Below are 72,089 nucleotides of genomic sequence, written 5' to 3'. Positions count from 1 at the left end.
GATGCCTCTTTTTCTTCTTTTCCTAATACACTTGTCCTCTTAAAATGTAAATAAATAAATAAATAAATAAATAAATAAATAAATAAGTAGGGAATGGAAAAAAATTGTCGAGTAAGTCAAAAGGTGAACGTGTAGTTCAAACACTGGCCACTGAGAAGCTGATCCCTAGAGGACATAATAGAGCAGACAGGAGAGGAGGTCCATGTGGGAGAACCAGGACATCTCACCAGACTTCATCCTGATCTTGATCAGTAAACCACAGTCAGCCTACTTTCCTTTATTATAATTCTGTGCTTTTTATGACTCAGCCAACTTTTGATCAGGAAAGCACATTCTCAGGCCTCTTGAAAAATAAAAGGTGGCAAAGTGATCGAGAGAAGGATTATGAGCTGAGCAGGGGCAGGAAAGCTGTGGATTCGTTATAAATTGATGAAGACATCAGTAGATTCTATACTAGTATCAAGTGAATAAAATTTTTGTGGACTTGTCTCCCAAATAACCAAATTATTTCTGGCCATATTAATAAAATTTCTGCTTCCTACCAACAAGGATGGGACTCTTAAGCATTGGTAAATTTAGCACAATAAACACAATTTAGCACAGTGAGGCCTGCTGAAGGATATCAATTGTTAACATAACTACATGATTCTCTGTCAAATATTAGTGACAAAAATATTATTTAATAGTAAATTATGTAAATTACCTCAATTTTGCAATGATTTTACAGTTATTTTCCTGTGTTAAGAGGAGAAAACTACTCTTTAGTTTTGACTCCACTACTTTCCCAATATTAGATCATTTTTACCTATGAGTATGACAGTTTCACATGGTTTGACTTAAAACTTAGCCTTATTTTGTTTCTCTGTTAAGCTCATTCATTTTACAATGATTGTGCAATACCTTTTCCTGGCTCCTTAAACTCTCACCTCCCCTCATTATTTCCTCCTCAATTTATACCAGTGAGATCAATTTATACTTGTAAGCACTTTTTATATCTTCTCCTGATTTTCATTCTGGTCTCTTTGACAAAGAACTAACACCCGAGTTCTGAGCATCTTACCTGGTTGTCTGCTGGCTTTGCTGTGAAGGCACTGATGAGATTGGGTAAGAGAAGGAAGGAAAGAGGGAGCTAGGGCTTTCCTGCTCCTTGGTCTCAATGTTGGTGTCTCTGATAACTATATCTCCCCTTAATAGCGCTGGGCAGAGTTGTGCTGTTTCCAGCTTGTGTGGGCCAACCTCAGCTCTGGGGTCAGTTACACCTCCAGTTTTCCATCATCTTTTTAAAAAAATTAATTCATGCACACAAGAGCTGGGGTATAGGCCAGAGGTGCTGGGAGTAAGAGGATTTACCAGAGGCAAAGTGGGGAGCAGAACAAGCGGATCTACTGAAATACACTGCTGAGGGGAGCAGCAGGTAATATAGGAGAGGTCTGCTGTGCCATGTGAGTTAGCTTCCTGGTTAGCTTCCTGCTTGGGCCGCAGTGGTGATACTGGATAGGACTGATACTTAACTCCTCTGCCACCAGGGAGGCCCTCTCCTGTCATCTTCTAATCTAGCAGTGATCTCGAGACTTTGCTGTCCATAATTTCTGTGTCATCTCAATATATCTGTGCCCGTTTATCCACAGGGATACATTTAAAGACACCTAGTAGATGCCTGAAAGCACAGATAGTACTGAACCTTATATATAAGGTCCCCTATACATAATTATGATAAAGTTAGAAAATAGGCACTGTAAGATGTTTATAACAACAACTAATAACAAAACAATAAGTATGACAATATACTGCAATAAAAGTTAGGTAAATGTGGCCTCTGTCATTCTTTCTCTCTCTCAAAATCTTTTGCTATATGTAATTTTTCAGCTGACACCACAGTTGACCTGTTAACCATAGGTAATTGAAACCTTGGAAAATCTTTTTTGGGTGCTCAACCCCTTCACCCCTTAGGTAACCAATTCCCTGCATTGTGTCTGCTCTATTGCAAACTGTTGTATAACGATATCTCTTTTTGAGGAAATGCAAATAGCCAACAGGCATATGAAAAAATGTTCAACATCCCTTTTAATCAGGGAAATGCAAATTAAAACAACATTGAGATACCACCTTACACCAGTAAGAATGGCACATATCAAAAAAAACAAGCAACAACAAATGCTGGCGAGGATGCAGTGAAAAAGGAACTCTCCTACATTGCTGGTGGGAGTGCAAACTGGCCTAACCACTGTGGAAAACTGTCTGGAAGTTCCTCAGTCTACTAAAAATGGAGCTACCATATAACCTGGCAATTCCACTACTAGGGATCTACCCAAAGGACACAAAAACATTGATTCAAAAGAACACCTGTACACCTATGTTTATTGCAGCACTATTTACAATAGGTAAAACCTGGAAACAACCCCAATGCCCAAAAATAGATGACTTGATCAAGAAGATGTGGTACATGTACACAATGGAATATTACTCAGAAATCAAAAAAGAAAAACTCATGCCATTCACAGCAACATGGATGGAGCTAGAAGGAATTATGCTCAGTGAAATAAGCCAGAAGGAAAAAGAAAAATATCACTTATAGCAGGAATATAGGGGAACCAAATAAGATATCCGTGTAAAAATAATAATAACAGTACAAACCACAACAAAGCAAAAATGGACAAATATAAATCAGACATACTGCAGGGGAGGAGGAGGGAAAGGTATCAGAGGGAGGAGGGAGGAGCACAGGGGACTGAGGTGATGGTGCACGGGTGCATTGGTGGAGGAAACTCTATGGGGACTATACCTGAGAGGGTGGGGGAAAGCAAATATTGTTTAAAAATGAACAATGATGTAAAAAAAATTAATATAAAAAAGAAAATAAATAAAATAAAACTAAGTTTTACAATAAAAAAATAAAAATATTTCTCTTTTCTTCATTATACCCTGACTGATATAATACCTAAAATAGTGCAAACTTGTAGATTTGAATTTCATTTTATTCTCATCACCAAATCTATAAACTAATTGAGTTTGAATTTATCTTCATCTCCCCTTCTGTTTTATAAAGAAATTGTCTCTCCCCAGTCAATAGAAAACTCTTCCACTTGCCCTTTGTATCATATCTCTTCTGCTCTTTGTACTCATTTCTTTAGTCTGAACTTTTAAAGTGTATATATGGCCCATAAATATAATAAACACGCCAGTGGAATTGTCCCTCAAAAAGCTCGTCCCTGGCTCTAAATTCCTATCCTGAAACTGCCTCATTTCTCTGCTTGATTTCTTCATAAATCTAACCAAGAAGTTGTCTAAATTGACTTTTTTTACTTTTTCACCTTTCAGTCTATTTCAGACTAACTTCCACTCTCATCACTTTACCTGGCATCTATTGTCAAGTTGGATCAACCTCTAAATGATGAAACCCAGAGAACACTTTCTGTCCAAATTGCAATTGCTTACACAGTGGTTTTGACAAATAGCCAGTCTCTTCATCAGGAAAGTTCTGATCTCTCGTAGACTCAAAAATTCCACACTGTTCTGGGTTTCTTCCTTATTTGTTTCTATGTTTGTTGTTTTCAATACATCTGTCTCATGTACTGGCTCTATCATTTCAACTTTACCTCAAAGTTCAGGATTATTTAAGGGTTTAGAACAGGTTCTCTAGTCCTGCCTGACCTCATTCTCACTGGTTGGCTTTTTATTTTTTAATGGCATGAAGAATGATCTCTACAGTGTTCATCCCTAAAATTTTAACTTAAACTTTTTAAAAACTTTTCTAATATTCATATCAGTTCCTATTTGAAATCTCTACTTGGATGTCTTACAGAAATCTTATATTTAACCTGTAACAATTTAAATCTCCGTTTCTCCAGTGTTGTCCTTTCTTATTTATCTCATGAAGTAGGATGGACACAAATCTAGTAGCTCAAGCAAGACTTCTAAGGAACATATTTTAAACCTTTCTAGTTCCAACCCACAAGCCCTATATGTAGCATTTACTAAATGTTTGTTAGCAGCTATGCACCATGTTATGTTCATTATAAGTATTAATTATTTAATCCTCATAACACACATATGAGGTTTACCATTATTTACTACCTTTTTATGGATGAGTAAATTCCAGCAGAGAAAGCTTGAAAGCTGTCTTGAAGGACGTAGAGCTAGTAAGTGATGTAGCAGTATTTCTGAATGCATGCTTCTATTTCAGAGTGCATGTTCGTAATTGTTGTACTATGTCTCAAATTATAATAAAATCATAGTTAACACATTCATAGCACTTATTATGGGCCAGGAATGGTTATAAGTGCTTTAAATATGTTAAATCTTTTATGAGGAGTACATTGCTATTATGCCTATTTTATAAATCAGGAAATGCACACAGAGGTTAAATAATTTGCCCAAAGCCCAAGTATAGAAACAGTTTAAATCTAGCTGCTCAGGATCCTGATCTATTCCCCCCCCCCTCGCCCCTTCCCTGAACTCTGTGTGATCTCTAAAAAACAATTGTTTATTATGGTAGCATTTATTTACTAGAGTCTGTGCTTTTATTCACCATGATTATTTCCTCAAATTATCCCATGGCTTCTACACCAAAATATATTTTTGATGTTTTTTCACTGCTAGGTAATAAAACTATGCTAAGCTTTTTAGAAGGAAGCCAGAATGCATAGATTGTTAGGGAGCTGGGACAACAATCAATATCTTACTAGTTGAATGATTTCAGGATACAGAAAGCAAGAGATGTTTAGGATTATTATTAAGGTGTTTAGTTCTAACCCTTGAAAAATATAGACCTTCATAGAAGGAAATCTGTTGCAAATTCTTCCAGGAAGCTAGCTACACAGTTAAGCAGGAAGCCAGAGACATCTTCTCTTGCCATTATGAAAGTGCAATGTGGATATGGCAGACAGAAATATCCGTAATCTATAGCCTCATCTTATAAGAACCAGAGAGGTAAGGAAGCAACCATATTTTCATTTAATTTGCAAGTGATCTGGAATTAAGACCAAGGTCTTCTAATCCATACTCAAATGTTCTTCTCATTACATCATGCAATGGTGGGTTTGTGGGCTTCATAATATACAAGAAAAAGCAATGTCAGGTGACAAGAAGCAAAAGAGTTAATATCTGTGATCATCTTACCAGGGAAGAATTTTAAAAGGTTAATTTCAGTGCAGATAGATTTTGAGAGACATTGTTTCAAAACAAATTCATATAATTTGGGGGAAAGAGGAAGTAGTGACAGCATTACCTTTGGCTTTTCAAAACATCTGTCTTAATGTCATATTTGGTTGAAATATTTTAAACTAAGTCACTGACAAGAGCTACCAAAGATAGTTATACAACTATAAAAACATGTGGAGAAAAAAAAGTAGTATGTGGGACCAGCTCATCTACGTATGATTTAAATATAGCCTGACAGAGATGAACAATAGAAAACTTTAAATAAAAGTATCAGTAATACTAGAGGCTAATTACAAAGCCAAAATTCAAACAAGAAAAGTTGAGTATTCGTGTACATAGACCACCGTTTGTAACCAGTTAAATTTTAGTTAACAAGTATATATTTCTCCAAGTTTAATTTCATGTTAATGTATTTTGTAAATGTTGAAAGAATGGGTTTATGGTGCCAGAATTAAATGCAGAGACCCTGGGCAAAATGGATGGGATTGGAATTATGTAGAGATGCATAGAGTTCAATTGGTACTTTTATATATTGAACTTTTTTTTAAATTAATTAATTTATTTATACAAGCACTGGGTACAGACAGAAGCACGGGAAGGTGAGAGAATTCACCAGAGCCAGAGCGGGGAACAGAACAGGCAGGCCGAGGAAATACACTGCTGAGGGGAGAAGTGGGCAGGTCAGGAGAAGTCTGTCGCACCATGTGGGACCCTCGCTGGCGGCTGGGGATAGAATCGGCGCTGCAGAGGCTGCGGGCAGCTCGCTGCTCAGCGCTCAACCGCTGCACCAACAGGGGAGGCCCTCGATTGAACATTTTTATTATCATTATTTCTGGGGAAAAAAAATGGGTGTGTTGGTGCATGATAAAAGTAACATATCAAAATCTCTTGGTCCAAGACAAGAGAAAAAAAAAAAAAACTGATTTCATAGCAACAGTGAGTATAATGGTGGTTGACCTGAACTGACGAGAAAATGGGGAGCTGTAGATCAAAGGGCAAAAACTTTCAATTATTAGATGAATAAATTCTGAGGCTCTAATGTAAAGTATAATGATTATGTTAATAATATGCTGTTTTATACTTGAAATTTGCGTAGATTATATCTAATTGTTTTTAACACTCACGCAAGAGTTAACTATGTGAGAAATGGAATGTGCTAATTATCTTAATTTTGGTAGTCATTTCACAGTGTATGTGTGTATCAAATTATGTTGTATACTTTAAATATATACAATAATATTTGTTGATTATTTCTCAAAAAAAGCAGGAGACAAAAATAAGATGATATTAAAAATTCTTAGGTCAAATATTTTTCAGGAATCATAACCTATTATATTTGAGAAATGTAATGTTGAGCATATTTACAATATTAAATACCAGTGAGTTTGATAGTGCCCTGTGATTGAGCTATTAATATCCACAGTAAGTGGAGAAAGAAAAGTATAGTCTATCATCAGATTATTAGATTTTGCCACAAAATAAGGTCAGATTAAGTCAAATTTGCCTTTCCAGAAAATGTCAAAGTAACTCTTGATTTTCTGAGCTTTTTGAATTTCAAAATTGCGTATTAAGGTTTTTTGAACATATCCAAGAGCATCATAGTGATTAAGAGTGACATCTAGTGGCCAACTCTTATAGCTGCTGTGCAGACATAAATAATTGCTAATGGTTTATTGTTGGTAAAACTTAATTTAGCCAAGCCATTAATATTTTGTGACTTGTTATAAAATAAGAACTTTTCCCCTATGTTGAGATATTCTTAGCCTATGAGTAGATGAAATTAAGCACATATTTTATCAATTTAATGTCAATGTAATGGCGAAGGATCAGAGAGGAAGGGCCCTTTTCAAAGGCAGTGGTCAAAGGACACTTTCTAAAAGAGAGCTAGAGCAAGATTTTGAAAGTGATATTAGTGAATAAAGGAGGTAATATTTTCCTACAAAGAAGATGCACAGAGGAAAATAACAAGCAAAAAATCGAAACTGATGAAGGTATTGTGAGAAGACAAAGTTAAACAGGCCAATGGGAATGATTCATGATTCCTATAACTTAAATGTGGATGCCAGATAATAACATGCTTAATCCTGTTTTTGAATATTGTATTTAGTTTTTATATTGCTCTTTAATATAAGTCCTTAATAGAAAATAAAATTAAGATACATATTATGTCCTATATAAAACAATTTTGGAGTTTTTGGAAATAGACAACTACTATTTAAAAAAAAATAATAGAAAGTACATTTTAAATAATTGGTCACTAGCAGCCAATATTAACAAGGAGATTAATAATCCAGGCACAAAAGTAAAATGAATATCACATAACCAGATTATTGTGTCAGAACAATTTTATTATTAAATAATTTGTATTTTTTCATTTTATTTACTTATTTTTTCATTTTTTAAAAAGATTTATTTCTTTATTTATACAAGCACTGGGCAGAGTCAGAAGCGTAGGAGGGTGAGAGCATTCACCAGAGCCAGAGGGGAGAGCAGAGCAGGCAGACTGACGAAGTACACTAATGAGGGGAGCCGCGGGCGGCTGGAGAGGTCTGTGCACCATGTGGGACCCTCATCTGGCGGCCGGGGCTCGAAACAGTGCTGCAGAGGCTGTGGGCAGCTTTGGAACCCAGCGCTCAACCGCTGCGCCACCCGGGAGGCCCTTTTTTCATTTTATTTACTACAATTCTTATTGAAATCCATTTTACCCTCAAGTGTTTTCAAATGTTGTTATGATGTTTAGACATTTTGGCCCATGTTCCCCAAATTATACCTTTATTTTCTAGTTTTATGTGAGACAGCTGTATTTTTCTTTTTTTTTTAATTTTTTTTTAAGATTTATTTATTTATACAAGCACTGGGTACAGTCAGAAGTGCAGGAGGGTGAGAGAATTCACCAGAGCCATAGCGGAGAGCAGAGCAGGTAGAAGGACCGAAGTACAACTGCTGAGGGGAGCAGCGGGTGCAGGAGAGGTCTGCGCGCCATGTGGGACCCTCCTCCGGTGACCGGGGATCGAACCGGCGCTTCAGAGGCTGCTGGCAGCTTCGCAGCCCAGCACTCAACCACTGCGCCACCGGGGAGACCCGAGACAGCTGTATTTTTCCATTTGATTGGTAATGTCTAAGGTCACTGCTCATGAAACTTCGGTGTTTTTAGTTAGGCCAATGAACCCTAAACCAGAATGACTCAGAGTCATAGCAATTCAGTGGAACCATATTAAGAGAGAAAAGAATTTGCCATGCTCCGTTTTGTAGGTAGTAGTTGCACTGGTGTATGTCAACACACACACACACACACACACACACACACACACACTCACGATGCAACATTAATATTATCAAACAATACTCACATTTATTCGATGTATTATAATCTGATATTTTCTACTTCTTTTTAATTTTTCTTTATCTTTCCTTTTAACTTGGTTGTTGAATGCTATGCCCAGACACAGTCCTCCCATTAACTTCATGATCCACTAACATATGGTGGTTTGAAAAATGTTGTTCCAGAAGGAATATTAATTTATGCTTCTGATCCCTACTTTCTGAAGTGTATTCATATCACTAAGCTCAAAACCAGAAGATATTCAAACTTCCAGTATTTTGCATGAAATTTAAAATAAAAAAATTAAATAGAAAATTTAAAAGACAAAAGGGCTACTTTTTTTACTGACCATGTATTAATATTTGGCATATTATTTCAATTAAGTGGATAGTCACAATTTTAATTTTAATTTGAAAGAATTAATAAAAGCAAGGGAGAAAAATTCAAAAATATGCACTCCCACAAAATCTCAAATGTAAACAACTCAGTTCAATTAAAAATGTGTTCATCTGTCTCTGGCCTAAGAAAATTTGTATGTAGGTGTTTTTACAATATGTTTTTCACAAAATGTGAAATCTATAAAACAGGGGATTTGAAAGAAGTGTAAATCTGGAAAAAAATGCCAAAGAGAAAAACAGACTTTGCTCTACCAACTTCTTGAGCAGTATTGAGAAAAATGAAATACTACAGAAAAAGAAAGAAGAAAAAGTCATTTGCATCTTGCTCTATTGATTGATAGATCATTAAAATTTTAATATGCCAAACCTTTTCCAAGGACCTTGTGGAAAGGGCTATTCTAAAATATGGTTATTTTTATTTCTTGGCAAAAGAATTTTTAAGATTCCCAGAATTTAGAAAGAACATTGCTTTGATGTTTAGGTTTCATTGCTTTTACTAAAAATGAATTCAAAATTACATTGGGATTTGGAATTTGTATGATTAGATTTCCTCTATGGCTTTTTTCCCTGGGTATAGTATGATATATTAAAAATGACTGGTTATTTCCTGAAAATTAAAGCCTAGATTTCAAATATGTTTTGCTCCTTCTTCAGTCATATCCACATTATGTAGTTATCCTTTGAGTGGAAACACTCCATCCATTTTATTAGCAGGCTTCCCCGACTTTCTGCCTGTTGAAATTCTAATTATGCTTTAAGAGTCACTTTCATAGAAGACATTCATACAGCTCTTCTTGCATATCATCTCCAGACCTTTGCAACACACTTCAAATTGATTTCTAGATTCTCCTTCCATTCCAGTCTTTCCTTTTCAAAACTGTTATATAATCTGTTATCTATAGAATAAGAGTTTGGGAATGAGTCTTGAAGACAATCCAGTTAAATGGCAGAAAGTAGAAAGGAGGAACCATAAAAGTAGAATCAATACAGAACTAAAAGCAAACCAAGGATTGACAAGTAATTCAGGAAATGAAGACAATTTTTAAAGCATGATACCAAGAATAGTTTGAATGAGCCAAGAATGAAATATTTAGTAGGAATATGGAAAATAGAGCCAAATTGCATGAAGATGAAACGTGTCTCTTCATTCCCACTAAACATCCTTGGTACAGGTCTTCTTACCTTTCTGTGTTCTATTACAATTATCTGTTCACAGCTTATAAAAACTTAATGAAAATTTCAATTTTTATTTACCAATATAGCCCCAATGTGTAGCACAGTACATCTTCATCTATTCGGACTTCATTTACTTCAGATGACTTCTTACTTTTGTCAGACATGGACTCACATTAGATGACCCTCAAACCCATCATCTTCATGCAATTTGGCTCTTTTTTCCATATTCCTACTAAATTTTTCATTCATGGCTCATCCAAACTATTCTTGGTATCATGCTTTTAAAAATGTCTTCATTTCCTGAATTACTTGTCAATGCTTGGTTTGCTTTTAGTTCTGTATTGATCCCACTTTTTTAAATAGGCTATTCAAGGCATAGCAAGAATGTGGTTTCTTTGGCACAGCTCAGAGGCTGCAGCAATTCTATCAGAAGTCTAGTCCTTATTTCCTATTCCCTGAACTGATTCCATTATTTTTTTTTCATCACTGAGGCTATGTGCCTTATTGTAAATGCACTGAAACAGCAATGAACATTTTTATAACATCTGTCACTATTAGTTTTGATTTGAAATGATTTAAGTTAAAATGATTTCAAAATTACAAATTTACCCAAGATTTTAAAACCTTATCAACCTCTGTTTTAGTTTCCACTATCACTGAAGGGATATAATATTGTTCAACTCTTCAACATAAAGAGAGAAATCTTTAAAATCATTTTAATTGAAAAACTAAATAGAAATTGACTAAAACATTAAGAAAAAGGCAATAAAATATTCTACAAATTATCAATTTTGGAGTTGAAAAAATAATGCGTAGTTGTCCAAAGCCGTGAATTAAGAAAAAGGAAGCGCAAAGGATATTGAAAGCACTGAGTCTCCAGAGCACTCCCTGGGCCTTGCCTAGGAAGAAGAGAACATACTTCTGAGAGAGCACAGCCTGAACAAACCTTCAAGGAAGGGCACCTGGGACACTGGTAACTAATTTCAACAGTGGGGAGAACCCCTTGTCAATCCCCTAAACAATCTCTGGGCTCCTGGGATTGTCTGTGTTTGATGTGGGGAGCTGAGGAAGTCACTCACCCTTCTCTCCATTTGACTGATATCCTAAACCAAGAGTGCTTAGAAAGAAACTGAGTAGATAGAGTGAACTCAGTCTATCCAGGGGGTTCTTTGTGCCTGTTGTAGGGAGTCAGCAGAGGTGCAAGCCTGGAACTGGCATGATTTCTGGTACTCTCTTCCTTGCACAATGAGGTTTACCACTGGTAGCCAGGCATACCACTGGTAGCCTTATCAACGGGGTACTCCTAGATGACAGGCTTCAGAAGCCCCTCCCCACTCTGTGACCTCTGGCCCATATGCAGAATGTACAGAAAGAATGCCCACTAGGTCACCTTCTCCCACTCACTGAAGACCCAGCTGTAGATTAGTTTTCCCTGGCATACAGCACCAAAGTAAATAGCGGGGAGATGAAAAACTGCATCAAATGGCAATCTGAATCCTCAGGAAATACTACAAGACAGAGTAAGTCTCCAGAACCCAACTACAAAGATGTGGAAGATCTCTCTCTTCTTCCTATCAGATGTAGAAGTCAAAATTGCCATGGTAAAGAAATTCAAAGAAATGGCAGAAATCACAGAAAAGCTGATCAAAGATATACTAGAAAATAAAAATTAAAAAACAAAATAACAATTGTCCTAAGAAATAAAGTTAATGAACAGAAGAGTCAAAGTGAAACTTTAAATAAGTGCTCTATACATTACATGTGCAGATATATACACACACACTTTTATTATGTATCAGTGTACAACCTATTTTTCATTCAATCTATATACATACATGCATATACATATATTCATATTTTTCAATTAATATGGAATAGATAATTACAAGAGGAGTTGTTGGGATGGGACATCAACTCTTATATTTCTATTTTCATATCTATTTTTTTCTGACTTTACAAGTAAGCACAATTTTCCTTTTCTTATGTTTTGTTTCCAACTCATGTTCTCACCCTCTAAACTCTTAAAGTAATAAAGAATTCCCATATCTATTTGTACTCTTTTCTCTCCTTTTATAAGAATTTTAGTATCATGCCATGCTTTATTGATTCCTGTAGCTATTGCCTTGGCATAGTCTCTGCCTATTAAAATCCAATCATTTCTTTTCTCACCTTCTATTACTCTTAATCTTCTATTGTCAGTGAAGGTCATATCCACCCTTAGTTTATCAGTCTCTCTTCCCCCCTGTTCTCATGTTTATCACTCATTTTTACTCTTGTATATTTGCTCAAGAATGATTCTCATTCAGCCAAAAATTATACAACAAAGCTTGCTTCTTTCATTTCCTACATCTATCCACACAGAGACCCTGTCAGCCTGTGTCCATGCTTGAGCAACCATTTAGTGAAGAAGGCATTTGGAAAATGAGGGTTATAATTAAACATTTCTCTCTACCTACAGTGGCTTTGATTACACTGGGCCTTTGGCCAAATCACCTTCATGACCTTGGCTTTGGCAGTTATAGAAGCATTATCTGTTGAGTAGAAATGAAACTGTTGCCTTCCGTCAGCACCCCTGAAAATTCAGATCTATAAGGCACCAAAATAGATTTTTAATGTCCTGCTTTATAAAAAGAAAAGGTAATAGTGTGTGAGGCTGGTTAGGACTCAGGTCAATATGTTGCATTCTCTTTTTTTTACCAAACATATGTTAGAACTCTGGAAATTTCCACCAACTTTGCATTTTATATCTTATATGCAAACAAAGCAAAAATGTTTTTCATAGGTTTACTTTCGTGAATCTTAGTTCCAGTGCTTGTTTAGCATAGATTCACTTTCTAAGTCCTCACTTTGATGCAGTGGATTTTCTTTCTCTCTTAGCACATGCACCATTTTGTCCAGAGTTGACAGGCGGAAGTATTTTCAAGTTAGCAAGAATACAAACAAGGTTTGACATTTTTTTTTATTTGTATTTACCTGTCCACCTCCAAATCTGCTCTTTGAAGCACACAACTCTCTTTTTAATTGTGAATGCAAAATATTTAAACTCCAGATAATCATTGAGATATTATCTCTCTTAGTTATCATGTTGAGATCTGTTAAGTCAAAACTATGCCAGAAGCTAAATTTGTTTCAAGGAGGATAAAACAAACTGCAAGTCAGTCAGTCATCCTTTAGATTTTCTAATTTTGTATTTATATAACTACAAAGCAACACACAAAGACTATTCATTTGTATTACCCTAGAAATGACTTCCATAAATATGGTAAATTTTAAAATGTGATATAAAGAGGAGCTTACATAAGAAAATACTTCAGCATCATCTACCAAAACACTCAATTCTGACCTAAGGCATATTCCTAGGGAGCAAAATTAAAGTCTTATGTGACATTATCTTTTGACTTTTCTAATATTCACCTTCTTTAACTTTATAATGGCATGTATTAAAGAGATTTTATTCAGACTGAAAACTAGGAGAAAATGGTTCTTTTCTAAAGAACTGGGATGCGCCCTTCAGTAAAAAAAAAAAAAAAATGTTAGAAAATCACCTATTGTACTTTCTGTCTGACTTGCCTGTTAGAGAACTCTCAAATTTTATGTTCAGTTGCTATTTTTCTATTCCAGTTTCCTATCATAACATCTCCCATCTCTACAAGGCTTAATTTTTGTCTTTTGGAGTGGATTTTATCCAGTCACCTAAAATCTTTTAGGACTTAGATACATTATATATATGTATGGACATATTTTCACTGTGACTATCCAGCTCTATTGTTTGCTTTTAAAGTTTTTCTTTCTTGTTTTCTTACATATTTTAAAGAAAATTTTTGTTGCTTGATTAAAAAATTCTGTCTCTAAGGTGAAATTTTTGGATAATTCATGAAAGTGAGCAAGAGAAAGTTATAATTATCCATTGCCCTTTTGTGAATTATTTAGTTATAAAAAAAGTAAATCTGCAAACAAGCTAAAGCCAGAAGGTACAGTGTAGACAGAGGCAGGGACCTTTGTGAACCAATAGGCAGAAAAGACAAAGGAAGCTAACCTCATGGACAGATGATTTGATTGGCTTAGGTTAGAGAACTCCTGGCAAATACATGTAGACATTAACTCTTCAAGAAAAGTAACTGTATATAATGACTGGTTTTCAAGGAAGAGAATACTGGAGTTCCATCATACTTTCCAAAAGATAACTACAGCCCCCATCCTTTTTACCATATAAATCACTATTTATTTATATTTTAGTAAATTTATTTATTTTTCTAGGGTTATTTTATGAAAGCAAATGATATGTATGGTCTGGATTCTATAATTTCTACTTAACTATAGCATAAGCATTTTCTTATCATTACAAAATTTTCAAAAACACATTTTAGGCCACAAAGTTTTCTGTTATAACAATTTCTATAAATATGGTAGTTCAAAGCAATACAAATGTATTAGCTGATAGTTCTGTAGATGAGGAACCCAGGTGAATTAAACTATGTCCTCTGCTTGGGGGCCCAGGATGCTGAAAGTGAATGAAGTTGGACTGGACATGCAGTCAGTTAGGATCAGGGTGCCCCAAACCATTTATCAAAATGAATAAGGAACAGTATGTTGGGGTCAGGGTGCCCCAACCTAGTTAAAACTGAATGTTCAGAAAAAAATACACAATGCCGGCAAACCACAAAAACTCGTTCTGGAAAATAGACCAAGTAAACTGAGAGACTAAAACCTAGGAGACCCAGCAGGTCTCAACCAGAGACACACAATGCTGAGACACCCAAATTCCAAGCCCCCACTTCTTGCCAACAACACCCATAGAAATTCCTGCTTCTTGTTCTCTCAGGGGCAACTCATTCTGGACCCCTCAGTTCAGAGAGCATTCCTGTCCTCAGCTGCCAATAAATCTGTTGATTTTCTGCCTAGCTCTGGACTCAAGGTTGAATTCTTTTTTTGCCAAGACAATGACAGAGTTGTTTGAAGCCCAGCTCCCAGACCCCAAGTCCCACTCAAAAGCAATTGGTGCCTGGGTTGGGATCTTATATGCAAGCATACAGGAAAATATTCTGAACTCATTTAGGTTGTTGGTCAAATAGAATTTCACACAATTAAAGGATTTTGATTCACTAGACCTGTTTTGACTATCAGCCAAAGGCCCTCTTTAGCACCTGATAATCACATCTCTTAATTTGATTTATCCTGTTAGCAAAGCTAGAATGTTGAATCCCCCCTCCCCCCTGATTCTTGGAATCATTCTGATTTCCTTTTCCACTGTAACAGAAAATTTAAAAAATTGTACTTTTAAAAGGACTCTTGTGACTGTTAGTATTAATGTAATTGTTGAATGAAGTGTAATCTCCATGTATTTGAAATACTTTATGCTTTTGTGACTAGTAGTAGCATCAAAGCGTTGAGAATAATACTTCGTTAATTAATTCCTCATCTTCCACAAATCCTCAAGACACTTAGGATGATTTCCATTTGGTTCAGAATGTAGGACTTGTACCAATATGAAGGTAAAGGTATGGTTTCTTATTCTACACAGGACAGAAGAAACTTTCAACATGGCTGCTGTGAATCTGGTTTCAAATTGCTGAGATTATAGAGGCCAAGGATTGAGTTTGTGCTTTTGAATGTAGGGGTGCTTTCAGTTACCTAGAGTCATTCTGTTTCATTGATAGCATCTTTTCTTTTTTTCCTCACTTTCTACTTTTTGGAGTCAAATCATCTCACTCCTTGGTCCAAAACCCTGCACTTTTAAACCAAAGTCTTAGAAAGTCTTTAATGATCTATATGGCCCTGTATTACCTGATTATCCTTTTCTGTCTTTGCTTCCATTTTATCAAGAAATAGCCTGAGACAAGCACTTACATGCAAGAGATTGATTCCAGAGAACCAGACTGAGAGAACTAGAGCCGGTAAAGGGTAAAAGAGAATCTTGTCCACGATGTGTTGCTGAGCCGGTCATCATAATGGGCAACTATAGCTCAATCCTACTAGTTCTCTCTAAGATCATGGGTCCTTCCTGCTCTTGCCTACATGAGGTGACCTTTATTTACAAGCTGCTATCCCCACTTCACTGTTTGCTCCAAGGGATGATATCTCAGCCCTCCCAGATTGACTTGGGAGCAAGCAGAGCAGAGCAGGTCCCACAGGCAACAGTGGGAGAGTGGTGATACCTGGTCCTACCAGCCCACTGAAATAACAATGGCCAGAGCAACAGAAGGGAAGGACTGAACAGATGTTAGACCTGACCCCACAACACACAACTCTCTGAGCTTCTCTCCTGCTATTCTGCTCTTTGATGCTCCATGCATAACCCTGTCCTGAGGCCATGCTTCAGGGATTCTTTTTGTGTGAAATACTATTTCCCCTAAATATGTCACCTCTTCAAATATTTGCTCAGATATGTCTTTTAATTGTCCTTGTTATTATCACCACATTCCCTACCCCCTCTTCCCAACACCCCACACTTTCAATCCCCCATACCTTCAATCTCCCATCACTAACCTCCAAACCCTTTCCTATTTATTTTTTTCCTTTTCTTAGCAATTACTGCCTTCAAAGATACCTTTATCACTTACGTTATCATTTATATCTTGTCCTCCCACCTTCAAACTATACAGTAGGAGCTCCTTTAACTTTGTTTTCACTGATAAACTTTTTTTCAAGCAATCTTTGGACTGATTTCAGTCCTTTTCTTTTATAATATGTTTTGAGTCAAATAAAAAGTGACACTAATTACCCAGGTTCAAAAAATGGAAATCAAGAGACCACAGGGCTTACTCTTTTTGCAGTAACTATTAGATGCCCATCAGTGCTCTTAGAGGAGGGTAATTAAATTGTTCAATATCAGCAAGTGCTAAAGTTTGAATTTAAAGTAATTTGCACTTTTATGAACTTTCTAAAGGTACCAAGTGCAAAACAAATCTCTTGTAGTTTTCTCCTTATTATAAACCATAGGTCAAAATGTCCTTATTAACCTTAATAAGGTGACCAGAACATCTAAGAAAAACTAAATGGCAGAAGTTAGGATAGTAGTATATGTTTTATTTTTGAAACTTTGTTTTAACTAATTTTCATTAACTTGAAACAAAAATTCACTATGAAGTGCATCACATTTTCTTTAAGACAGTTTATTCCTCTGATTTGGTTTTCTGAGAAAAACTTCTTGCCCTGGCTATATCAGCTACCACATTTTAAAAGCAGAAGCAACAGTGTTTCTGAGCTGACAGCCAACATTGCAAAATTGTCAAATCAAATAAGTAGGAATAAGGAGAAAAAAGATCCAGAGATGTGAGAACTGCTTCATGCTACTTTTTTAAGGCAGAGAAATACAGATGAAACTGTGGTTCACAGGCTGTTGGCAGCCCCACCAACTGCTTGTCAGGAGGCCATGACAAGTACGGAAATTGAGAATAACCATTTTGGAAAATCTTACTGTAATTTGTCATTGCAGTGATATCAAAGTTCATTTCCATCTAGAAGCACTCATCTAGTCAAACAGAATTTAGAGATTGTGCTGTCTGTTGTCCTGGCAGGTTGCATATGGCACCAGCATTTCCACTAATCATGCCCAGTAGGACGTGCATTAGCTTAGTAGGACGCGCTGGAAGAAAGTAGGTGAATAAATTAGTTGCTGACTCTGGATAATTTGAAAATTCCATTGTAGAGCTTCTGTTATTCTCCAGTCTGTGTATTTGAAATTATCATGGGGAAAAAAAAGGTTTTCAGTTAAATTTTGAAGTGAAGACCACCTATGTTCTCATTATATCCTCCTGCTAGGACATTGTTTTAAAATCTGAAGTGCTAAACTTATTGACATTAAATCTCAACAAGGAAGTTAGAAATGACGAACTAATTATCCCCATATAAGCTTTTTAACTGTCTGCTCTCAACATCACAGTTCTTTGAAAAGAAAATAGTGTTTTCTTTAACATCATTAACATCCATTTCTTCCTATTTTTTAGCGTTCGAATACAAACTTTGAGCCAATATCAACAAATCAAAATTCTCTATGGAACAGGTGTCAGAAAAAATTATTCAAATCTTTGAAACAAGAATACTGGAAGTTTCATTCCGTGAACTTTTGAACTTCACATTCTATTTATTGCCTACTTTACCGTTGTATAATAACATGCACTTTTTTTTAGTACAAATGTAACAAGGATACTTTGTAAGACCGAGTCCTTAATTCTATTGGACCGGATGCTATCTGCAGGTAGATAGTGACAGAATTGAGTTGAATTGAGTTCTTGCTCCATGGCTCCTAGTCACTCTCTCTGGGGCCCCTACCAACATATACATTCTTCACTTAGCTGCACCCCTTTCTTAGTCTTTTGAAAACCTATTGTCTCCATTTTCCTGAAGCGTCTTGTGAGTCTCCCAACTTCAATAGCATCACAACACCTGTTTTATCACAAAGACTGGATATTTTTGTTTATTCATCTTGTTCCTCATTGAAGCTCAGAACCTATATTCCAAAGTTTGGTTGTACTTCTGAGAGAAAAGAGACAGTTAAAAAATTATTTTTGCTTATTAATTCATAATGACAATATGACCCAAAAGAAGAAAATCATTAATTAGTCAACATGTTACTCAGTAATGAATATTTTATCCTGTTTTGAAATATTTCTTTAGGAAAGGTTCTCAGAAGTGGAATAGTAAAGCAAGGTAATTATTGAAAAAAAAAAAAAGAGTACTGTCCGATACATACTAGCAAACTTCTTACGGCACTTACAGAAACTAATCAACACACCAATTTTCCTTCACTATAGCTGGCATTATTTTCTAAAAGATTTTCACTAGTATAATAGTGAAAGTTAAAACTGATCACACAATGACTGGCACCCTTTCTTATAACTGCTACTTTTTTAAAATGATATTTTCATAATTTTCTGAATTATTTTATTAACAAGCAAGGGAAAAGAGACCATTGGTTATGTATAGTAATTATCTGAAACAAAAATTACATTAATTTAATTATATTATCATCCATTGAGAATAGTCATCTGAGCAATTTACAACCGGGGAGCCCTTATTATTTGTAAAAGCCAAGTGCAATCAATTAGGTTAAATGCTTCAGCGAAGCTGAAACAGTTGCCCTCTAAATATTTATGCTGATTACCTGCAAGAGTAAAAGGTACACATAGCTAAGGCGTGTGCTTCAAAACCACAGATCTAAGCTGACTGGTCTCTCTAAATCTTAGTATTAAGTAGTTAACAATGAGCACAAAATTTAACATAGCAAATATTGACTAATAATATGAACAGGAGATTAATTAAACATTTTAGGCAATAAGTAGCAGGAAGTTTCTTCTCCTTCCAAATCATGAAGTAAATTCTACTTAGAGATATGTCCATCAGAGTAACAGTTGAAATATTTTCCTGTTAATTATTTAAGTAGTGTTCTTTTGTGAGTGCTTTAGTCAGTCTTAAAATGTCAAGATATAATTAGACAAAGTGTGCCTCTGAATTGTCCTAGGCTAAAGCTGTAGAAAATCTGCATATCTCATTTTGATCTCTCCTTTGAAATTTAGGTTCCTATATCCAATTACTTACTGACCATAAAAGACGCCAATTTAAAATATGCAAAATTGAATATTTAGTTTTCTATCCATACATTTACTTATGTCAATTCCTAAACCCGAAATCCAGTTATCCAAGACTTCTCCCTGTTCCTCAGTCTATATGTTTAGATAATGCCATCTTTCATCTATTCTAACTTCATGCTGTCATCCAATATTTGTCGAGGATCTAAAGTGCAGTAATCCAGTAGTTCATGGGCTTTAATATATACAAATAACCCCAGATCTTGTTAGACAGTGGTTACTAATTCATTAGCTCTGCATTTTTAATTAACTCCCCAGGTGATGCCAATACTGCAAGTCCACAGACTTGACTTTGAGTAGCAAGGTGCTAGGCAATCTTCTAAGAGCAGGAAAGTTATAATGACCTCATATTCTCAAGCAACTTACATTCTAGTGAAGGAAGACTGAAAACAAATAAATATGAGAAGAAAATAAGCCTGTGGAAAAAGTAAAGCAAATTGAGGAGTTGCAGTATAAAGGGAAGAGAGTGACAGGTATGCTATTTTATGGGCTGATCAGGTTGAGCCTTTTTGATAAAATGATATTTGAGGCATGACACAAAAGAAACGAGAGTCTGAATTTGTTGGAATTTTAGGAAAATGATCCCAGATAGAAGTTGTCAGTTTCTCTCTTTCCCTAATGCATCGGTTGAATGCCCTTCACTTCTACTTTGAACCACTGCAGAAAACCTCCTTCCACGTGTCTGTGTGTGTGTGTGTGTGTTTAATTGAAGTATACCATTGGTTTACATCCTTGTTAGCATTTTGGGAGTACAGGATTTCCCCCACTCATGTGTAGTCCCCATATCACACCCACCACTGCAGCATCCATAGTCCTCTACCATCCTGCTCTCACCCTTCTCCTCCCTCCTGGATGCCTGGATGCCTCAGGTCTATGGTCAGCTTTCAAAGGTTGATCATTCAGGTTTGTCTTTGACCTTTTGTTTGGTTTTTCTGTATTCCATTATGAAAGTGACACCATCCATTATTTATCTTTCCCCTTTGGTTTATTTCTCTTAGAATAATCCCTTCCAGTTCCATCCATGTTACCACAAACAGCATAGATTTATCCTTTTTGATCACTGAGTAGTATTCCATTGTGTGTATATACCATACCTTCTTGATCTATTCATCTGTTTTTGGAAACTTTGTTTCCGTAACTTGGTTATTATAAATAGTACTGCAGTAAACAGAGGGGTACAAGTTTCCTTTTGAATCAGTGTTTTTCTATTCTTTAGCAGATACCTAGAAGTGGAATGGTGTGTCATACATCAGATCTATTTTTAATCTTTTGAGAAACCTCCATTCTTCTTTCCATAGAGGCTGGACCAGTCTACATTTCCACCCATAGTGTAAGAGAAGATATAGGCCTTGTACTGAAAGAAATAATCATTGATGCATACATTCTTAGAATTTTAATGAGAATAAGGTAACATGTATGCCAAATTCTATGCTGAGACACACTTACCAATCCAAAGATACTAATCTCCTCACATATATAGCATGTTATTCTGCTTAGGAAGCATGTATAAAAATGAGAGCTTTGGAAATGTGGAGGTCCTTCCAGGCCAATGTTTCTGCTATAAATGTCCAATCAATTGTTATCCACAGTCATCTCATGTGGGATGCTGGCCAAATCAAAGAAAGGTAGGTTCACTTTCTTTTGTGGTTTACCTATCACTTAGCACTTTGAATATGTCACACTAAATATATTCCTAACAAGAGTTAGAAATATCTTAATCCTATAATATAATACAGGACTCAGGAGATCAAAACTGACATAGACAGGACTGGCCTTTCAGGAAACTTCCCATAAAATATTAATCAAACTATGAAGAAAGTAAAATTTTACTTTAGACCCGACAAGCTCAGAATTTAGGACCTTTCCCCTGACTCCACTCCTTCTTGTCTTTCCAATTCAAATTCTCAGATATGATCTGACACTATAAAATAAGTAATGTTTCAATTATTTTGTAAATTTCATAAATTTAGTGGCATAAAACAAAAATGACTTTTCTTTTGTTTTAATAATGACTTTTGGGCCTCCCCTGGTGGCGCAGCAGTTGAGCGCTGGGTTGGGAAGCTGCCCACAGCCTCTGCAGCGCCGGTTCGATCCCTGGCCCAAGGCGAGGGTCCCACATGGCGCACAGACCTCTCCTGCCGCCCGCTGCTCCCCTCAGCAGTGTATTTCAGTCAGTCTGCCTGTTCTGTCCCCCGCTCTGGCTCTGGTGAATTCTCTCACCCTCCTGCGCTTCTGACTGTACCCAGTGCTTGTATAAATAAATAAACAAATCTTTAAAAAAAAAAATGACTTTTGGAATTGTCTAGACCCAACTGATTGTATCTTCAGATCCAGGGCTTATCAGTTGAACTGCTTTATTTACTGGATTCATTAATCTGAGAGTTGGGCTATATCTTGGTATCTAAGATGGTCCCGGTGACTCATCCCATATTTAAGATGGAGTGAAACTGCTAGAGATTGGCTGGTTTTCTCTTCCAATGAGATTCAAATTCTTACATGGTACCTGGCTTTCAAAAGCAAAAGTAGAAGCTTTCAGGTCTTTAAGCCCTAGTCTTAGATCTGAGATAGTGTTCTTTTCATTGTATTCTTTGGGTCAAACCAAGTCACATGTCCACATACATTAAAGAGATATCAATTCCATCGTCTGGTGACAGGAAAAGCATCCATGTATAGGGATGGAGGAATTCCTACTGCATGATTTTTGAAACAATATCCAAAAAAAATTTTGTCTAAAAGTGAATTTAATTTAACTCTTCTTAAAAAATAAAGACATTACTATATTTTCTTTTAAAAATTCCAAATCTTATTGAATTACTAGCAGTATTTATTATTAATAGTCTCAGTGGGTGCTTCCTGGAAATCTAAAGAAGACATAGGTACCATGAATGAATGTTGGTGTTCCCATAAATTTCACAAGTTGAAGATCTAACTTTCCATATGATGCATAATAAATCAAATTGTTTTAAAAATATTTAACACCAAAAAAGAGTCTCTAGTTGTCACAAAAAAAAAGTTTATTCTGCTGAATGTATTCCATCATAATGCCAAAGAACTGATGTGTTACTGTACTTAATTAGAATTTCTCCATCCAATATCCTATTTATAGCCTGTTAAATCTATAATTCCTGTACTCCAAAATTATATTGTTCAGGTTTTTCTTTTTCTATTCACTCTAAAATTATAGTAGAGGTGAACTCTGAAAAGAGTTATTTTCTTTTTAAATTCCAATTTTATGTAAGGTAATCCTAGACAATGACTTCTAATATAAGTAAGGCAAAAGCAATTAAAACTGCCCAACGCTTTTACTCAAGACAAAATAGATTCTATCATACTGAAGCAGTATTTGGTATGCTTTTTAACATGCTTCTCTTCCTTTAAACTTGTAACACAACTCAGTGTTTAAAAAAATTGAAATGCCATCAAGTGTCACTCCAGTAATAATTCATTATGCATTTTTATCAGCTTCTTGAATGATCTTAACAATTGTGACCCTTTAAATTTAAGTAGCATGGATTAAGTTTAAGATAAAATTCATACTAATGTTTTTGCTTCTACACCAGCAAACGTGTTCTATTCCTCTGAATTGTCTCTTTTGATATGCTCAGCTAAAATATGTCTATGCCTAGGTGTTTAAAAATAAGGGCAAATTGTGTAAAAAGCTCTATTAAAATTATATAAATTATATTGCACTAAATAACTATTCTGTGTTGAAAGGGAACAGGAGAATTCAGTTACAAACTATATGTTTCTGTAGTAATCATGCAATAATTGCTTCTCTATAGATGTAGAATTTATAGAATTATCCTTCATATATTGGGCACAAATTTCCATTATAATTTAAAATACCAAAAAAACCCCAAAGCTAAAGAATATATTGACATAGTTATAACAAAATAAACTATAAAAGGTACTGTGAATACATGCATCCACATGGAAATTATTCATGCTATTCTCCTTTTCTGTAATGTTCTTTCCTTATCTTGCCAAATTTTGAATCATATAATTTATGAACAAGTCCAATTCTCAGTTCAAATTGCTATTGATAATTATAGCTTCCAGATATTGTTACCTTAAACAGTGGTCTCTCCTTTCCCTGAATTAATAGAGGACTTTGCCTTCTCTTTGGAATTAACTTCAGTTGGTTTGTATTATTAGTAATCTTTTATAAGTTCCAATAACGCTTTATTTATAAAAACAGGTGGAGAGCCAAAATCAGGTGCCTACATAATCTGTTTTTGTCTAATGTGCTTTTGGAGTGATGATCAGGATATTAAACCAAAAATTAAACATCTTTTTTTCACTTGTGTTTATTTGCCTTTAGGGAAGCAGAAAAAATAAAACCATATTCACTTAGTAGAATTTATTTCTCTCACATACTTCCTGATGTTAAGGAAATTTGATGTTAACAAAACATTGCAAATTTTGTGATTTTGTAGTATAGCATAGCTTTTTTGTTGTTTAAAAAAAATATTATATTTACTTATGTAGCTATTCGATAGTAAGATTGCTTAAAGAAAATAACATATGTTGTTATACTTTTCTTAAGAGTTGAAATGATTCAGAATTCATTTTACATTGTTTTATCTCAGAGTACCTTTCTGTAGTCAATGATACATTTGGGAATCTCCTAAACAAATGCCCCTTTATGGGTCCCTGGAAAAACTGCACAACTATCTACCTTTATCATATTTGTCTAGAAATACATTTGATGTACATTCTGGTGCTGCTTTTTTGTGCAGCTGTTTTAAGCTTTCTTAAGAAAGTGTGCATGTGTGTATGTGTGTGTGTATTTCTATATATATTTAATCATTTCTGTATAAAACAATTGTCCCAGGTAGATTGTAGTAATTCCTTGTTTCCTGTGCTCTAGATGTAAGATAGTGCCACCTGCTGGTGTAGTTGACATAAATGTCAGTATCAGGGGAGAGGAAGTAATCTACACGTTGGTTATTTTGCAAAAGTACATTGTGGGGATCTAGAAATTAAATGGACACTATTCAAGCTACCTAAGGTGTATTTTGAAAGATTCTATTTAAATGTACAAAAATTTTCCATCTAAGACCTTTACTGAACTTTTCTGTTATAATAAAACTTTCTAATAAGGAGTTTACAACTTTAAGTAGCAAAATAGTTTTTTTTTTTTTTTTTTTTATTTATACAAGCACTGGGTACAATCAGAAGTGTGGGAGGGTGAGAGAATTCACCAGAGCCAGAGCGGGGAGCAGAGCAGGCAGAAGGACCGAAGTACACTGCTGAGGGGAGCAGCGGGCGGCAGGAGAGGTCTGCGCGCCATGTGGGACCCTCCTCTGGTGGCTGGGGAGCAGCGGGGGATTGAACCGGCACTGCAGAGGCTGCGGGCAGCTTCGCAACCCAGCGCTCAACCACTGCGCCACCGGGGAGGCCCGCAAAATAGTTTTTATTTACCTTTTTGCTAGAAAATTTTCTTAAGTTTCTTTGAACTTCTCATCTGTCTCAAACAGATTACTTAGAACACAACTTATCTGGGGTATACTCATTAATAACAAACATACCCCAGTGAAAAGTAATATTTAGCCACCCTGTGTGCGGTTGGGAGGCTAGAAGAACCTGTGCATGTGCATCCAGCAGACTGCAGGACCCGGCAGAACCCCGCATGTCTTGCACCTCCAATAGCAAGTGATTTGGCTTCCCCACCCCAGCTGAAGGAAGGGATTATACCCCAAGGCTACATAATGGGGTATATCCACTATGTGCCATGGACTGTGGTAGCACTTGGCTTATGCCATTTCACCTATAGTGATCATAAAAGGCATATTTGTATACTTTATTAAAGATACTCTTCTAAAAAAATGCCTTCTTTGACTGTCAGAGAAGGGACCAATACTTGAAATATTTGCCACTGCATCCAAAAGTACCAGATTTTATGCTTTGACTAAGCACCCAACTCTTTCTAATCCTTGACAGGGAAGACAGAAACCAATGTGCAAAGCATTGCTTAATTGGTTTGCATTGATTTACGTGCATGTGTGTAAAATGTATACATATATCATATATATTTTTACAGCCATATATAAATCTAGGGTTGTAAAATATGGAGGACTTTATTTGTACATTATTTTCCCTTTACCCTCAACATTTTTGTTTTCTAATAATAGTAAACTTATTTTTTGTTAAACTGTATATGTATATATCCCATTACATGAAAATACATACAATATATAACAATACTGTATACAAGTATGTATATATGTGTGTGTTTACATACATACACGTGCATGCACGCACACACACACAATCTAGGCTGCCCTTGTCTCCAGGGTTAAAAAGTATACCTGGTGAAGATAAGAGTCTTGTGTTTTATTGTTGGGTTGACCTGTGTTAAGGATGTGTGAAACCCTACATATATCCTAAATGTGTCTCATTTAGTCGTGCTTTCATAGGGTATTTATTATAACTTATTTTGTTTTCTCATAAGAAATCTAATTTCCTTTTAAGCAAAGGGGTTAAATTTGACTTTTAAAAACTTCCCATGATGGGCTTCCCCGGTAGCGCAGTGGGTTGAGCGCAGTGCTGTGAAGCTGTCCGCAGCCTCTGCAGCGCGTTTTGATTCCTGGCCCGCCAGGGAGATTCCCACATGGCATGGCAGACCTCTCCTGTTTTGCCCGTTGCTCCCCTCAGCAGTGTATTTCGGTCCTTCTGCCTGTTCTGCTCCCTGCTCTGGCTCTGGTGAATTCTCTCACCCTCCCGGCGCCTCTGGCCTGTACCCCCAGTGCTTGTATAAATAAATAAATCTTTAATACAAAAAACAAAAAGCTTCCCATGAAATGATTCATTTTATTTTCAAATATATTCTTTTGGATTTTAACACCCATTATTAATTGAAGGTGTAGATATGCTTTCTCCAAGTTTTGCTTGAGATGATCATTGAAAACTAGCGAATGTCTGTTTGGCCAGGCTTTAGCTACTCCAAAAGCACCTGATGAGGCAAAGGAGTAGGTGGAAATGAACATGACTTTTACTTATGTCAAAGGTTAAATTAAGAAAGTAGAACTGGAGAGAAGTACATGTGAAGAGATATTTTTAAAAATTAGGTGATGGTGGGCCTCCTTGGTGGTGCGGGGGTTAAAGTCTCAGCGCTATTAAGTTGTAGCCAGCCACTGTGGCATGAGTTCAATCCCTGGCCAGGCGCTGCAGACCTCTCCTGTCTCATGGCCTGCTTCCCTCAGCAGTGTATTTCAGTAAATTCCTGCCTGTTCTGCGTCCCCCACTCTGTCTCTAGTGAATCCTCTCACCCCCTGCACCTGTGGCCTAGGACCCCAGTTCTTATATGCATAAATAAAGCTGCAAAATCCCTCATAGACCATTATGCCTTCAAAAGGCACAAGATGGAGCTGGACCTTTGTAGTGGGAGTAAAGATGTAGGAGAGGAAACATGGGACAGGACCAAACAGATTCTCCCTACACTTATCCTAAGTTTATTTCTTCTGCATATTCCTACCCACACCAACTACCATTTCGTTTCTTATTTTCCTCTACTCCAGACTTTAAAAACTGTCTGAGTTTCAGCTTCCAATTTCTGATTTTCCTTTCACCCTACATCTGAGTAATCTAGTTTTGCATTGAATAACTCTTGATTTTTTCTGCCCCGTGTCTTTATTTTCTCCTTTAATTGAACCTCAACATTACCTTGAGAACTATACCTTCTTTTAAATACAGCACATGCACATGCACACACACACAATAATTAAACACATGCACATGCACACACACACAAATTAACATACAATATGCATTAAATATGTGTCCCCTAAACCCCTTATATCCAGACTGTTATCAAACCAAACATATATTTTACCAGATCAGCAAGTCCAGAATCCCCAGTGTATTTGCCCTGTTTGTTTGCATTGTCTGGAGTGTCCTTCCTTCCTTCCTTTCTCTTTTTGTGAGTTCAGTTATATATACTTAAAAACTTTATTTTATGCTACATTTCTATTTTTGCCAGAAAGTTTTTTTTTTGTTTATATATGTGCCATTTTCCCAGAACTGCAATTATTACAATTATGTATTTTTGATCATTTTATGTATAGCCTTTTTGTATGTATAAATAGCTAAAGCCACATGACTTTTCTGAAAGGAAGCATTTTTTTCTTTTAAAATCAATTTCCAGCATGAGGTTAGATAATCACTCATAAATTCTACTTGTAAAGCTGCATTTTTTTATAACAGACACTTTAATCCATGAGAACATATTTGATATATACTCAGAGCAAAGCTCTTTTTCCATATTTTTCAAAGGCAAGTCAAGTGTATGTCACAGGATTATTTACTAAGTGACACTTTCTTTTTCTATTGAGTTCTTACCACAATTGGTGCTGGATCCCTCCTATTAAATCTTAAAGATACCTTCACCAAAAATAAAATTCTAACATTGATAATTGCATGCATTCATTTTGAAATTATTAGTGGAATTATTACAAATATGACATATTGAAAACATTTTTAAGATAATAATTCTATTTAGTGTTTTAAGGATATAATCTTGCCTTCTGTGTCTTATGTTTCAACATATTACCAGTGACCTTTTACAGGTGCTGGGAATTGATTTGAATATGCTGATGAAATCACTTGGCTTGCAAGATGTTTCATAGAAAAATGAAACCTTAAACTACCAAATGTGTTTGAACAGATGATGTTTTTCTGCCTAACGCACCAATATTCATTAAACAGAAATATGTCTCCAAAGTTCAGGTATGAATAAAAATGAAGTAGATTTTCTGGGTGCTTACACGTTAATCTCCATTAGGTCATCATTTCTCAATACCATTATGATTTGTACTTTGTTCTTCAATATAAGAGAAGCAATTAAAATATTACAAAGCCCCATGAACTCTGAAGAACTTTTGTTCTCATTACTAATAATTTTAAAACTGGAGTTGTGTAGTTAGCTTTACAAAATTGTGCAATTGGCCAGTTCTAGGGACTAGTTCTACTCCTATTTTCATCCTTCTCATCTCCCTAAATGTTCTCTCCAAATTGTGGAAATCAAGTTCAAGTAAAGGAGATGCTAAGAAGAGTAATTTAAGAAGCAAAATTCTTTGTAATATTTTAAATTGTGCTCTGTCATAATGAACTAAATCATACAGGGGGATATATGTTTCTTTTGCATCTGCCACACATGAAACATGACCAGTATACCCTGCTATATATCCATCTCTGTGTGCCTGTCCTACCTACCATCACACTGGATATTTTTTATATATTTTTTGCGTCATTTTTCATTTTTGAACAATGTATGTATTTTCATATTGGTTATAGTCCCCATAAAATTCCCACTCCTGCCCCACCCCCGTAGTGTGTCTCTGGTTTATAGTTGCTTGATGATTTTGATTTTTACTTTATTATATACTTAATGAGTCTTTTAAATACATGTTATATGATTAATCCTGCTGGGTCCCTCCATCTCCCCAACTACCTCTTCTGTTCTATTTCCCTCTCTTTTCCCCTCACTCTAGCCAAACTATCTGGACTCTTGGAAAACATAAAAGTTACATTAAGACAAGTAATAAACATGTTTGTTTCACTGTATACCAAGGATTTCACATGTGTGTTTAATAAAGAGAAATGTATTTTGCAAAAAATATCATTTTAAAAATATTTTATAAGTATTATCAATATTTTAATAATTCATCATGATGGCTTCTGAATCAAAGATTCAATTTTTCATTATAAATACAATTATCATATTCAGTTTACTATGTAATGTATATTTAAGTGATCTTATTTTGTAGAGTGAAGTAATTAGGTGATTCTGGTCAGATTTCATTAATGACTCCATTAAAACTCACTTTTTCATTTTCATTTATCCACACTATTATAAGAATATTAATGTTACTGGTTTTGTTCATTTTATGAGTTCAGTTTTATTGTCATAAACACCTCCAGATCAGTTCATTTTTCTACTCAGATTAATGATTGATTCAAAATTTAACTAGTCTAGTTTTTAAAATTCTTTGCAAAACACTTTGTTTACACCCTACATGTTCTTTGAGAACCGTGGGAAGACAGCTTTATCCTCAAAGATAGTTCCTTTCTTCCATTTACAACAGAGTGGTTTTCTTTTGCAGAGTCAATCTGGTGCAAGACAGGTGTCACAGTGAAAGAAATTCTAATTTTATTGACCTTTATTGAACCCTTCAAGTTTTTAATTAAACTTCTAGGATCCTGTAAGAGTAATATAATTACACTTACTTTTATTCAGAGAACAGGAATCTAGACAGCTAATTAATCACACACATACATACACACACACATATATATATATATATCACATGTATTGTTAATTGCTATTACTCAAGTTATGAGGAAGTATTCTACTTTTAATTGTTTAAATCTGTTGTTTCCATTTCCTCCTACTGAGAGAAACACGTTCTTTCTTAATAAATAAACTTGATAAAGAAAACCAAACTTAAGTTTATTTGCACAGACTTAGTCAGTTACTATATTGAAAGAATCCTAATTCTTGATGAAAATTTATGTGGTGAGATTAAGATTTTGAATGTAAGTACAAGTGATTTTTCATCACTTGTAACATGGATTTTTCTGTGGTAACAGTACTACAAGAAAGATGAAAGAAGTATTTTCAACTAAAATGTAAATGAGAAATTTATATTTAATAATTCATTTAACTAGCAATTTTGGGGAAATGTAGGACAGATTAGCATAAAATTACTTGAGTGTCATTGAAATTGCATTCATTTAAATAACATATGATAGAATAATATAATACATGAGCACAAATGACTCACAGAGTAAATGTTCAATAAACAGTAAGTGAATCTGAATTTGAATAAGAAAGAAATGTCTAATTCTTTAAAAAATGAGTGTTCTTTTCTAAAAATTGGACACTAAATAATACCATGTTTGGATGTGCCAGGAACAACCCTTAGCACTACTCTTAAATAATGTCCTCAATCACGGGGATGCTTTACTACACTGACTTAATGCTACAACTTAGCTCTACTTCTTCCATCAAATCATTTTTCCCCTCTTTTAAGTCATATCTTGAGAAAGATTTAGCCCCACATTTGAGTCAGAATAGTATGAATTTATATAAGTAAATTTAAGATTTTCTGTTCCTCAAATGATCACACAGAAATTTACAAACACATCATCTGTTCATGACATTCCTACATAATAAGTAGGAAACATGAAAGTAGTGTTATTATACTTTTAAACATGGTGGAAAAGAAAACAAGGATTAGCAGAAGAGATCAGTGCTCTAGATAACATTTAAGAGTAGGTAGTCATAAAGCAGACATTGTATGAATCTTTTGAGAGGCTTTTCATTCCTTTCTTCATTGTGATCCATACTAAGTCTTGCTTACCTTCATTTCTATGAATTTTTTAAGAAAAGGTTATGCATTACGTAGATATGATTGGATTTTTTAGTGGACATATTGTGGGCCCCCTCAAACAACACAACACACTGAGGCAATCCTAAATAATCAAAAAGCCTTTGATCTCTCTATCAGAGGAAATGAAACACCTTTCTTTCTCCCACTTTGCACCCCTGTTTACTTTTTCTCCCTTCTACAACCCCTACTTTAGATTATCTTGTGTCATGAGCTAAGCCACAGCCAGATGATTATAATTAAATAATCTCATTGCAGTAACTAAGGAAAGCATTCTGCTGCTTTCATCTTCAGAGATGCCTAAATGAAAAAAGAAGTAAAACTCAGTCGGCACAATATCAATTAATTTGCTGTGTTCTGTATTCATTTCTTGTTCTACCATATGATATCCTTGTGTCACCCAGTAAGACTACTAAGCAGCTAATCATGTTTTGTTTTGTCTTTTTTCATCATGCATATAAGGAATAGAAACAACTTCATATTCAGTTTCAAATAGCAAATAACTGTTGTGAGAGATTTATACACTCTAAAATGTATCTGTATACATCATCAATGCTGTCTAATGAAACTTGGAGCAAAGAGGTTTTCCTGCTTATATTAATTCAGGTGCAGCAGTCTATTGTATACACAAGACTTTATTTAAGGGAGACAAATCATACATCTACCCATGAACTGTAGTACAATAGGGATATGGCCCTTGTGGGTAAGCCTCATTCCTAAGTTAATGTCTCACCTTGACATTTATTTTCCGTAAGTAACAAGTTTACCCTTTAGACTGTATTAAGGGAACTTTCATCTTCAGCAAAGTTGCAAGTCATTGACATTATCTCTTCCTTGGGCAATAAAGAACCTTGATTTCTGGATATGAAATAATTTAAGCAAGAATGTACTGAATTATGCACACATTAATTGCTGCTTTCACAATCACTAAAGAGCCAAACTTGACATACATACTGAAATGTGCTTTAAATAATGTCTGCTTCCAATATGATGGAGTTCCTTTCAAGCCATATGGTTGTATAATCTTTTCTTTAAAAAACTGCTTTGAGTAAAATTTATCATCTTTTCAAAAGTTATGTGTTTTGGGAATATTACATTTTATTGCTACTTAGACTAACTGAATAAATTAATTTAGATTCATACTCTTATTCTGATGGGAATCTCTAATCTTAATTTTATATATGCATATTTATAATATAGCCCCAGATTCATAATATCTGTATCTCATATGTGTGTATATTTATATATATGAGTATATCATATATAGAGGGAGACAGAGGAAGAGATACTTCACAATTCTAATCAGTACAAAGTGATTTGAATTACGAGTTGGTATAGAAAGATTGTTAACATCAGTTGATGAATAAGGCTAAGTTATTCAGCAGTGCCAGTTCATTGCCCCACAAAAAAATAATGTCTCTATTACTCAAGTAATATGTCTCAATACTATTGCAGGTTTACATACAACTCCAGCTGCTGGAAAGATGAAAGCACATCTTTTAAAGAATTAGCTTTTTCCCCATGTTTTCTTCCTGAAGTTGTATTACAAACACAAACTCTACATACAGTGATACATAGAAAGAGATATGGGTCTAGTCTTGATATCATATCAATACTATATGATATCAATATCACATACATTTACCTTACATAATAAAAGCCATTATTAAGTAGCTTGCTCAGGCTTTAAATGTCCTGGATTCATGTACCATATCTGTTACTTACTGTAAGGATTTTGGAAAATCTTTCACTAGTCTAGGACTTAGTTTTTCAGTCTGTAAATTGGTGGCTACCCCACTAGGTTAATGTGAGGGTCAAATGAAATAATGCCTAGCACACAGACTTTATAAACATAAACATTTATTATTATTGAAGCTTACGTATTAAAAAATTCTAATATTTATTGAGGATTTATTACATGCCAGGCCTTGTTCTAAATGAAATGAGGATTAGAGCAACCTCCATTTTACAAATAAGATAAAACATGACACTAAAAAGTGGAGTTACTTGCCAACTATTGAATAGCTATTAAAGTGTAAAGTTGGATTCAAGCCTAATAGTTTAGCTCCAAAATGTATCTGTATGCCGAACCATTATACTATGCTGCTCATCTTATACCAAAATGTAGCAAAAATAAATATGAAAAAGAAAAATGCTTCCAATTTTATTACTAGGAGATAAAGGTTTGAATATTATTCCTCATAAGAATTTTAATGGATGTATACATTTTACCTCAATATGTTGTAATTCCATTAAAACTCAGAGTATATTTAAAGAAATAATCTTTTGCTTGACTTAAGAAATGAATCAGGTTAACAAATGTCTGGCCCTGACTTTTGCTATATTCTTTTTTATTACCATAAGTTAAAGTAGATTTTTCTTCTTATCTATCTAATAATTTTAAACTGTGCTATAATTTTAATTAATTAGTATTTAAATATTTATAAATAAAATCTAGAAACTTAATTAGCATAGAAACTTAAAATGTCGAGAGAAGTTTTTAAGGCTTCAAAATAACAAAAAGCAAAAGCGAAAACAAAATCTCAGAATAAGAGAATTTTAAAACTTAAAAGCACAAAGAAATGCAAAAAAGAAAAGGTCAACTTAGTTTAGCTCATACATACCATGCCCAACAGAAGTTTGAAAGACAAACAAAATATTTAATCTTAAAATGATGAAAAGAGCAAAATTAATATTTTTAATATGTCAAACACACATACAAATTGATACTAAAACCGAAACCTATTAAATAAAAGGGCAAACTATAGTATTTGTTAATTAGCAAAACATAAATACATATCGCTATGTACAATATGTACAATACATATTGGCAACAAAATGCAAGTACAATTAATAAAATGTCACTGTTTTAGAATAATGTAGACCTTATTACTGACATTGAGATTGCAAGAAAAACATCAATTTTATTGTACTGGTATTATTGTAAAAAAGGTACAATAGCATCAGTCACATTTTAAGGATGGCTCCCCAGATAACAGCTTACCCTCATTGCATACAAATGCCTGAGTGCTCCTAGCCGTTCTAATCCATGCACAGCTGTGGGCCTGGAAACCATGTTGTATGTATGGACACACCAGTAACCAAGAGCAATTATAATGTGTCTCTCATAAATGTAGACTAAGAGGCAGCAAGGTAATCTCTTCCCCTGTCCAAAACTTAAGGCGTGATATGGGAAGATCAGTGATGTGGCCATAGATAATCAGTTGAGCTATTTTATAGCGTGTGAAAAGTGAGACATACAGGGAAGACAGGGGAGTCAGAAATATATGCCAGATGGCTTTCCACTTCCTCTTCAGACTCTCCCTATGGCCTGACTTCCCTTTTTTCTGACTTCCCAACACCACTCTTATGATGTACATTGTGGAAATATCCATGTCCTGTCCTGGCTTGCATTTCATTGTACATATAGTTAAAATTTTTAAAACCACTATAAGCAAAATTATGTCTGCTATTGAAATTTTAGAAATTTTAGATGGCATTGTAAACCCCTGGGAAAGGTTTTTTTGTTTTTGTTTTTTTATTGTGCACTAGGTTTTATATTCTACTTCATTATCTGTCATTTGGTTAATACACTTGGCCAAATCATTCCAATAGCTCTAAATAACAATAGCAAAAATATTAGGTTCGGGCCTCCCTCATGGTACAAGGGGTTAAGACGCAACTTATGAAGCAATCTGTGGCCTCTGCAACATGAGTTCAATCCCTGGCCAGGGAGCTACCCACATGGCACAGCAGACCTCTCCTGACTCGCCTGCTTCTCCCCTTAGCAGTGTACTTCGGTCTATCTGCCTGTTCTGTTTCCTGCTTTGTCTCTGGTTAATCATCTCACCCCCCGCACCTCTGGTCTGTACCCCAGTTCTTTTATGCATAAATAAATAAATCTTTAAAAATATATATTAGCTTCAATTTGTCAAGTGTTATTCTCTCTAAATATCATTTAGCTTAATTTTTTAAAATAGTTATTTTTATTTAAATAGCTTAATAAGATTTTTTTAAAAAAACGCATTGAAAAATAACTTATTGTGACTGAGTGATTCTGAAAATTACAAGAATTCTGATAATGAAATAAATCCATTTCTGTAAACTTCTCTCTGAGAAGGCTAATAGCACTTTAAAGATACAGAATTCAGAATGAAGAGGTATGTGATTTTTAGAATAAATTTTGAGGGGGGGGGCAACAGCTAATGATTTGGGCAAACTTACAGCATCTTTTCATACAAAATATCAATTGTTTGCTTGCAAAATGTTCAAGTTAAAGTTTTTTTTTAAATGTATTATCAATATTAACATCAAATTTAGCACAAAGCAAATATTTTCCAATTTATCTTGAAATATTCCGCACTACAATAAAATTTCAAAACAAGATGTAAACCAATATTAAATCAATAAAAAATGAAGCTTGGTCTTTTCTTATGTCAATTATATATATGCCAATTAGGATACTTCCGTTTGCTGTATTGCCCCAGTATATATGTAAACATTAATATTGTATTTACACATTTATTTATAGAAATCATGATCATTATAAAATATTGATACTGATATATTTATGATTATATCAACTGTTTATAGGCTATTTTTTTTCCCATTCTCACTTAATGTAAATATAGCCTATGTGGAAAGTTTGCACACAGTGTTACCATGGTTATTGCAGGTTCTGGTTAATCGCTAAAATCAAAGTTCTGGCACCATCAAGTTTAGTGGGGATGGTGTGGTGCATGACTCACACAGACATTCTGAGATTCACATGACATGACTGGAAAGTGACTAGGATAATGTCAACCTCTATTCATGACTTACTACATGTTCATTTTTTAAAAAAGATTTATTTATTTATGCATACACGAACTGGGGTATAGGCCAGAGGTGTGGGGCGGGGTGAGAGGATTCACCAAAGACAGAGTGGGAGACAGAACAGGCTGATGGACTGAAATACACTGTTGAGGAGAGCAGGAGGCAAGTCAGGAGAGGTCTGCTGCGCCATGTGGGTCACTTCCCTGGCTGGGAATTGAATTTGTGCTGCAGTTGCTGCAGATAGCTTCACAGTGCTGCGTCTTAACCCCTTGTGCCTCCAGGGAGGCCCCCCACATGTTCATTCTTGATAAATACATTGAAATCAAGGAAAAGCTACAGTCACTCATGTTCTTTTCTACAGAGCTATAATTTTATTCAATATTTTACTAGTTCCCATTATATATAGTGACAAATTGGTTTTCATAGTTTTTTCAAACTTGCATTCTTGAGTGTTAATCAGGATTTGACAATGTATTTTTTCTCAAATTTAATGTCAATTTCAATATTTATATTTCTGAAAATGTATGTGGTGATATTAACACTTCTTGTTTTATTTTATTGTGCAAATTTAATGAGAAATTATTAAAAAGAAAGAAAATGACATATATAAATGTGTCATTGTGTTAGTAGCAAAAGATGTCTAGTGTTTTCAATTCATTGCAGCATTATTTCTTTGAGGACACTTTTTGAAGTTCTTGATACCTTTCTAAAAGGCCTGAATTGCTGAAGTTGAATGGAGTGTCAGATTTCTCCCTTGCCCTCAATCTATACACCAGAATCAGCTTCTCTTTCGGACATGGATTACGTTTGGGTTAGAAGGAAGACAGTCAGATTGATAAAGCAATACCCCTGAGAAAAGATGATTAACATGTATAAAGGGATTTCCTGGCAGTATAAATACCAGCACGCACCCTCCTGGTGCTTCAGAGCTCTCCTGATGTATATATGCAGGTCCTGAGGTCGGAACTGGCCCTGTGAGACAGTAACATAATAAAATTCTGACTTGACGAGCAGCAGTTCTCACTTTTCTACTTTTTTTGTGGGAATGAGTTGCCAACCTTTTACTTCTGCTGATACCTTTATACCTCTGAACTCTGAGTCTTCTGCGACTCTGCCTCTGATAATGCATCCCAGCGCTGCTGAATGCCTACCCGTCTCCAACCATGCCACCAATGTGATGTCTACAGGTACTGACCCCCGAAACAGTCTACAGGCATTCGGCCTGAAGGTTTCAGAATGGCTACTTTGAATCTTGTTAGTTTAGAATCTCTGTTTCTTTTATTTTCTCCTTCAGTTAAAAAAGTTGAATATCGAGGATATTAAAAAGGCCAAAATGCACCCAATTATGTAAGTGTAGAAATTAATTGATGGTTTTATTATAAAGTAATTTTTGATAAGTAAAGTAATTTTTGATAAGTAAACAGTGAGTCTGACTATTTTGATCCCAAAGCCATTTTAATGAAAAGTTTGTGGATAAAGAGTAAAACTAAAGAAATTATCTAAAATAATTTAGTGTTCAAAAGGTGTTACTTCTTTAGAATTTAAAGATGTATTTGGCTTTTGGATTACACTTGTAACAAGTCATATGCCTCATAGTAAACACAACTAAATGATTCCCAATACCAACAAGAATCAATTTCAAAGAATAAACTAATTAAATAAATTTTAATGAATTTTCCTAATTCAAAACTCAGAAATCAAAGCTAGAAGCAATATAACATTTAGAGTCCATTAAGTGAGTTAAATGCTCTCAGAATTCAATTTGAATATAACCACATTTTATATCAGTTTATAAAACTGTCTTCGACGAAAATTAAACTTGAGAATTTAAATATATTGTCTCTAGCACAATCAAATCAGTATGCTATGTTGATGCATTCATTCTCTGTATAGTACAAAGTGTTCTGAAGTTGATTTATAAATGGCAGGCTTGAATTGAATACATTTCTTCCATTAAAAAGCAATGTACTTTCCACTTGTTTTAAATTTTATCTAAATATGAACTAAAGTTAACATATTTACAAATCGGAATTCACTTTTATACAGTTATGTTCTGATTTAAAAGATTTAAGTTTTATCTTTTATCATAATGAAGCCGTTCTGAAACATTTATGTAAGTTTGGCATTAATTTTCAACTGAATTTATGTGATTCTTAAAGTATGTATCTAGAAGTCATATTCTGAACATCAACAAAATCATTAATGTAGTTTTTTTATATACTGCAATTCTCATAATTAACTAAAAAGGTACTAATGAAAATATCCTCAAACATATTTTTGGGAAACTTAATAAGGCATTTTTCCTAAAAAGATATGTTATAAATAAACTCAAACAATCACAACATAACTAATAGTATAGTGTAAATAAAAATATTTCTACAAATTGGGAATGAGAAAAACTAATACATTTGTTTAATCTACTATGCAGGAGGGGTATTTAACCAGAATAAAAATAAAATTTTGAATTGAGGTAATGATTTGGCAAGTTTAGACTCAACGCCTTATTTATTTATTTAAATATGTAAAACAAAGTAAAATAAATAACATATTTGCTAAATTAGTCCATTCTTTATCCAACTTCCACAAATCAAAGAAATGAGTAGTATTTAAATGTTAGAAGTTAAAAAGTCATAGTCATTAAAAACAACCTAAATGTGCATTAAATAACAACATCAGTTTTATAATTTTTCTGTCAAATTATAATCATATATCTAATTGTCTAAATAAGGATTTAGAAATACTGGTTATAATGAGAAGAGCATCTGTGTATTAAGTGTGTTTCATGTTTGTTTAGTTTGGGTCTGCATAGTAAGATTTTTTATTATAATCACTATAATGCAAAATCACCAGTTCTTTCTATAGGTCAGTTGTTAAATGAAAATTTATGTAAATATCTCAAAATATGAAAAATTGGTGTATAGTTAGATAAAATGTTTTATGTTCCAGAGAGACTTCATGTCTTTAATGACTAGATTATATCTCAGTATTTTAAACAGATCCTAATTCTGAACTTTATATCTGTTATATTTATTCTAGATATGACTATGTTTTATTTATAAAAATTCACTACTAGGATATGAAGAAAAAATTAGGAAACAAAATGCATATGGGAACATTGATTAGTGATTTTATTGTCAATAGCTAATATTCTAGTCAACTGTGTGATTCATATTTAAAATGATAAAAGTTTAGTAATTCAGATTTACTCTCAAAATATACATTGAGTCATGCTTATGAACAAGGATGTTCTTATATACTAGATTCAAACTTTATAGACATCATGTCATTCAACTATCAACTTGTTTTTGAATAGTTTTACTGGAATTGTTGAATGGATTGTGTGCATTCAGAAAGCCAGCATCCTCATGGTTTCAATATTAACATACATAATCATACATTATCATGGGTTTTATAAAAACCTCTTAATTTGGGGAGGGTTTATCATTGCAATCAATAAGAGGCTTGTTGCTCTGCCATTTTCTCTTTGATGGAAGACATTTATTAAAAAAAGCAAGAATATGCTGTTCATGATTTGATTTCTATATTCATTCTCCCAGAAAAAGGCCACTTTATGATGTCATAGTATTCAATAATTTTAAGAAACTAGTCTAGTTAGTTTGTCACAAAGTCCATCTTAGATAGGACCTACAAAAATCCTGCAACTCAAAATCAGTCAAGCAGAAACTTCTCAGTTTTCTGTTCAGAGAGCACAGAATAGTTAATGAAGGTTATCTTTCACCTTGATGGTTGACATATGACTGTATTTATTATTTGTAACAAAGTTTGTCTTGTAGTTTTAATGAACTGATCAGGGAATGTCAAATGAAAACAAATTATTGGCATATCTCATAAATGTATATTTTTAATGAAATGAATATGTCTTGAATCCTCATACATTTTCTTACCAGTCCCGTCTATTTTGTCTTTGATCCAAACTCCTAATTGCTTGTGCACATATTTCTGGGTGACAACACTGGGAAACACAGCAACTGGACTTCATTATTCTGTCCCTTCCTGTCATTATGGAAATCAGGCATCAACCTATGGAGTGATGGCAGGTAAGAAAAATTGTCTATATGTATGAGATTAAGTTTGAGGACCCTAAGATGAATTTCTTGGCTTGGAGGGAATCTCATCCAGAGTATATCTTGAAGGTCTGACCATTTACCTTGGAAATGGCTGGTAAAACCACCACTTACTCAAATGTTCCCTGATCTGTGATACCTTCAGAAGCCATAATGATTTTATCTGGTTGTCCCTATTGTACAAAACCCTGAACTACTGTATTTCTTAACTCTTGTGTTTCAATCTGAATGATGATTTTTATTCTAACTCACTAGAGTCAAATTGCCCATTGTCACTTGTTGATATTCTTATGGTAGCCACTAGCCTCTTTTGGCAATTTAAATGTAAATGTCAATTAATCAAAATAAGCTCAGAATTAAAATTCAGCTCCTCAGTAGCACTAGCCACATTTCAAGAGTTCCATGATCTCTTGTGTCTGTCTACACAGTAGACAGCACAGATTGATAGAACATCTTCTCATTAAAGTATTTCTTCTGAACATTTTGAGCACAAAATAAATAAGACATTGAAGGCTAAAAATGTGATATGTGGGGACTTTAATTCTCATTGCTTGAATATCTGGCAACCCTATCTACATTGCTTCTAAGTCTTAAAAGTGATTGAAATAGTTCAAATCACACATATTTCTCCTGTGGATAATAAAGTTTCACTAGATCAAGATCCAACTGCTGATTTATTGATGCGTGTATGCAGGCATTGATAGCATACTTCTTAAGGAAGAGGTACTGTGACCAGAGAGATCCCCCCATTACAGAACTTAAATTTAGGATATGGCCAGAAGAACAATTTTAATGTTTTGATAAAGCACATAATTGTGTTGTACACAGATTTTTTAGGTATATTTTTATCTGATATTTATACTGCAGCAGGGACAGAATTACTATGGACAACAAGAAACTATAGACTAAGACTATGTGAGACTATATTGTGTGTGTGTGTGTGTGTGTGTGTGTGTGTGTGTGTGAGAGAGAGAGAGAGAGAGAGAGAGAGAATGATACTTAGAGAAAAAACTTTGGCTGAAAATTCACTTATATTATTAGGGAAATGTTTTCTAATTGTTGTGTATTGTTATCATCCAGAGAAGTAATGAAAATGACATGGATTTTTGTCTAAAATTAAACAAATAATTTATTTCATTAGGCTTTAATTTCTCAAATGTTTTGAGCTTAAAACTAAATAGGACATTAAACCTTTAAAAAAATATTCCAGAGTAAATTAGATTCTCTTACATTCTACTTAAGAACACCCTGAATAAAGTAGTATCCTCATATTTATGGCAAAAAAATGAAGACTGCTATTATTAATGGTTACCTGTAAACCCTAATATCTCTTCTTGATCATTAAAAAATAAGGAAAACTATCCTTTTTCTTCCTTTTGTAAACTGATCATTTATGTATGATTCATATACTTAGAAGTTAATAAATATTCATAGTTAATGAGAACAGTCCTCCTTGATGATGAAGTACTTTCATTATAAAAAAGTAAAATGATGTGCATTTAGCCACTAGAGGTGCAGGCAGAACGCTGCTCGTGACCTCCACCACATTTTGACTGCAGAGACAGGAAGTGACAAGTGCATGGCTGCTTGCTGCTCCCTCAGAGAATAGGCCTTACTTATTTACAGCCATTCCCATGAACACAGATCTATAAATGCCTTTTAACCAACAAGAGGCAGTGATGTATTGAGATTAGCCCAAAGATCAAGTCAGCTATAGACCAAGTACTTTAAGATGGATCTTGCTTGAGACCTTCCCCTGACAATCAAATTAGTTCGCCTGTCAAATCACTTCTCCTCTGGCGTGAGTTGTCTAACATCCTTCAGTTTCCAGAATTAGAGTAAATATCCCCTGGTTCATGAGTACCAGCAGCTCAGTTGTTCTGGTACTAGTTCCCTAGGCAAGCACTCAGCAAACCCTTTCTTTTGTAGTTAAAAGCAGAAATCCTTGGAACAGCTCTTTAAAATGATCAAAAGTCTGGGTTAGTGACATTAAGAGCAAAATGTCTCTACTAAGATTTACAGGTATCTTAGAACAAAATTTCTTTTGTCACTCATAGAAAAATTCCCAGTGACAAGCATAGAGATTGTACTTGAATATTTTTTGAGAGCAATATCATTAAAATGTGTTATGCTTTGTAGTTTGTTAGAATGTTGTTATTTTGACAAATAGTTGGTGTTAATATTTGCATCCTAGCAGATTAAATCTCAGAGCATCTGAACTCTCCTGCCATTATCTCCAGAGAAAGTGCAAATTGAGTATAAAACACCGGGATTCACAAATAAGAGAGAAAATTACAAAATACACAAAAGAAACATGGCTGTGCTAGTTGAATGTTCTGAGAAGTCTTAAAGTTTTCATCAAATCAGTCACTGCCATACAAGCTGCAGATGCATCTTATTACAAACAGCGAAGACAGGTTCATGGCCACAGGCTCCATATAAAACTTGTAAAGTCTGCTATAAGAACCACATTTCAAAGGATGTGAGATTGTTTTATTTAAGTGTGGTTATCATATTATCCATACTCTGATGCTTACCTTTAGTTTGTGCATTCTATAGAACTAATCACCCTCTAGAAGGGAAGAGCTACAACTAATATATTGTTAGGGTTGGTAGGGAGGACTTAAAACATTAGATGAATCACTGTGCCTCATCGTTCAGGTGTGAGCATACCAAAAAGAATGACTAATTGGGGGCAATGAACTAATACCATTAGCTAATTATGAAATTTGTTTGAGTCATTTAACATTTCTGAGCTTCAGTCTCTTCATATGCGAGCTGGAGTGAGTACTAAGGACTCTCAACCAGCTCATCCTGGCCTTCTCTTTTGATCTTCTCTTCAGAAATATTTGCAACTAAATTCTTCTTCAATCCTGAGAATTTAAATATCTCAACGAGTCTAAAATACAGATCATAAGAACTGGGATCATCTTGTTCAATATCTTCTAGATCAACATCCACACACAAAAGCAAAACAACAAAAAAATCCCCAAAACTCTGATTCTTAGGTATCTGAGATATTTTCATTGTCCAGTTTCTACAGCTGGGTGAAAGTGAGAAAACAAGCTCAATGGTCTGTCCATCCTGTTCACAGTTCTGTGGAAAGTGAGCAAATCAACGATGTGATATTACATGTTAAACTCAGCAAGGTCCTATGACATGACAAGACCAAGTTTATTTTAAAAATAAATTTTAAGAGGAAAAAAAAATAGCTTGTGCTTGAGAATGAACCACAAAGATGAATGTCCTTTCTTTTCTTATGAGAAGTGAATAATAAGAGAAAAGATTGTGGTTGAAAGTGCCCTCTGCATCTAGGCTAATGCAAAGGCAAGAAAAATCAATTTGGAAGTTGACATGGAGAAATGGTCTACTTTGGAGACATTCTGTTGATTCTTTGCTTTTTGTTGTTTTTCCTTTTTTTAAAAAAATATTTTGGCTTTGTATTGCTTTCTTTTTACTTATTCTGGTTGTGCTGATTCTTCAGGAAGGAGTAATTCTGAAGATTTTTGGCTTGAATCATGAAAGGTCTTTCAGTGGCAATAAGATGATGTATTTCCCTAAAGTTTCTCATGTGTCTCAGCTACTCAACTCAGCCATTATAGCAAGAAAGCAAATATATTGATAGACAATATGTAGACATGCATAACTGCCTTCCAGATACACTTAAATTACAAAACCAGGCAGAGAGCCTCTGTTGTACAAAATAGGATCTGTCAATGCTCAAAGCAGAAAAGATCACAGTTCATATTTATGATTTACTTCAGTGGTGGGAACGATAATAAAAATAAAGAGAAATATTCAAATATACATTCCAAAGCATATTTGTAGCAAGGTGGTGTCCTTTAACTGTGTTCCTCTCCTGCCCTGATTGTTCTAAGCATTCAAACCTGTAACCTCGGAGGTGTCATCCACTAGCATCTGGCAGAGCCACATGCTGCAATGGAGCAGTTTGCCCCAGGCCAGGAGATGGAGTCAGAGCTGTCCCTGTGAGGCAAGACAGACCTCGCTTCCCCATTGCCTGCTTTAAAAGATTTACCTCTTTTTCCTGCACCTCCACCACAATACCGTGCATACAAAGCAATTCAGAAGAGCAGTAGTGGAGTCATCTGCAGTGTGAAAATATTTTTTAAGCTATAAAGAATGTGCTGACATTTCTCAAGCTATTTAGGTATTAGCTTGTGTAGAACTATAGATAGTTTTACTTTAACAATGTTTTAGAAATTGTTTGAGACCTCTGCCTCACATGACAAAGCATATCTTTTCTCTAGTCCCGCTGCCTTTCTTCTTTTCCAATAATCCAGGTTTTAGAAAAATTAAAAAAAAAATCTTGCCATATATAGCACACCCTGCCCCCAAATACAGGATCACAGGATCAGAAACTCAGTTTGGCTGTGCTTGCGACTGTCATGAAGTTCTGTTTAAGGTTAGTTCCAGGAAAACTGTGTCCTGTAGATAATTGTGGATTCTCTCACTCAATGAAAAATGAAAACATATCACACATCAGGTTTTCCTTTTTAACTCTGGATGCCAAACCTTTGAACATGTTATTTGAACATGTTATTTATACATTGCAATGTATAAATTCCCTTTAAAATATTTCAGAAGTAGAAATGGTATATTCCTAATATTTAAAAAGTAATTTTATTTTATTTTTTCTGAAAAGATTCATTTAATGTATCCAAATGCCTATAGACTGTAAGTGAAGCACCTAAAGGGAAGCCGTATGATTTATCTGAGTACAGGTTGCCTGGAAAATAAACAAGGCGAGTTTTTTTTTTTTTCAAGATTTATTTATTTATACAAGAAATGGGATACAGGCCAGAGGTGCAGGAGAGTGAGAGGGTTAACTAGAGAGACAGAGTGGGGAGCAGAACAGGCAATCAGACCGAAAACACTGCTCAGGGGAGCAGTGGCCAAGACAGGAGAGGTCTGCCGTGCCATGTGGGTATCTCCCTGGCTGGCCGGGAATCAAACCCACGCTGCAGAGGCTGTGCAGACAGCTTCACAGCACTGCGCACAACCTGCTGCACCACCGGGGAGGCCCGAGGAGAATTATTTTGATGGGGTTTGTTGTGCTGCTTGTTGGACTTCAGTTCTAGTTTCTACTGCAGAAGTTAATTCATGGCCCCTAGGAAAGTTATTTAACAACTTTACATAAATTCCCTAAATTCTGGGTTGTGGTTAAAAAATACATATTCTTCCTACCTCGTTTATTTATATAAGGACAAGAAGATGACAAATATAAACACAGCATAATGTGTGGTATAGATTAGTAGCAGCACATGGCTATGGGCAGTAAGAAAAATTGAAAATGGTGAAGATTGCTAACTAATTCAGACTCTATGCTCTTGTAGGAGATACACTGCATGTTACTTATGTAAAGTCAAATCATTTGACGTAGGTTAAACGAGCTCTCTAAAGTGTCTTCAATACATTAAGTGTTCAGAATCAAATAGCATTCTGATTTTTTCCTCTGCTTTTATACTTTCTCAGACTGTTTTATCATTCATTAAATGTTTTAAATGATGCTTGGTATTTCTGAATGATGAAAGAAGTGAAGATGTTTTCATCTACCTATGAGAAACAATACTGGAAACATAAGTGAAAAAAAGGGTCTTGAGATCAATATGAAACAGATGCTAAAATAAATGTGATTCATTTTCTCCTTATGTACATTAGTCATTTACTTCAGTCAACAAACCCTGAAACTAATAGAGAGTAAAAAATGAACCCAAAGCTTTTGTGGTGGGTGTGGTGTGGTAACATACCTCTGAAGAAGTGTGAAATTATACCCCTAAAGGTGTAAGTGTTGGGAAAAAAACATTATCTCTATTTTAAAAAAATTAAAAAATGAACTCCAAAGCAACATTCTCAAAAATGAGCCACTGATAACGATTTTTTTTATTTTTGTCTACTCTTATCAAAATAACTCACACTAAAGCATAAAATGGGTGATTAACTGACTTTTAAAAAATAAATCTGCATAATTTGGGATTACAAAAGTAGTAGAGAGTTTTCTAAACAGAAATAGTTTCTTTCAAATATTTTTCACATCCAGGAAGCAGCCAAATTTATCTCATGCTATATTATTTAATCTCTTCCTTGTAAATTTACTTTGCTCCAGAAAAATAATATAATTTCTTGATGTGGTACACTTTATAATTACATATCCTCATATAAATAATATAAAGCCAACAATGTGCTGACTTACACTATTCTTTGCTCATTACATATTGATATATTAATGTAAGATTTATATATTCTGGCAAAATATGTTATTACTCATGTCTTTGATTTGCAAATATATTTATGGATGAATTGTAGGTAGCATAAATTCTTGATGTATTTTTTTCAAAAGCTTCCAAAAATGATTATTGCATATATTTTGTGGTAATTTATTTTTACTTTAAATATTTACTTAGGCTCATAAGAAAAATGATTAATGAATATTTTATTTACACAAAATGTCTTGGCTATACATGAGTCATTTAATATAAATTAAAATGAAACCTCTACATGAGCTTATAATGTACTGATAAAGAAAGCAGAAACAAAATATGTGGGAATTTTGCTTAAATACTCATTCTCTTCAACTGACTAAAACAAACTTTTTTTCCGAATGAAGAAGGAATTCTGCAAGCAATTAAAAAGAATAAATTTGTGAGTTATTATTTAATTCACGCAACTCAATGTTTCATCATTTATGCACGATTTCCTGTCTTATCTAGAATCACGCTATGGTGACCACATCTGAGGGGAGAAATCATATATTGTCCAAAAATTAACAATGATATAAGACAAAAGGTACTAAAAAATAAATGTTTCATTAACATTAAAAACAATGTATATGTTATAAATGAGGAAATTATACTGTATTCTTAAGAAAATAAATAGAATCACACAGGTCTTAGCCACTTATTTTTGTTTCTTAAATACTAAGAAACAATTCCATTATATTGTATACTTTTCAAAAAATCATATTGTTGACTTTTTAATAGAACTTTTTACTTTTTGCTAATATCTCTTCACTCCTTGAATCTATTTAAATATGTCTATGTATTTCATGTCCTCATAATTCTCTTTTTTACCTGCCTTTGTTAAAATTTAAAAAGACTTGACTATTTCCCATTGAAGTTAAACATTTACTGAGAAGGCATTGGTACTTCTTAATATTACAAAATTAATTTTCTGATCATAAGAAAGCTTTCCAGCTAGGACTGCCCCTGTGCCTTGAGTATAATAGACACAGCAGCTACTTTGTTCAATGAATTAAGAAAACAGAAATCAAAACATGCATTCTGCTTAGAGTTGAACCTCAGATTCCTAGGAGTAGTTGTATGTTAAGAGGAAAAAAATGATGGAAAACTTACACTTTTAAGATAATATGCTTATTTCAATTTTAATTATTTGCAATTTCCAGCTTCTTGCCTTTGCATTAATTTTTTTTTTTTTTACTGCTCTGGGAAAGGGGGGAAATAAATAATCACATTTACACTAAGGTGTTCTAACTAATATTTCAGGAAACTGAATGTTAAATAAACTTTAAGAATTGAGAGTGGCTACAACAGACAAGATCCTTGCTTGTGTATAAATGTTGGATAATTACAAACGGCCCTTACCCTCTCTTTCTTGTTTATTCACAGGTAGCTTAACCCCATGTCTTTATAAGTTTCCGGACCACACCTTGAGTCATGGCTTTCCTCCCATGCACCAACCTCTCCTGGCAGAAGACCCCACAGCTGCCGATTTCAAGCAGGAACTCAGGCGGAAAAGTAAATTGGTCGAGGAACCAATAGACATGGATTCTCCGGAAATCCGAGAGCTTGAAAAGTTTGCCAATGAATTTAAAGTGAGAAGAATTAAGTTAGGTATGCAGGGGACACATAAGTTGGTCTGCAAATCCTTACTCCATTATAATTCAATCTCTCATATTTGATCAAAAGTCCAAGTCAGTGTTCATAGTACACCTCTACTGTGGTCAAGTTAGTTTAATTATGAAAATCCTACAAAGAACTTAATTTCCTTGTAAATTTTAATAGGCTAACTATACAGATTTTTAAATTAATTAATGGCACTCTGTTTCAAAGCTGAGGTTTGAAATGCCTGTTTGTGTTGTATATAGACACGGATTGGACACGTAGAATGTAGGCACATTTGAATGGATGATGCATCTTGTGATTCAAAGTCATACAAGGGTGTGGTGAAATGTATGCCTTTGACCAATGACATTAGTTTGTGTATCTTTCCAGAGATATAGTTTGTATACACAAACACATACATATTTGTCCTCATAGGGATTTTTTTTTCCACTTTGTTGGAGAGGTTTCAGTATTATTTTTGGAGAGGTTTTTTTATTTTATTTTATTTTATTTATTTATTTATTTATTTATTTATTTATTTATTTATTGTAATGGATGTGTCCAATTCCATTTTAGGAATGTACTATAATGTATGGAGTCAGGTCCTTATAGGTGGAATTTAGGCATGTTCAACCTTCAGTTGTTACCAACAATGCTACAATGATGAACTTCTGAAATGTCACTTTGGACCTATATGCATATATGTCTAGGGAAAGTGATAAAAGCAAAGTTGCTTGATTACAGAGTATGTATAGGTATAATTTTGAGAGATGTCAAATTGGTCTCTGTAAAAATTGTAGTAAATTTTACCAGCTTTGCAAGTGCCTTCTTTTGCTACATCTCAGAATACTAACTTCATGAGGACAGCAGTTTTTTGTTTGTTTCTTTTTGTTTTCTCATTAATAGCATATCCTCAGCCATTGCAACAGTGACTGGTGACTGGCACATAAGCAAATACTCTTGAAGGAAAAATATGCCATTAATATTTTGGAAACCTGCACATCAGATAGGTCAAAGTGGTACCTTATGGTAGTTTCATTTTAAATTTGTCCGACTACAAGTAAAGAGTAAAAATCATTCTTTCATGCATTTGACAGTTATTTGTAATTCGCCTCCTGGCATTGTCTGTTCATAGCCTTTGCTCACTGTCTATTGAAAAGTGCTTTCACATAAAAAACTATAATAATTAACCTTGATTTAAATTCATGAAATAGTAATTTTTTTGGAATGGAAAGGATTGAAAATGATAGTTCAAATCTTTGCACTTGTGAAATGAACTACAGGTCCCTTTATGATATTTATTGATGGACATCATATGAAATCATTTTATGCAGACAGATATATAGCCACAGGCCCTAAATTAACATGTAGTTACTATATATAATAAACACAACTGTAGGACTCTTTATGGCAATCATTTTGTTTGCCATTTATACTGCAATGAATGTTTGAAATTCTGTGTTTATGGTTTACATCAACTTGTACTCTAAAAATGTTTGGGACAATCAATGAGGGTTTTTTGCCTGCAGATAGAGGCATTACTAAATGCTGTAATAAATGTGCTTGGAGGTGAACATACATACAAAGGAACAAATGTGCTTGGAGGTGTGATCGTAGTTTCATGCTAAACATGTTTTTAGGAAACGTATAGCTCTTAGTTTTATTTGATATCTTTTAACAATACAGTTGACTTTTCACTCTGTAGCTCAGATCAAAATATTTCTATCATATATTTTGTGCATTATATTTTAATATACTATAGATTTTGAGTACAAATTACTGTACATTTAATGATAAAAAGGATCTTTTAAATTAAATGTCTTATAAAATGCTGTGATACAATTATCCAATTGGGCTAAATATTAACCAAAAGGAATACTTCTGTAAGTAATGGACAAGTCTAAACTGAACCTTACTAAGAAATTCTAAATTGCTAACAAATTTATGCTTAAAAACATATATCTAGTTGACAAAGATACAAAGATCTGTGCAGTAACACGCCAAAATGTATGTTTCTTGAAAAACTGAAACTAAAGGTCTTTATTGTCCTTTCACAGGATACACCCAGACAAATGTTGGGGAAGCTCTGGCAGCTGTGCACGGCTCTGAATTCAGTCAAACAACTATCTGCAGATTTGAAAACCTACAGCTCAGCTTTAAAAATGCTTGCAAACTAAAAGCAATATTATCTAAATGGCTGGAGGAAGCTGAGCAAGTAGGAGGTATTGAAGTTATATTTTTAAAGGCTTTGTGATGTTTTATTTTTAAAGGCTCAATCAAAAAGTAGTCATTTTGATTGAGAGTATTAATGCTAAGGTGAGAGGTTTGAGGTTTAATTTGTTTATTTTTTTCCCTTTGGAATAAAAAAATAAGTACCTTGTTTCATTACACTGAAAAAAAAAAAAAGCAAGGCCAGATTTTTTGCTTCTGTGCTGTATGGTAGAAATTGTACATGAATCACGTTTTGTAACCTACATCTTAGTGTAACCAGAGCACTTGCACATACCAGTCTTCCAAGTAAGTAACACAAGCAATTGCTAGATGGGAAATTTTATATGATAAAATTATCTACTCATGCCAGTGTTAGGACTGATCAGGGTTTGAGAGCACTCAAAGAAAGTGTTCCAACAACAAAATTAAGATAGGGGTATAATTTATAGATAATTATATTTGCAAAGTTATTCTTTATTCCTGCATAATATTCTTATGCAAGGCTTATAATATAAAATACCCTAGGATTCAAACTTTAAAAAATGTATTTCATTTTTCTTTATTTTATATAGAAAACTTGAAACCCAAATCTAATAGTCATTTTTTTTTTTAATAATTATCCCTCTTTGCCCCACTACAGCTTTATACAATGAGAAAGTGGGAGCAAATGAAAGGAAAAGGAAACGGAGAACAACTATAAGGTATGTTTGTTTTTTTTTTTTTTTAATTGAGGTAACGTTGGCCTACAACACTGAATGTATCAGTCAGAGGAATACGCTCACACCTCAGAAGAAATAAACATTTTAAAATAGAGTCAGCATTGATGTAACATGACATAAATGTAAAGTGAACAGAAGCTATTCAAAAAACAAGACTGGTGAAAGAAAGCATAATTTAGTAACATAATGGTGAAAATTGAGAATTGCTAATTTTTAACATAAAATAGAAAAAGCTATATATTGATAGCTTTTTCAAGATTCAGGAACTTTTTGGTCTACAAGTTTTGGATAAAATCAGAAACTGAGCAAACACTTCTAAGAGGACGGGCTGGTTTTTCTGTAATTTTAGATCTATCTTGCTCTAGCATTATGGTTTTTATGTTATTAAAAATAACAAAACTAGTAATCAGTATTTCACTCCTAAAAGTCTACGGTGACTCCTGGTATTTCAAAGCAAAAGGATTGTTCATTGATCTTTTTTGTAGCTTTGGTGAGACTCACAGAGAAAATACTAAAATATAGGTTTTAGTCTTGGTTGAGTTGTTCATTAAACATTTCTTTATTGTGAATAACCTAAATGATTTCTTGGGTTATTTAGAAAAATCCTCAAGTGTTCATTTCCTATTTAACTATTCAGTCAGTGCCCTCTTGTGGCACAAAGTGGAATAAACACAGAAATCCTGGGGTCCCCTACGTTGTGACCCCTTGTGACCCTACTTACAGTACCTTGCATAAAACAACATCTAAATAGTTGACAAATTGTTCGTTTATCTTTGTTTATGAGATTTGAAAGTGTTTTTCAGGGTTGTTAAGTTATCTTTTCATTTTAATATTTAGAAAATTTAACTGAGCTTAATTTGGACCTGCCATAAACATCAGTAAAAACAACATTTTTTGCCTCTTTCCCCTCCTCTAGTATTGCTGCAAAAGATGCTCTGGAGAGACACTTTGGAGAACAGAATAAACCTTCCTCTCAAGAGATTATGCGGATGGCTGAAGAACTGAATCTTGAGAAAGAAGTAGTAAGAGTTTGGTTTTGCAACCGAAGGCAGAGAGAAAAACGGGTGAAAACAAGCCTAAATCAGAGTTTATTCACTATTTCTAAGGAGCATCTTGAATGCAGATAAGACTTCCTACAGTATAATGGCCAGATTTTCTATTTTTCATTCCTTTCTCTTTTCTGAAATAGAAGTGAGTTATTAGGTTGACTTCAAAAATCATTTTATACCAATAACTTTTGGAGAAGATTTCCTTTTGTACTTTTTAAAAGAGTACACAATTTAATATTGACATTTTCCTGGAAATATTTATTTTCAGAAGCCACATTGTGCATTTTAAGCCAAAAGTACTAATAGGAATAAAACAGTGAGTCTCTGCCCCAACCTACTCTCTGTTTTTTACACACCCAGATACACACACGTGCACATGGGTCTTTTAAAGGGTTTTTTTTCAAATAATGTATATTACCTTTTAATCTTTCAGTTAGTAATGTCACAAATTAAAGTCTATTACCAGAAAATATCCAGCTAGAAAATTTATTAATGTCTCGCTTACTGGCAGCTATAATAGCTTGCTTGAACTAAAAGTTTTGAATTTAAAAGCCAGAGGCATCTTAGAATTTTATTATTGTACTTAGGAATAAATCTTAATCAGAAATAACACTTTTGAAACTATTATTCAGGACATAGCTCCCAAGGAAGTGTTCCAAGTGAGATTTGTAGAAACATGATCTTTCCATTACTTTTTTGATGTTTTGCTATAGAAAATATGATTTATGTGTTCTTTAGCTCCACTCCGCTATTCTGCAAACTACAATAGTGCAGGGAAGATGTCTGACTTGTTTGCTGCTGTTTCTGCAGATCCTGGGAAGAATGATTGCTATAGCAGGTATGCAATCTTTGTTAAATGAACAAAGGAGAGTGTTGTTAATGACGGCTACAAATTTGAAGGTGCCTAATTTAATAATTTCAGAAAGTAATTTTCATTTTGAAATCTCACAATCTGGAAAATCATCTCAGGTCCTATTCAAAAAAGACCATGACTTTTGATTTAACTGGTTAGAATTATTTATATTAATTTAAAAAGTTTAATGTATTAAGCATTTCAATTCAGGGAATTCTATCTCAAGAAACATTTATTTCATTTACAAGATGGCACTTCATTGGAACTTGAAAGTAGAATTACGCTGAAATGTGATATCAATCTAAAATAGTGACTTTTTGCATTTTAAATATTAATCTGCAGGCATAACAGGTATCTATACGTACATGCATAAATTTTAAACTTGCAAGCAGAAACAAAATATAATGCAATATAAGTCTAGAATAGTGACTTTTGCACTTAAGTATGACTCTGCTGGGAATATTTCATTTAACTTAACCTAGCTTAATTTATATAACAATGGAAATAATTAGACAAAATTTTATCATTAATTTAGAATGTCTGCTAAATATAGTTTTTGTTTTCTGTGGTATTTATTAATAAAGATCAAGCACTGCATTTGTCATAATCTATGTAGATCATGCTTGGGGACAATCACCATCAATTGGATAAGTAATAACTGGTATACTGATGAAAAAATGTAGCTTTCTGTCACCCGTTCATCTATGCTTAAGCATACATCCATCACCCAGTAAGTGATACACATACAACTTATATACACATATAGATGTTTGTTATGCAAGTGTAAATTTCAAATTATTCCATCATATACATGCATAAACTGACCTGCTTAAAATGTCTGTTAATCAGGGGAAGAGATACTTCCATTTGCAAACGGCAGGTATTGGATATACATATACCTATACATACACACATACACAAATTTTAAACTTTGCAAACAAAAACAAAATATAATACAATATAAATCTAGAATAGTGACTTTTGTACTTAAATATGAATCTGTTAGGGATATTTCATTTGTTTTGTTATATCACAAGAAGCACAGATTTGGATAATGATATATGTCTAGATTATGTTATCAGACATCCATCCTTATAGGTCATTCAAGTTGAGATTTAACTAACATTGGGAACCAATTTTTCTCCCAAAGTCCAAAATTATTATGAATCACAACTTAACATTGAAACAGCAATTCTTTACTTAGCTATTCATAAGTTAATTGCAAATACACTGTTAACTCACTTGTATTAATGAGTTTGAGACTATTTTCTAAGTTTAATGAGATATTTTAATATCTTAATTGGTTAGATTCCTAAACTGCAATTAAACAAATAAGAGATGCAATTTTCTATGTAGTATAAATGTGCTCATACTTTTGAGAATAGATATCAATAGCCAATTTTAACCATAATCTTTTCCTCTTTAAATTTTTATGAGTTCTTCAGTAGTAAATCTTAAGAAATTCAGTAGTCCATTAGCATGGGAAGATCTGTTTGTCACATGAATGTAACACTGATTGTTACATTCAATTTTACCTGGTAGAAGTGGTTGACAAACTATTCATAAATTTACCTTTCTTTCTCTAATGGTGAAAAAAAATTTGTTTAAATAGTTTCACTCTTTAGGGCTCAGAGGGAGGAATGTGTGTGGTGTTTCAACAATAAAGTACTTGAAATCAGACTTTGCAACCCTCAGGCTTTCTCTAAGGCAAATTTAATCCAGTTGACGCTTAAAGGAACTAAAGTTTAAAATGGACTCAATTCCCTTTATAGGACTCAGCTTCAACAGAGAGGAAATTGGAAAGCTGATCTGTTTTTCTGTAGCTGCAAAAACCTATTCATGCAGAGAAAGGATATCAAAGAAAGTCCTCATAGATCTTTCTTTAGATCTGGATATATGAGTGTTTAAAACAGGAGTACATACTTAAATTAGGCCCAGAAGGCTCAGACTAGATTTGTGGCTATTGGGCTAGTAAAGAATGTACTTGTGTATAAGGGAAGAGTGCCGGTTGCTTCTAAAGGGATTAAAATACGAATAGTAAAATATGTATCACTGTGCAGGTCATATAACATATGCTGCCAGATTTCTGCCTCTTGTCGATATGGTCACAAGCTTGCGTGCCTTTCCACCAGGTCCTGCCATCCATACGAGACTCCCCTTCAGAGCAGAGTAGTCTGTGCAACAGTCATATGACAGATGAACTTTTCTTCATGTCTTCTAAGCCGGGTGTTACCATTAGTATTAACATTTTTGTCCATTTTACTTGCCTCTGATACTCTGAAATCACCTCTAAGACTTACACATATAAGAACAGAATATAACCTATATAACACTGGGTGCAGCCTTTTTGATAGCAACCTCTGATTTGAATACAGTTATTAAATTTTTTTCTAAAAAAGGAGTTAGGTAAAACAAGTTTAAAGAAAATCATTATGCCCAATGTATAAGAATCCTTTTTCCTAGTCATAAGGGTCCAAAAGGAAATGTTTTAAACAAAATAGCATTATTATAAAATTATAGTCATTGTAAAAATTGCCCCCAGAACATTTATAAATGTAGCCAAGTCAGAATGAATGACTCTGCTCTGCCTATGGGTCCCAGAGTCTTCTGTGGCATCTGTTTGACCAAAATGAAAGAAATCATCAAAACTCACATATTTAAGATTAAGATTTAAAAATGTTTATCCCTGTAAGTTCTAGGAAAGGAATTAATGTGAAACCACCAATACTTAGGCTGCTCCATTCACACCTCTCAGTCCTGCATTTACTGCTAATTTTTAAAAAGACTATTTTTGTCAAAATCTAAGTAGCAGTGTTATCTATATGTTCCAGGAAAATGGTGAAAATCATTCTTCAGAAAAAGTACCAAATATGCAGAAAGTTTTATCAAAAGCCAAAAAAAAAAAAAAAAAAAACAGAACAAAAGAGATAAAGGGAACCAAGTATAACAGCAATAAATTTTTATTGGTATTTTTTTAACAAAATAATTTTTAAAAACAAAAGCCCCCACATGTAAACAAGAAAGTAAATAAAGTTAGTTGGCATTACTATGTACATCCAAGAATCAAAAAGCATATTCTGGGTGAATATGCCCTAATCCAATAAAATGTTTTGACTCCTCATTGTTCAGGGAAACTCTATTGAATACTAACAATTAATGAAATAGTCTTTGAACATGATAAAATGGTTTATGGATTATAATCTATATAGTTCAGCTTTTCATTTTTTCCACCAATCCATATGCTACATGTATACTAGTGCTAAAATGTATTTATGTTGTACTAGTTCAAACTGTCACCTCAAATTAAGCATGTTATATTATCTGATCTCCAGAGTTTTTAATGGTTGGATGTGCTATAACCCATAATATACACTATCACTTTTCAGAACTAATCTAATTCTAGATTCTCACTCTAATCTGCTATTTCGTCATTCTCCCTCCCTCGCTATACTGTACATTAAATAACGTAGCAACTTTACTTTAAAAAGTACTGCTTATACATTAATACACATCTAGGCAGTAATTTCTGACAAGGTTGTAGTTTATCTAACAAGGAAAAATGTTAATTTTTATTTTAAAATTTAGGGTTAGTATTGTCTTTGTAGTGTTATTTAACTGAGAATGATGTTTCAGTTTAGAGTGTTCAATATAACAATAACACACTTTGAGATTAAACAGAGGTTATAATTCATGTGGAGAAAATCACAGTTCTTGGAAGAAAGATCAGAATATCTTGTTTTATTACTATAAAATGTTGTTAATTCAATTTTTGTATTTGCTAGTTCAGTCACAGTTTTTGCTAATTATATTCAATTTTACATGCTTTACAAAAGAGAGTCTGGGTAATTTTTGTAAGAGACCTCAATTTTAGCTTAAAATGCAATTCTTTTCTGCCAGTTAAAATAATTTAAGAATGTGCACATTATGTCTGTGCTGTTTAAGGCAGGTGCCAAGCACATTCTGAAAGGTAATAAACTTACCAACTGGAATGTTCTCCCAAAGGAAAAAAGAAAAGCTCATGACAGTTTTTGTTTAAGACAGATGTTTAAATAGCACTCTTCTTTTAGATCATTTAAAAATAATTTGGCAGCTGAACAGCCTATGGTCATAACATCCAACCACTTATAAAGGACAAGCAACAGATACAGAATTAATTTATATACTTTAATATTTTTACAAGTTTCGCTAAGTCAGCGCCTTATGGCACTTAACAATATTTTTGTATTCAATGTAAAAAGATTTAGAACATAAATGACACTAAGTAATGAATATAATTTTTTTATGCCATGCAGAAAAAAGTCAAGTTTTTACACATCATCACTCCTAAATAGTTCTAATTAAAATCCAAACTGTTCCCATTTTTGCATCATTGTCATTCTTTGGCAAAAGATTCAAAATAGCCATGGGTTAGGAAACAACTGTTCACTCGTGGTCCTCATTTTTGCAAAAGAAATGTGTTTTGTAAAAGGAAAAAAATCTGCATTGTGCCTGGTTTATACTAAATAATTAGAAGTAAGCAAAATATGGCTTTTTTGGCTAATCTACTCCTAAAGCTTTGAGCTGTCGTTCAATCTCTTCATCAGATATAGTAGCCTTTGAAGTAGAGGCAGATGGTAAGCTTCGTGCAGCTGATGGAGCTTTGGCCATCTATGTTAAAGGGAGGAAAAGGAAAAAAAGGTACATCATTATTTTTTTGATTACTCCAATTGTTGTGTCTGCTTCCATGCTGTCTAGACTCTTCATGTTTGTCATCTATCTTATGCATCACATTATATAATTATAATTACATGAATTATTTCTTAGTTAATGTAAGATATTACATTGGGCTAGAACAATGCTGTAAAATAAGCTTAATTTACAAATATTAAGTTGTATACCTAACAGTAAAGGACAAATTGACAAAAATGGTAGAAACTGTTTCCACTGAGAAAAGATGACATTCCTACCTTTCCAGAGATCTCAATTCCAATTTCATCAAGAACTTGATTCACAATATCTTGACTTTCTTCTTCATCATCAGAGCCATCAAAGATGTCATCAAGTGTGTCATTGACTTGGGGATAGGGGAGAAACAAAGCAGTTACTTTCAAACAGAATCTGTTAGGCTTACATTTTTAGTAGAAGCGTTTCAACACTGCATATATTTTGTATATTATAAAAAGGGCAAATTTAAGTGAACCAACAAACCACAAAGGTCACTTTCAAGTGTCAGTGAGGTTAATTGATAAATTCATTTTTGAGGTACTGATAAGGACTAATGTTCATTTCACTGCAAAATATAATTCTTTTTGGAAAAAGATTTAAATTTTGAATTTATTTTTTGATGAAAATACTAATGCTAATGCACTTTACTAGCTTACTAAAAAATGACCAACCAATAATTACCATTATTTTAAAATCACTTGCAAGGTACTAAAATATAAATGAGAACAACTGTGGTAGATGTGAGTTTTAAGTACACGCTTATAGAGTTTCTCCATTATAGCTTAATGGAAAAGTTAATTCCTTTGATAAAATCTTCTCACACCTGTGCCATCAAAGGAAACCACATAAACATGTTAGATACTATGATCATTACACAGATGACAATTCTCTCAGTCATTAACAATTAACTAATGATGTTTCAAATACATATATATCTTTCAAAATAAAAACAATACAGGTTTAAAATGAAAACTAAAGAATTTCTGACTTACAAAGATACAGTATCATTAAACCCTAAAAGGAAATAAGTATTCTGAAATAGAATATTAGAACAATGGTGAGTTTAGTCGTCCTAGTAATTTAATTAGCTACTATTGTTTACATGAGAAACCATTAAATTAAAATGCTAACTTACAAGCAGAAACAAATAGATATATCCCTAGAAAGTTCTAAGACTATTAGAAAATATCTTTGCAAAACAATAATACCAGTTTTGAATTATGTAAGCAATAATTCATTATTGATCAGGATTCTGTGAAGGGTCCCACATTCAGCATGGGTAAAATAAAGATTGGTATAATCATTCTGGGAAAAATATGATAGTATGAACCAAAAGATGTATAAAAGTTAATACTCTATGGAGACTTGAAAAATTTAAAATGCTCTTATTGACCAAAGTAAGAATGGTTCGATAAATTAGGGTATACTGATGTTACACAATATGAAAGCCATTTTTTAAAAAAGACTTTAGAGAAGATTAGGTTTATAAGTATATGCTCTTGTTATACAATTTTTTTTTTGTTTGAAAGCACAGTAAGATTGAAAACTGTACATGTAATGTGATCTCATGCTTGTAAAATATGAATAACATAGGAAGGAATATACATCTAGGTGGTGTGATGTAGAAAGAGATGGTTTGGTTTCTTTATACCACATGCACTTAGTCTATACTCAAAAAGAAGAAAATGAAATATTAAATAACATGGAAAGGGGAAAAAGGAAAAAATGAGTTCCATTATCTCTACCTCTAATATAAACAGAGCTAAAGTACGAGATATGAAAAATCAACACAACTCTGAAACTACCTAATTTATACCAGAAAGTTATATAATAGAATGTGCTTTTTGTCCACTAATCAATACAGTAAAACTGTTGGGGCCAATATGGCATAACATATTATGCCATATTCAGTTAAATGTTAATGGAATTTTGAGTTTTATACATTCCCAATTTAAAAATATATTGAAGTTACAATATAGACATCTATCTAGAAGAGTGCTGTTATCATTTCTTACTGCATTATTTGTGTTTTTATGGACAAGCATATGAGCATGCTAGTATATAAACTTAACTAATTCAAAGATGCGAACACTATACATTTCATTGTAATTTTTTGAACTTACTCATTTCTTCAGTCATTTCCATTTTCATGTTTTCCTTCTGGAAATTCTGCATAGTTTGTAATGTCTTCTGTGGATCCATCTTCTTATTAACTGCCTGCATAGTCTTTAAACATATGAAAAGATTCATATTAGCTACATAATAATGAAAATTTTACTGTGGAATAAGTCCAAAGGGAACACACCAAATAGAGACAGGCTTTTTAAAGATATATGTTCCTGCCATAATAAAACATATGAGAGTTAAATATTCTAGGAAAGAAATGAAATACTCATTTGGAAGCCATCTGCTTAATGCCTATACAATAAAGACCAATGTGAAATGCCTCCTCTAAACAGTAGGCAAAAAACTACATAGTAAAAAAATCAACATAAAATTCATTGCTTTTCAAGTGGTAAAACTACAGCTGCCTATTACATGTCAAGCACAAAATATCTCAATTAATTTTTTTAACTTTTAAAAATTTTTTCATTAACTTTTTAAATTTCTAACCTTAAAAGAATATGCTAACATACATATAATCTATTGGTATATTTTAAACTATGGTTTAAAAAATGAACAGTTAACTTTGCAAAAATATGTGAAAATAATTCCCCTATGGTATGTGTTCACAACTTAGTTCATTAAAAGAGATTAATGTTATCAAGTACAGTCAATACATTTAGTGTGCGTGCGTATATGCGTGTATTTATATAGTTAGTTCAGTATTAAAAAACACTAATAGAAAATAAAATAAAAATAATATTGCAAACACAGTCTTTTCTCAGTCAGTCTATATGAATGCTACAGTCAAAATAATCTTTTCAAGAATTACACTCCACAGCCTTGTCCCTCATTAGCCCACACATATCTAATTCACCAGTGGCTTTTCACTGCTCTTAGTATTAAAAGCTAAATTTCATAATTGGTGAATAAGACTAAACTATGAAATGAGCCTTGCTGGTCTCTCGTCTCATTTTACACCGCTGTACTTTAGCCACACTAAGCTTTCATTCCCTTAAATATGCCATGCCTTCTTCTGCCACAGGACCTTCGCACATGCATCCCTCATTTGGACTGCTCTTCTCAGTTTGTTTTCTTTATCATCACTTCAGATTTTCAGATTTCCATTTATATACCACTTTTTTAAGGATGTAACCCCTGAAACTCCAGATTAGAGTAGGTGGCCCTGTTAATTCCTACCTATCATATACGGTATTTCATATTTATTAGTGTCAATGACATTATTTTACTTGCAACTTACATTACTGTAAATAATACTAAATATAGTGATAACGACAATGATATAATGTGAAAATTCTAACCCAGACATCTCTATATGTCTAGACCACATTAAATACTTTTTCCTACCCCACAACTTGCATAAAATAGCAAAATGAGTAGCCTTCCCTCCTCAATATAATTGAAAAGTTATCCAGCCCAGGTGTATAATCTTCACACATGATCGTTCCCTGAATAGGACATGTTCAGATCTTCCAATTTGTAAAACCAAAAAAGGAAGACAAGTGATTGTCACTGTAAAATTTAGAAATTCACTGTATTCACTGAAAACTGAAAGGTTCTCTTTTTCAAAGAACATGTGTCACTGTACTTACTGGTACCTAAAATGGACACATTCTATTTTCATATATTTTACAGTCTTAGCAATTACAGTTAATCCTCATTATTTGTGGAGTCCACATTTGTAAATCTGCCTGCTCACTAAAATTTATTTGTAACCTCAAGTCAATACTCACACTTCTTTTATAGTTCATGGAACATGTGAAGAGCAGCAAAAAATAAGAGTTGCCAAATGTACACATTTTCAGACTATAAACAAGGGTCCTTTTGATCTATTTAATACCACATTTTGGTGCCTTTTGTTGGTGTTCTAGCTACTTAAAATGTCTCCTAAGCATAGTGCTAAAGTGTCATCTAGTGTTCCTAAGAGCAAGAAGGCTATGATGCGCCTTATGGAAAAAGGATATTTGTTAGATAAGGTTTGTTTAGGCATAAGTGATAGTGCTGCTGACTTAGGCATAAGTGATAACTCATGCTCACAGACCATGAGTTCAGTGTTAATGAGTCAACAATATGTATAAAATATGATGGCTTTCAATAGAAGCACGCATACAAGATATAGACTAGCTGACAAGAATGTTGAGAACAAAGGCTCACTGGAATATAAGCCTACATTTCCCCTAAGAGCAACAGTTTCATATCCACTAATTTTATGTTCCCAATTTTATAGGATATAATTGCCATGATAAGAAGTTAACTGTTATGCCATTTTCCTAACATAAACCTTACGCTTTCTCTTTAACTTTTTTTTTGCTTTTTGCTCTTCATCATCATGTCCTCTCCCTACATTTTGAAACCTAAGTCTTAAAAGAATTCTGCAAAATCTTCAGATCACTCTACTCAACTGTTCAGGCAGGTGATTGAAGTTCAGCACTTACTTTTGCTGTAGTAGACATTGCTCCAGCCATCTTCATCTGGGAATTCATCACTTTTGTTTGTGTGCACATAGAAGTGACTTTTGAACTTACAGCAAAAGTTCTTGTTTTCTGCTTCCGGAGATGTACAAGCTGTTTGGCTAAAACTCTACAAGCTTCTTTATTACCAATCTTAGCCATTTTCTTAATCTCTAATTCCTAAGAGAGTAAATAAAAAGGAGAATAAAACAATTGAGGAGTAGTCCTGAATGATTTTTTTCAGAAGAATAGACTAAATATACATATACCCTTTTTTCCTAATCATGAAGGGAAGTTGTCATAAAGTCATAGAAAGACTAATTCGAAAGGACAATTTATTCTACATGTTTACAAGAGGAGAGCACTGCTATCATCCACAAATATAAAATAATACATAGAGTGAACAACACCACAGATACAAAAATGCCTAATAAATTTTCAGCAAACTAAAAAAAAAAAAAAAGGAAAAAAAAAAAACTTTACCAATGGAATTTATCTAAGGAGCAAAAATTTGATTCCAACTTTGGAAAATAAATCAGTAGAGCTGCTACTGTACACTCTCCCTCCTCCCAAAATAAAAGGAAAAAAAGTAATGAAATACATTCCTGATTATGTCTTAGCAAACTTAGCAAACCTGGGACAGGACATGTAGAAAAAAAATCCCTAGTTAGTATCACACCTAATGGTGCAAAACTAAATATTTTTCCTCCTAACATCATTAAAAAATGTAAGGATGTTTGCTATTGCCAATTCTATTTAATACTACAGTGGAACCTCTAGACACTGTAATAAGGTAAGAAAAAGAACAAAATGTTATCAAGATTCCAAAGGAAAATTAAAAGTTTTATTCACAAATGACATGATTATGTAGAAATCTGATAGATCTGCTCAGACTGTTAGAACAAGTGGGTTTAATAAGGTTATAGAATTCAAGATCAACATAAAAATTTAAGAGATTTCTAAACATTAGCAAAAAGTTAGAAATTGAGTTTGTTTTTAAAATATCATTTAGCATCAAAAATATGAAGTTGTTAGGGATAAATCTAAGAAGTGTAAAAACTATAAATTTTCAAGTACAAACATTGCTGAAGAAAATTAAAGATTTAAATAAATTGGGCCTCCCCTGGTGGCGCAGCAGTTGAGCGCTGGGCTGTGAAGCTGCCCGCAGCCTCTGCAGTGCCAGTTCGATCCCCAGCAGCCAGCGAGGGTCCCACATGGTGCGACAGACCTCTCCTGCCGCACCCATTGCTCCCCTCAGCAGTGTATTTCGTCACTCTGCCTGTTCTGTTCTCCGCTCTGGCTCTGGTGAATTCTCTCACTATCCCGCGCTTCTGACTGTACCCAGTGCGTGTATAAATAAATAAATAAATAAATCTTTAAAAAAAAAAAAAAAGATTTAAATAAATGGAGAAACAAACATGTTATTAACCAAAGGTCCATTGGCTGGTAAATAAATTATGGAATCCATACAATGGATAACATTTGTCAACAAAAAGCAATTAACACTGACAAAGGTAATTTTAAAGTAATTAAGAGTAAAAAAGACACAAAGAATTAATATTATGATTCCATTTAAATAAAATTCTAACAAATACAAATTTATCTACAGTGACAGATTATTTTTGCCTAAATGGGGAGGAAAGAGACAAGAGGGCTTAAAATACAGAAACTCTTGGGGATAATGGATATGTTATCTTGATTATAGTAATAATTATTACACATGTCAAAAATGTATCAAATTGTACATTAAACATAGTTTATTGTATAGCTATTATAATTCAATCATGGTGCTTTTGAAAAATATTTAAGCAACTTACATTTAAAAAGAACATAAAATATTCAAAGATGAGCAACACACAAGACAGTCTACTTAAAAAAGTACATTGCTAAAACAAAGATCATTAACATATGAAGTTAAGACACCTAAGAGTTAACAAAATTATTTCCTTGTAACCCTCTCTTGTTTTCAAGGACTATTTTATCTTTGTTAACTGAGAAAGTGATAGCTCTGTTTTGAGCAGTATTTTTTCCTAGGCATTCATGACTTAAACAAACTGAAGAATAATTTGCTTTTATAATAAGCAGAATCCTGATAAAAGTCTGCAGAAAGACACAATAAACAAAGGTAAACAGAAAATACAAGAAGGCATTAAATGCCATTTGTTACTATAGTAAATCACTGACCACCTGCCATGCATGTGTCCTTTTCCTAGTGAGCTAATTATCACAACACTAATTTCCAAATTTGTTTAAAAAGTTAAACTGAAATTTAATGTTCAACTTACCAGTTGTTTTTCTTGTTTCTCTAAAGCTGCTCGATCTCTGATTATAGCTCTCTGTGTACCTCGTAACTCTCGATTCTGTTCCTTTATTACATCTATGAGAACAACAAAAGAAATCTAAATGCATGGGTTGTAAAATTGTCTTCAATGCCACTTAAAATACTGAACTCAGAGACCTCAATTTAGAAAAAAAATTTATTTTTTTTACAAGATGGCAAATTGTCTTTCAATATATAAAAATTAGTCAAATATTAAAAATTGCATTATGAATACTAACTATATAAAAATCACAAGAGTACAAATATGCTACAGACTGTGGTTTAACCAAAAATATATATAAATCACAATAAAATATTCCCTTAGAGAACTGATTAGTATACAATGTTTTATGTGGCATATATATATCATACAAACAAAACCACACACCCTTTTCATCTCTCCTTATTCTCCAGTACTTTATGAAATTCCAGAAAGGATGACATGTCATATGCTTATTAAGTCTTCTTTTCTTTAATACCAAGTTATCATAACAGAGTGGAAAGCAGACCTCAGTAATTTCTTTAAAGGATCACAGATATTGGTGTTAAAGCTTGCCACAAATGATCTCATTGTCTGGAACACATGGTCTATGTGTTTTCATATGTCATTACAATATAATGTTCATAATAATGCTATAATGTTCATTATCTACTGTAATGTATATAATAATATTACACATTTTTATATTATTTTATATACAAGAAAATTGAGTGTTGAAAGTTTAAATAACTAGCCCAAGGCCACAAAGGTAGTAAGCAGTACTGCCAGACTTGGATCCAGGTGTATTTACTCCTGAATCAGGAATTGTAATCACTCCACTAGAGTTTGCTTTTTAGTAAACAACAGAAGGAATAGTCCCTGGTGCTGGGACAACCGTGTGTCCAAATGAAAAAGAATTAAATTGGGCCTCTACCTCACACCATAGAAAAAAATGTACTCAAAAAGAGATTAATGACTCAAACATAACAGGTTGTCATAAAACTCTAAGAATACACAGGAGTAAACATGCATGACTGGGATCTAGCTGTGGATTCTTAGCTATGACACTGAAATCACCAGCAAATAAAGAAACACAGACAAATGGTAAATAAACACATGAAAAAGATGTTTAATATTATTATTATAATGGTTAATATTATTAAATAATATTATTATTATTTAATAATATTACAGATGTTGAGTGCGGGGTTGCGAAGCTGCCCGCAGCCTCTGCAGCACCGGTTCAATCCCCGGCCTCGGGGCGGGGGTCCCACATGGCGCACAGACCTCTCCTGCAGCCCGCTGCTCCCCTCAGCAGTGTACTTCATCGGTCTGCCTGTTCTGTTCCCTGCTCTGGCTCTGGTGAATTCTCTCACCCTCCCACGCTTCTGATTGTACCAAGTGCTTGTATAAATAAATAAATAAATCTTTAGGGCCTCCCAGGTGGCGCAGTGGTTGAGCCGCTGGGTTGCGAAGCTACCCACAGCCTCTGCAGCACTGGTTCGATCCCCGGCTGCCAGGCGAGGGTCCCACATGGCGCGCAGACCTCTCCTGCCGCCCGCTGCTCCCCTCAGCAGTGTCCTTCATCACTCTGCCTGTTCTCCTCTCTGCTCTGGCTCTGGTGAATTCTCACCCTCCTGCGCCTCTGACTACCCAGTGCATGTATAAATAAATAAATAAATAAATAATCTTTAAAAAAAAAAAAAATTAAAAAAAAAATGTTTAAAATAAATAAATAAATAAATAAATAAATAAATCTTTAAAAAATATTATTCGCCTTTAAAAAACAATATTATTCGCCTTTAAGGAAATGAGACACCACTCCACATTCATTGGAATAGCTACAAAAAAAAAAAAAAAGGAAAATAACAAGTGTTAATGAGAATGTGGAAACTGGAACTCTTGTACATTTCTGGTACTGATGTAAATTGTTTCAGCCACAATGGATAACAGTTTGAGGATTCCTCAAAAAGTTAAACATAAAATTATCTTATGATACAGCAGTTACCTTGTAGGTATATATACCCAAAAGAATAGGTACGCAAACAAAAACTTCTACACAAATATTCACAAAAGCAACTATTTACAATAACCAAATGTTGGAAACAACCCAAATGTGTATGAAGAGATAACTATATAAAACAAAGCACAGTAAATGTGTGTGTGTGTTTGTGTATATATGTACCACATATAATAGAACATTATTGCATGATAAAAAGAAAGTTATACTGATACACACTACAACATGGATAAATCTCAGAAGTATTTTGCTAAAAAAAAAAAAAAAGAAGAAGTAAAAGAAGGGTCCAAGTCCAAGATCAAAGTATGGACAAGTTTGACTTCTGCAGTCTCTCTCTATGGCTTGAAGACAATGACCTTCTAGCTGTCTCCTCACATGGTCTGTTCTCTGTGTATGTTCATCCCTGGTATGTCTTCCTCTCCTTAGAAAGACACTACTGCATCAGGACCCTATTCTTATGACCGCATTTAATGTCAGTTACCTCTATTATAGATCCTATCTCCAAATATATTCACATTAGCAGGTAGAAACTGAACACAGAAATTCTAGGGGGGCCAAACTGGTCCACAGTATAAGCTATCCTTCCTCAGATAACTACAGACCAACACTAAACATAACAGTAAGGAAAGTTCCCTTTCAAAGACGTTATAAGCCTTTTCATCCACAAACAGACCCAATTTTCTTCTTTTGGACTTGTTCCCTATTTTGCAAATATTAATCCTACTTTTCAATAGAAAGTATGTTTTAAATCAAAACTGAAATTATTAAAATTTTAGCATATAATCCTTTTGTGCACAAAAAAGTCTCTCTAAACTCAACTAGCATAAGATGAAGTGTTAGTATTGAGATAGTGGTGATGGTCTTCTAAAGCAAGATGGTCTTCTAAAATACAAGAATACTGAGCTAAAAGAGAATCACATTAATGAATTATGGCGAGACAGTTGACACAGGTGTAAAGCAAATGCTCAAAGCCTTAATTGCTAATATCTATAATTCCATTAAGATTGATAAACTTTAATTAGGTGTGTTTAATTAAAACACACATTAGTTTAATTAAATAAACGTTAATTATTAAACTTTAATAGGGTGTTTTGAAAAATGTGTATTTGGTTTTTGTTCTGAGTTCCTGATATGGGCTCTTAAAACTTTTCAAATTTTCTGAGTGACAGGAATGTCTAATGGTTAACAACGTGGGTCCCTTATGTAGCTTCAGGATGGGGCTGGTTACCAGAAAGACCAAATACTTAGAGGGTGGGCATTTTTAGCCTCACCTTTTGACCTCAGGAGAGGCGAGAAGGGTTGGAGATTGGGATATTAAAACTCTTGAGCAAAGTGATTAGGAGACTTCAGGGTTGTTGAACACGTTCACTGCTAGGAAGGTAACGAGCTGCAGAGGGCATGCAAACATGACACCGTCACTCCCCCAACCCAATACCTTGCTTCCATTTGAGTTGTGTTCTTGCAATAAACTGGCAGTAGTAAGTAAAGCACTTTCTTGAATTCTAAGAGTTGTTACAGCAAATTAGCAAAGTTGTGAGGAGGACCTGGATCTTACAGCTGGCTTTCAGAGTCCTGGTGGTACCAGGGATTTGTGACTGGTGTCTTATGAGGATAGTCTTATGAGACTGAGCCCTTACCCTGTGGGACCTGTGCTCACTCCAGATCCTCAGTGTTAATCAGTACTGAATTGAATTGTTGGAGACTCCCTGTTAGTGTCAGAAAATCAGAAAGTAGAAAACAGATATTGCCATCTTTGTTGAAAAACAAATATTAAGACAGTAATTTTTAGTAAGACATGTAATTTAATCAAAGTTTCACTTTTCTTAATTTTATACAACGATGTATACTATAACTACCTCTGTATATTAGAGAAGGTAAAATAAAGAAAATTAACTACCGCATATTCCACAGCTTCATAGTTGTTAACAGACCTATTAATATTTAAACAGCTCTAAGCTATAAACTGAGAGTATCTACTATTACATACTAAAACACAGTCATAACACTTTAAAACATATTATGGTAAGTAGGAAAAGCGAGTAAAACATTTTTTTCATATGGGATGATAGATATATACTATAAAACAAACATTATTCTTTTTAAAAAGCAATTCTTATACTAAATCCACATTTAATGATTTTCTAGATTATTCAGAATGAATCTGAGACAAATATGTATTTGTAAAGAAATACAAACATATATTTGAAATACAAAAGGATTTACTTTAAATAGATAAAATTAATATATTCCTTTAAAACATAATAAAATCTACTGGTTATCAAGAAAGTTAGTTGATAATCTAACAATAGTAAAATCTGAAATAGGATAGGTATCTTACTTCACTGAATAGATGGAGCACTAAAATAATCTGATTTTTCCCTATAATTTTCTGCATTGTTCTTTTTTCATCCTGAGTCAAGACAATGCCAGAGACATCTGTGGGCACTGATATCTAGAAGAGATGAAGTACTTAGCACTTGCTCATCTGCTGTTCCTCCTCTAGGCAAAATAGTATGGCCTGAATTTTTATACTCCTGTACTTCATCTACTGTGTGGGGCTTGCTGTGATGCATTCATAGCAGGTGATAGGAGAAAATTATGGTGGAACAGTGGAAATGACAGTGGTACATGGGTAAGAATATGGTAAGCTCTCTGTTGAGAGTGAGCTAAAAGGGTTTAGAGGCTGCCACACCCACCACCCTCTGCCCTCCCACACCCAGCACAACACTTACACAAGTCCACGTAAGTTAGTGACACTCTGCCCATTAGTCGTTCAAGGCTCTCCTTACTGCATGAAATACATATGTTTGCACTACAGTGATAAAATCACAGATTTAAAATTGGGGACTTAAAATATAGGCAGAAATAATCTTTCTGTCTTCTATTGTTCTAAGTCAATAGGTCTATCTGCTTGGAGGGGGGTGGAGGTGGAGAGAGCCATAAAATAAAAAAAAAGCAAAACAAAAATGGTACTCCCATGTGGTCCAGCCTAGCTCATTTGAATCTTCTGCTGGGACTTGAGGCCAAGCCCCAACTTGAATTATTACTGGACTTCCAGACCCTTCTCATTTACATATAATTTGCACATTTGAGGATTAAAGCAAAAAGTAATTATCAACAATAAATATGGTCACTCCCTTGCTGTGAGTAAGGCTATTTAAAGAGATTGTTTATTTTTTGTGGGAAGAGAGGAGGGATCTTTCTCAAGCTTGGAGGGCAGTTCAGGATTACACCCCAAGAGTGCTCAAGTGTAACATGCAGAACATACACTCTGGAATTCAAGAAGGTCTACTAGTTTAGTCATCAACACCGGTACTAGCTTCTGTTCAGAAAACTTCAAAGGGCATTTTTCAGCTTAGATAAGTGAGGGAAGGAAAAGGAAAGTACCTCTGAAAGAACAATCTCATATACCTGTAGACTGAAAGGTAAGAAATGGGTGCATGAGAATAAATACCAGACTCTGTGTCATGGTTGCTATAGAAAAATAAAGTGGGAAGACAAAAAGAAAAAAAAAACTTGAAAAGAGAAGGAAAAGTGGTCAGAAGAAATTGAGAAAATTTCAGAGTGTTATGCCATGGAAGATGAGAGAAATACAAGTAAGAAATTATCAGCATCAAAAATAAAACACACGCCCAAGAGATGCTCACTATAAAATGGCTATAGGATTTAAGGATCCACAAGTCACTGATGAACAAGTTTTCATTACATGAAATGTAAAGCAAACTGCTGTAGAATGAGGAGCTTCTAAGCAATAAAAAAGTAGAGACAGAAGACTCCTTCAAGAACAAAAAAGAAAATGATCACACTTCCTAAGAAATGCTGGGTGAAGGGAGACTCAGGAAGAGGAGGGTTGTTTCCAGTTTTACCACTGTTAGAAGTTCAACTTCTCCCACTGATTCTGAGACAAAGGAGTCTGGTTCACAGACAAAGGGTATACTAAAAGTTGGGAATTCCACATATTTCGTAATAACAGCAAAAATTAACTTGTGCCACAGGGCATCTAATAAGAATATTATTCAAAGGGATGAGGTCCTAGGTATGTCATTTAGTAGTTGTATGATCTTGGGCAAGTTATTTATCCCTTGCCCTTCAATTTTCTCATTTATTAAGTGAGGGTAATAATAGGACTTATCTTACAGGTTTTGTGAAAATTAAATAAAATACTAACTAACACAATGGTATACAGCAGGGACCACAAATTTATTTTTACTGAGGATATCAGACAAAAATTACATAGTGCTTAAAGAACTTCAATTTTTAAAAGGCATGTTTAGTTGTATGACAAGTCCTAATGGCATCCTGATTAACAGGTTCAGAACTAGCTTCAATAAGCAGGCCATCATTTGTACACTTCTGGGAAAAAAAAAAAAAAACCACAATGTAGATAAGCACATTTATATACAGTGTGGTTGTGTTTGCTATATATATCTTACAAATCAGTAGAAGGAAAACCAAGTACTCAATTGTAATTTCAAATTCAAAATAATCTTTCTCTTCTATACCATTGAGGTACAATTCTCATTAATTTCTGTAACAAAGTATACACTGCAGAGACTTGTTCATCTCTGTGTCAAAAATGAATTAAACATTACTCTGAATAGTAATAAGTGCTGTAATGTTGTCTCCCTTTGTAATTTACATGAGCAGTAGTCTTTAATGATACAGTATGTAACTCTTCCAGCCAATCCAAAGAGACAAAAAGATTCAATTATTCTTCAGATCTATAAACAGTTACAGAATTCCATTACATATCAGAACTTCATTACTGCTGAACCAGATACAAAGACAGCATACAGTAAAAGATGCTATGATCAATAACCAACAAGTCCAAAGGTTCTGGGAGAAATGCATAAAACTACATTAAATTTCATAATACATAGCCTCATTACAGCTAAGAAGAATGCTGTCACCTTTAAAACAAAACAGCAAACCTTTTTAATAAAACAAGAAGTAAAAACATCAGTAAATCTCTATATCAAGATGATGAAATTATAATTAAGAGATCATTAAGTGATCTGAATTGACATGATAATTTAGGAAAATACCAAACATGCAATTTGTAGTTACAGTAAATGTACATGGTGGTCAAATTTACATTTAGAAATTCCATACAGAGACCTTTAATTCAGTAGCATAGCTCAAGTCCTCAGGTCTCCAATTCTGCCGCCCCCCCCCCCAGTTTATTTAGCAAAATATGATTTCCTGGGCTGAATTTATCCAACTGTAAATGAGTATAAAATTAAAATGAGTATAAAATTAAATATCTTCCCTGCACAGCCCTCATTGCCTTTTTTTTTTTTTTTTAAATTCTGCTCTGTACTTCAAGTACATAGTCACTAGATATTCAAAAGCACCAGGAGGCACAGCAAATGAATACAGAACTGATAGTTATGTCTTTGAAAATATTTGATAGCTATTAAAAAACTAAAGCTAGAATGACTGGCTTTTAATTAAATTTTTAATTTAATTTGTAACATTACATTAAAAAGATATAATCCTTTTCCTCTGTTACATAAAAATTTTCACTACTTAAAACCAAAACAAAAAATACCCCCCCAACCCCCACCCCGGCGCCCCACCCCCTCCAAGGACTAAACAAAAACTGATGATCACAATTTTGGTACAGAAATACAGAAAACATAAAAGTATTCTGTAAATATTAAACAGCATTTTGGAAAAACACACATAATACCCATTCCACATAATTGTATCAGATCTTATACCAACTTGGTAGTTATTTAGATATTGTAAAGGGTACTTTTCAGTTAATAAAAAGTCAAAAAATCAAAAAAATGTTTTCATCCACTCAGGATAAGCAAAAATGTATTATTCTGTGTGATAAAATAAAGTAAAATGACATTATGTGT

The 72,089-nt window shown here is 33.9% G+C and overlaps 2 protein-coding genes across 3 annotated transcripts in view; one reads left to right on the top strand and one right to left on the bottom strand.

Moving 5' to 3' along the window:
- Window positions 1-36,893: 36,893 nt before the first annotated feature.
- On the top strand, window positions 36,894-51,849 carry POU1F1 (POU class 1 homeobox 1; the record flags this gene model as incomplete). 2 transcript variants are annotated; one of them, XM_084231184.1, is made up of 6 exons in its annotated part: window positions 36,894-37,035; window positions 39,835-39,906; window positions 47,577-47,801; window positions 49,850-50,014; window positions 50,644-50,704; window positions 51,639-51,849. In XM_084231184.1, the coding sequence occupies 6 exons, from the start codon at window positions 36,894-36,896 to the stop codon at window positions 51,847-51,849; spliced, it is 876 nt and encodes a 291-aa protein (XP_084087310.1). The 2 variants fall into 2 exon arrangements, with proteins under 2 accessions (XP_084087310.1, XP_084087309.1); XM_084231183.1 differs by having other exon boundaries at window positions 39,757-39,906.
- Window positions 51,850-57,160: 5,311 nt separating this feature from the next.
- The window catches only part of CHMP2B (charged multivesicular body protein 2B), a gene marked incomplete at both ends in the record, with an annotated part of 16,077 nt that continues 1,148 nt past the window's right edge, over window positions 57,161-72,089 (bottom strand). The window contains 5 exons of the mRNA XM_084231900.1: window positions 57,161-57,271; window positions 57,571-57,677; window positions 59,452-59,554; window positions 61,888-62,082; window positions 64,188-64,279. Coding sequence (XP_084088026.1) covers window positions 57,161-57,271; window positions 57,571-57,677; window positions 59,452-59,554; window positions 61,888-62,082; window positions 64,188-64,279 — 608 coding nt within the window. The remainder of the gene's footprint in view (window positions 57,272-57,570; window positions 57,678-59,451; window positions 59,555-61,887; window positions 62,083-64,187; window positions 64,280-72,089) is intronic.

The sequence above is a fragment of the Talpa europaea genome (assembly GCF_964194135.1).
Source record: "Talpa europaea genome assembly, chromosome: 4".
In the NCBI taxonomy this organism is placed as follows: domain Eukaryota; kingdom Metazoa; phylum Chordata; class Mammalia; order Eulipotyphla; family Talpidae; genus Talpa; species Talpa europaea.
The sequence above is the reverse complement of the archived record's forward strand: the minus strand, read 5'-3'. Positions and strand labels throughout refer to the sequence as shown.